General features: G+C 39.2%; 5 protein-coding genes across 8 annotated transcripts in view; 4 read left to right on the top strand and 1 right to left on the bottom strand.

Moving 5' to 3' along the window:
* Positions 1-329: 329 nt before the first annotated feature.
* Positions 330-6,201, top strand: gpr61 (G protein-coupled receptor 61). Of its 2 annotated transcripts, none has more exons than XM_079358514.1 (2): positions 330-457; positions 2,846-6,201. In XM_079358514.1, exon 2 carries the CDS (start codon positions 3,073-3,075, stop codon positions 4,489-4,491), a length of 1,419 nt encoding a protein of 472 aa, XP_079214640.1. In that variant the 5' UTR covers positions 330-457; positions 2,846-3,072; the 3' UTR covers positions 4,492-6,201. The 2 variants fall into 2 exon arrangements, with proteins under 2 accessions (XP_079214640.1, XP_079214639.1); XM_079358513.1 differs by lacking the exon at positions 330-457 and adding an exon at positions 499-774.
* Positions 6,202-8,798: 2,597 nt separating this feature from the next.
* Positions 8,799-22,166, top strand: gnai3 (guanine nucleotide binding protein (G protein), alpha inhibiting activity polypeptide 3). The gene is made up of 9 exons (XM_079359946.1): positions 8,799-9,448; positions 14,965-15,007; positions 15,482-15,623; positions 15,726-15,883; positions 18,189-18,317; positions 19,062-19,191; positions 19,659-19,812; positions 20,451-20,658; positions 21,294-22,166. Exons 1-8 carry the CDS (start codon positions 9,331-9,333, stop codon positions 20,639-20,641), a joined length of 1,065 nt encoding a protein of 354 aa, XP_079216072.1. The 5' UTR covers positions 8,799-9,330; the 3' UTR covers positions 20,642-20,658; positions 21,294-22,166.
* A 1,755-nt stretch (positions 22,167-23,921) lies between these two features.
* Positions 23,922-30,982, bottom strand: gnat2 (guanine nucleotide binding protein (G protein), alpha transducing activity polypeptide 2). The gene is made up of 9 exons (XM_079359492.1): positions 30,650-30,982; positions 27,371-27,413; positions 26,781-26,922; positions 26,478-26,635; positions 26,256-26,384; positions 26,004-26,133; positions 25,756-25,909; positions 25,277-25,488; positions 23,922-24,770 (listed from the first exon to the last, which is right to left on the bottom strand). Exons 1-8 carry the CDS (start codon positions 30,753-30,755, stop codon positions 25,298-25,300), a joined length of 1,053 nt encoding a protein of 350 aa, XP_079215618.1. The 5' UTR covers positions 30,756-30,982; the 3' UTR covers positions 23,922-24,770; positions 25,277-25,297.
* Positions 30,983-37,862: 6,880 nt separating this feature from the next.
* ampd2b (adenosine monophosphate deaminase 2b) lies at positions 37,863-59,935 on the top strand. Of its 3 annotated transcripts, XM_079358866.1 has the most exons (19): positions 37,863-38,187; positions 38,330-38,493; positions 51,365-51,489; positions 51,588-51,718; positions 51,805-51,873; positions 51,988-52,090; positions 52,274-52,463; positions 53,013-53,154; positions 53,269-53,358; positions 53,532-53,661; positions 53,774-53,968; positions 54,083-54,214; positions 54,310-54,473; positions 55,015-55,141; positions 55,229-55,392; positions 55,827-55,947; positions 56,149-56,322; positions 57,714-57,824; positions 57,933-59,935. In XM_079358866.1, the coding sequence occupies exons 2-19, from the start codon at positions 38,394-38,396 to the stop codon at positions 58,146-58,148; spliced, it is 2,484 nt and encodes an 827-aa protein (XP_079214992.1). In that variant the 5' UTR covers positions 37,863-38,187; positions 38,330-38,393; the 3' UTR covers positions 58,149-59,935. The 3 variants fall into 3 exon arrangements, with proteins under 3 accessions (XP_079214992.1, XP_079214991.1, XP_079214993.1); XM_079358865.1 differs by having other exon boundaries at positions 37,863-38,493; XM_079358867.1 differs by lacking the exons at positions 37,863-38,187; positions 38,330-38,493 and adding an exon at positions 45,848-46,116.
* Positions 59,936-60,834: 899 nt separating this feature from the next.
* The window catches only part of LOC306833748 (glutathione S-transferase Mu 3-like), a 3,196-nt gene continuing 3,082 nt past the window's right edge, over positions 60,835-60,948 (top strand). The window contains exon 1 of the mRNA XM_079359240.1: positions 60,835-60,948. This exon is cut by the window's right edge and continues 47 nt beyond it. The gene's annotated coding sequence lies outside the window, so the exon portion shown is untranslated.

Below are 60,948 nucleotides of genomic sequence, written 5' to 3'. Positions count from 1 at the left end.
TCTGTAAATCAATAATCCCACCTCGTGAAACTGCTTTTGGCGGATTTTGAGTTCAGTGGAAATCTTGGCGAGTTGAACAGGAGGAGGCAGAGAATTACAGAAATGATAATCCAGAGAATAGAATAAAGATTTTCTCTCATTGTTGTTGGCCACTTCCACACCAGTTAGAAGGACCTGGTGTGAATTTAGGTGGGATTAGTTGAAGGAGGTGAAAAGCAGAGAAGCCCAGAGTTGACCAGGCACTAAGACCCAGGGGAGAGAAATGAAGCTGGGTGCTGCCTGTGCCTGCCTGCCTGTCTGCACTTCACGGCTCTGCAGTTGCCCTGAGCGTGTGCAAGAGACAGTACATGGGTGTGTGAGGCGGAGGAGAGTGTGTACTATATGCGCATCACAGGCTGAAAGACAGGACCCCTATTCCTTTTTTTATCTGCTCCAGCTGGATCGAAGAAGGGAGGAGGTGTGTGCCTGTGGGTTTGGCTAGATGGGGGGTGGGTGGGTGGGGGGGTGGGGGGTGGGATGGGGGTGGGGTGGGGGGGGGGTGGGGGGGGGGGGGGGGGGGGAGTGTATGTCAGCTGGTTAGGTGGGAGGTGATGACGAGATGAAAGGAGGCAGGTGAGGAGATAGAGGAGCGCCCCCCCCCCCCCCCCCCCCCCCCCCCCCCCAGTGACGTGGTCTGTGTGTGTGCATGTGTGTGTGGGAGGGAGGGAGAGCGAAACAGGTCCTTCAGTAGATGGTGTACATGCAGCGGAGGAAGCAGCCCTTCTCCAGACTGAGGTATGTCCCCCTACTTATTGCCCAACACACCTGATCTGTTAGCGGAGTGTGTGTCTGGGAGAGTGTGTGGGTGTGTGTCTTTTGGGGTAAATGTGGGGACAAGAGGATGCTGAAGAGTCTATGTTTTCTTTATGAAGCATATCTCTCATTTAAATGTGGGCTTTCTTGAGGCTGCTGGGGAGGCGAATTGTTTTGTAAAGAAAGGAACAACAGGCTAGTTTTTCTCCTCACAGTAAACACAGTCATGTGCATATTATAGAGTCATATGTTTCCAGTTTACAGACCGCCGCAATCTTATATTCTAAGTTTTAGTAATAAAAAATAGTGACTTGATTAGTTTAGGTCACATGGGAAGATGAGCTGAAGTCCCAATTGTTCCCTGTAATGATTTAAATAGCTCTATTTGTGTGTGTCTTTATGCACAGGAATAGTTTGAAACAGTTTTCTTAATCACGTGTTTCCATTTGTTTTTGTTACAGAGAGTAGAACATCTTATTTTTGGCACTGCAGTTGATAAATGTTTCTTTTGCAGCAAGAATTTTTAATTTACTTGTCCTCGGAGCACCAAATTGACCACGTACCCCAGAGAGCTATAAGACAATCAATTCTGATTGGACTAAGAATCTCCAGAGGACTCCTCCATTGTTGTTGTTATATCATAGCCGAAGGGTTTTTTTTAATGTTGTTGTTTTTTTGCTGAAGGTGACTATAACCCTTTGACCTATTCAGTAAAGGCTGCTTACTCTCGCCAGTGTGTGTCAGGTGATTGTGGTGCTGCATGATGTGTGTACGTGCTCAGGAAAAGAACAGGCGCCTTGCAGGGATGAAGCCTGTCACACTTGTGAAATGGAAAACTTGCACATGCAGGTGTGCAGAATATGGAAATGTACCAAAGGTTTAGTGCTTGTTCCTCTGCTCTCGCAGTGTGTGGGGTTGTGTCCAGGTGAGGTTATGATAGTAAACATAGTGTGGGGCCTCTTGATTACTCAAGGGCTGAAGGTCCTCAGTCACTGTTAGAACCAATTTCAGATTTCAATTTACTAAAGCTTCAAAAGTTTTATTATTTCCTCTGCTATAAATTAGACAGTCAATGGAAGTTAAACTAACCGTAAAAGATTTTTCTTGAGTATTTATTATTAAAAAAAAACCCTCTGACAACATAGTTTTCACATATTATTCTAGCATCCAGTTCTCTTCCTGACTCTATATTTAATGGGACATATGGTCCACTCTGCACCCTGAGCTGCTCCCTCAGGACACTCACTGCCCTGAAAACACACATCTGAGGATGCAGATGTCGAACATCTTGGAAGTTATTACCCCGCAAACAAATGAGTGCAGAATGCACCAAGTCTGACAGCTTTACATCTTAAGCTGAAGAATCATGTGACCCAGTGTATAGGCTACATGTCAGATGATGATCACAGCAACAGAAATGGCCTGCATTTGGAAGATTCTTGTGAGCTTGCATTCAGATTCATAGTCATACATTAATGTGTGTTTATGAGTGGATAAGACTATGAATATAAGAATGAGTGTATTTCCAATAACAGTAGACTCTTGTGTTTTTTCTGGCATGCATTATCCTAAATGGTAAATAGACCACATCTGTATAGTGCTTTTTCAGTCTACTGACCACACAATGCACTTGTAACACGACATGTCATACTCACGCTTTCATGCATATTTACACACTGTCAGGCCACACTGTCACTTCATGGGGTTCAGTGGCTTGAACAGGAAAACTAAGTAGATTGCAGAAGCTGGGTATTGAACCACAAACTTTACAAGTGAGACACAACTGTCTCTAGTGAAAAGATTATCTGGTTGCTGTTTGGTGTGAAAAGTTGTCATCTTTTCAAGCAAAAAACTTACAATCTATGTATTTGTCCTAAAATACCTTGAAAGAAACACATTAGATTAGAGGTAAATCATACATGATTTACCTTTCCCCTCACCACAGCTTTCCTGTGAAATATTTAATTTAAAGTATGCAGGCAATTTGTAAAACTGGATAAAAAAAACCTTGTGCTTGCACTCTTTTTATTCTGTATTTTCTCTTCTGTTTCAGATCTTAGGTAATTTTGGAAGAGACATACGCCTTTGCAATAAATACAAAGACTTGTGTGTATAGTCCTGTTATTGTCTGCTGAGCTCCTGACTACAGTCCACCAGGCCTGTACGGCTGCCATGAAAGACACCTCCACCTAAGTTTCTAAGTGACACCCTATGACAGGGGAGGATGGGTGATGGGCCTGTGAACTTCAGCAGACTCTCTCCTCTTTTTCCCATCCTCTCATGGAGCGTCCCATCACACCGAGCCCCTCCTGTAACAGTTCTCTCCAAGGCCTCCCGACACTGTCAGAATCCCTGCTTCAGAATATCTCAAACAACACCGAGCCTTTCTCTGGCATTGGAGGGGGGGTAGACGTAAACCAGTTGTTAGCGTTGTGTGCTATGATCATTATGGACATGCTGGCAGTGGTGGGGAATTTGGCGGTGATGATCGTCATCACCAAAACACCCCAGTTAAGAAAGTTTGCCTTTGTGTTTCACCTGTGCTTGGTTGACCTGCTGGCTGCTGTGGTCCTGATGCCTTTAGGGATGCTGTCTGACTGGATTCTGGTGGACGAGGCCATGTGTCGGAGCTATCTCTTCCTGAGCGTGTGTCTCGTGAGCGCTGCCATCCTCACAATATGTGCCATCAATGTGGAGCGTTATTACTACATCATTCATCCCATGCGTCATGAAGTGAAGATGACAGTAGGGGTGGTGGTGATGGTGCTGGTGGGAATCTGGATTAAAGCTGTGGTTATGTCAGTGTTGCCCCTCTTAGGGTGGCTGCTTCAGGTGGACCAAGGCCTTGGGAATTCTTCAGTCCTCATTCAGGGTCAGAGACACTGCTCCCTACATTGGTCAGGAGGCAAAATCACCCGGCTGCTCTTCATGATCTTCTTTATGTTCATCTACTTCCTGTGCCCCATGCTGATCATTCTGGTGGTCTACTGCAACATGTTCAAGGTAGCACGGGTGGCTGGCATGCAGCATGGTCCTCTTCCTACCTGGATGGACACGTCGAGACAACGATCCGAGTCCATCAGCAGCCACTCAACTGTGGCAGCCAGCCTTGGGGGAACTGGTGCACGCAGTACTCCACAGAGGAGCTTCAGTGGAGGGAAGGCTGCGGTGGTTCTTGTGGCAGTGGGAGGCCAGTTCCTCTGCTGCTGGCTGCCATATTTCTCCTTCCATCTCTACTCTGCTGTGGTGTCTACAACTCCTGTCTCTCTGGCTCAGATGGAGGACGTAGTCACATGGATTGGCTATTTCTGCTTTACCTCCAATCCCTTCTTCTATGGCTGCCTGAACAGGCAGATACGAGAGGAGCTGGGTCGCCACCTGGCTTGCCTCTTCAAGAGGGCTGGGCCCGGCGAGGGGGAACAGCTGGCAAGTCGAGAAGCCTCCATCGAGGAGAACTTTTTGCAGTTTCTTCAGGGCACTGGACGCAATCTGGAGCCCTGCAACTCTCACAGCAGAGCCAGCCCACTGGAGCCAGAGACTGAGGGGCTTCAAGGATCAGCTGCTCAGCAGAACACCCCAGCTGACTTTAACATCCCCGGGCAGATTCTGGAGGAAACCTCAGAGTTCATACAGCGGCAACAGCTGAACAATGAGCTACATGTCTCAGAGAACTGCTGCAAAACTGCACCCGGGCTGTAGGTGCCTTTCATGTGCTGTGTCTGAACCATTAGAATTTAATAAAACACTCAGTTTTATCCACATTTCTTTACATTTGTTGAATTGATAAGTAAGTTGTTCATACTACAACAGGGCTTTAAAGCTGGAAGTATTGAGGCCTTAATGTTGCCAACAGTCACAAACAGTCATGATGCTGCAGCATTATACGTGTGAGCCATACTGTACAGTGTCACAAGTGAGTGAAAAGCATCATTAACAAATGAAAAACTTTGAAAGCCTGGAGGGAGCAAAACTGAAGAGTGACCACAGTTTTCATGGTTTCAAGAAGACTGTAAGAGCCCTGAGAAGATACTTTGAATGATGCAGAAATGTGCAGGGCAATATGTTTGTACAATATTTCCTTTAGAGAGGAATTCATTCTTTGCTAATTAAAATGTGGTTCTGCATAAGACATTAGAATATAGCTGACAGCATAAACTGATTTATGGCACATAATTTCAACAACATCAAAAATCATTCTCGGCCATATAACGTCTATAGAATCTTATTTACAATAAATTAAACGATTTTTGTCTTGACTTAAAGAAACCCTCTGAAAATGACAGTGACGTAATGCTGATTCTATTATTATTTATTATCATATACTATATATAATAATTATTCCCGCCTCTATTTAGACACCAGTTGATCTCCAACAAAGTGTTATGTTATTATTTTGCTGAAATTTTGTGCTGGAAGAAAACAAGAAGATATCCCAAAATCTTCCAATTATTTTGCCAATTTGTTCAGCAAGTGTATTTAATTTGTACATAAAACAATCTATAAAGAATTTAATACAATCATGTTGTTCTTCCCCAAGTGAAAGTGCCATATCCAAAAAGTGTCTCGAACTGAAATAGTCACTTAAAAAGGATCATTTCACAGCTGGTGCTGCTGCTGGTGTCTGTGATAAACAGGCTGACACTGTAGTGTATTTTTAACCATTTTCCAGGAATATTTTTATGGCGTTTATCTGCTCTCTGTCTTGTGATTTTCACTTCCTCACCAAAAAGACCTCACATTATTTAACTCGTGATTTCAAGAAGAAAACCCACTGGCTGCTTTAAATTCTTTGCCTATAGATGGTGTTAATGATTTCAAATCTCTAAAAAAGAGAGATTCAAATTGATTCAAACAACCAGTCCCCATCACCCCCCAGACATCTGTGCTGTTTTCAGGTAAACACAGGCACAGTGCAAATGCTCGTGTTTGTGCGACAAACAGCCAGGTTTGTTATGGCTACACAGCACACAGGTGAGGTGATGCTTACACATGGCAGGCTTTGCCTTTGGCCTCATTTAGAAACCAAAGGATGATATGAGTGATACTTTCTCTGATCTCAGGTGGATACAAGCAGGTTGCACAAGTCACACAAGCAGTGTTGACGTTCCAAAGACAATCATGAGGCACAAATCTTTTACATCACACTCTTTTTTGGGGGGTCTTTTTATATACTTCTTGCAGCCTTCATCATCCTTTGATCTGCTTCTCAACAAACTGTCGGCGTGATCACAAGTTGCTCAACACAAGGCGCTCAAGAAAGGGTCAGCATTTGCTAAGAGACATAACCGAAAAAAGGTTTCTTTGTCCTACATAAGGACAAAATGTTCTTCATTTCTTCTCAAATAGCTGGTGACTGTTTACCAGGAGGGGTCATTATGTCATTTTGTTTTTGAAAATGTTTTCTTTGTATGAAAAGTTGGTGTGAGGCCATAAATAAGTGAGAATAAAACAAAGCCATACATCTCAACGTCCTACAATCTTTACATGTATATTCACAAAATAAAATACAAAACTAATTTATTTATATATATATATACATTTATATTGATAGTTAACATAAATCTACCTTGATGAATTACAGCACCTCACAAAAAGATCTTTTGATCCTCTCCTCTTTATTGTACAATGCAGTTACACATCCAGTGATATTTCACACCGTCACGTTGACTGCACATCAATACAACATTCAAGCAGCTGGATATCTGTTACAGTTGCAGCAAACAATCAGATTCAACACTTTAGACTCTATCTTCTGCAACCATCTGTTGAAGATGAGGACGACCTGAAAATACACAAGTTCTGTTGTGAGTCTCAGATGATGTTCTAGCTTTCAGGAACAATCTTGGAGATTTTTCTTTAATCATAAATCCCTGCAATATGTTTATTTTCCACTCTTTGTTTTTTTTGCTTTGTATCTTTTTTTTGTTCCTAAGCTGGAAAAACTTTTAGGATTCCTATTTTTTGTAGTCTGTTTTCACCCCTAGCTCAGAGTCTCACTTGTACTGTTTGCCCGTCAGTTGAAATGATTAAAAACAAGAATTTACTTGAGTTTTGTGCTTGTTGATGTAGCCTATAGGTACGAAACATTTTCACATCAATAGCCACACTCATCACATGATCAATCTTGTGTGCTGTGTGTGTGTGCGCTTGTGTTTGTGTGTGGTGTCATCAAGGTGAAATGAAGCCCCAAGAAGAGGATAAAAGATGGGTCACATTTAGAGGATGTTCTTAATAAAGTTCATAAAAAAAGCATAATTAAATTTATGTGAAAAAAGGAATACAAGAATATCTAAAATACCTCATCTGAGAATTTAAGTAATGTATATTATGGATTTTAGTTAATGCTGTTATTTTTCACAGGTAATTTTGTTCTGTCATGAGCTCCCAAGGCTCATCCTTTTTTTGTTCTGATTATTCTAATGAAGCCTCTCCTGTGCTGCTCCTCCTCATGCACTGACTCATAGCTTTCATGTGCAGCGGAGGAGGGTGCCTCCCACAGTGTTCAGTTCAAATAGGCTGACCTTTGAGACAGGCGACAACACGCCCATTGAGTGTGCTCAAGGACAGATGCCAGCATCGTGTTACTCTGGGGGAGCTGCTAGGTGCACAGCCCAGACATTTAGAGGATGAGTTAGGGGTGTTTCTTATACACCAAGAGCCTGAACTGAGCTGTAATTACAAGTTGGCAGACAATAAAAAAAAATAAAAAAAACACGTGTGTCAGCAGTGAAAAGTCTCCCTCAGTGGATCAGAGAGGAAATTGCCCTCTTTGATCCACTGCTACCTCGGTAACCGGTGCTGATGACGGAGCGGAGGGCTGAGGCAGGAGGAACAGGATCGAGGTTACTGGAGCTGAAAGAGAGTAAAATTACTGTTGCACATACAGTACAGATTTACAATACTTTTTAATCAATGTTTTATTTATTTCAATCTATCAGAAGACAAGTCACTGTTTGCTATGTTAGTGTTTTGAAGCTTTCCACAGGTTAAAATCACATTTTATTTGCAAATCTACATCTCTCTCTTCTACTTAATTAAGGATATGTTGATACAAATTCAGGTAGTAAAGAGTAAATTGGGGGATTGTGAATTTACCCTTTTTTTTGTCTGTCAACCTATTTGTAATAAAATGAAGAAGGGTTTGATAAAGATATTGGGTTCTAAAGGTCAGAGGTAAATCCAAAGGTCTCTTTGTCTACAAATGTGATGCATCATCCACCACAAAGCTGTATCAGGTAAAGAACTGTAACCTGAGAGCACACTTGTTGAAGACATGTAGGTTACGTCATGATGAAAAATGCTGTAAAACAACAACAACAACATTAATAACAACAACCACCACAACAACAACAACATTTACAACATAGTGGCTCAATATATATTCGCGGCTAATAGGCTACACTTATTTAAACACCAGTGACTTTCAAACTAGTTCAAAGTCTACTGATATGTGTAATGGAAAATCGGCTGTACCACGAACTCCAGTGGGGGGGGTTTTCTGACCACAAAGTTCAAATTATGTTTTTAAATAAGTTTAATAACTTTGCAAACGGTTCAGATAGGATACTTGAAGTTTGCCAGCCTTTAGGTTGTAAGCCCATTCCTTACTCGACCAGGAACAATTAAGGTTAAACTTAATTTAACAGAAGTAACTAGACTTTTGTCTGCTCTCTGTCCTCATATAGCAGACAGGTCGACCAAATCAACACCTTTGTAAGTCATCGGTAGGCCTGCTGGGGGCGCTCTAACACCATACAAACCTTCTGCTTCAGGCTGCTTAGGACTGACCGCACAGTTGCTTACGCTACTCCTAAATGAAAGAAAACGTGCACAGGAAGTTATAGTTTCCCTTTAAAGCAACACAATTATTATGAGCTTAGCGAGGGATCTGCCCGTTTTTAAGTAAAATGATGCTCCAAAACCACAGAGCCCAGGTAACACATTCGCCTATCTGTTGGTTTAGATACAACTACATTACCCGTCATCCCTCTGAGATGAATCATTTCTCTTTTCTTGGTTTGCATCTGGTTCCGCTGGAGCTGGAGAGAGCTAGAGTACTCATGAGCCCGTCTTACAACGAAATGTTTTTTGTTTTTTTTTAATTTGTGGAAATTCATTTCTTTCCTCTGAAACGCTGGATAAGTTAACATCAAGCAGCCTATTTGTGTATTTTCTTTTTTCATGTTTTACTGCGAGGTCTGAAGTTCTGATAACTTGGATGAAATAGTACTGAAACGTGTCCTCGCGTACTTTTTTGGCAGTTTTTTTTTCTTTTAAAATTCCTCACCAAGACGAAAAGAAAAAGTGAGAAGAGTGAGTGGACCGGAGCTGTGGAAGCTCAGCATCAGACTGTGCATATTTGGACAGAAGAGCCTCCCGTGCCAACGCCTTTCCCTCTGTCATCTTCTCCTTCTCGGCTGGGAAAGTTCAGCTCACATCGCCCTAAGGGCAATTTGACGGGGGTTTTTTTTTCTGCGACTCATGAGCTGCTGAACCTCCTGTCGTACGGTATAGAAGTAGCCTCGTTGGATTGTGAAAATGGGCTGCACGATCAGCGCAGAGGACAAGGCTGCGGTGGAGAGGAGTAAAATGATTGATAAAAACCTGCGAGAGGACAGAGAGAAATCCTCCAGAGAAGTCAAACTCCTACTGCTCGGTAGGTTACAGTGGGCTCTTTTTTTATGGAACTGGTGCTCCACTCTTCTACTTTTTAATTCATTGAATTAACTCGTAAGTCTTTGGGTGGCCGACTTTTACATTTTGACTTTTTGTATCCGGCTTCACTCTTCCTCCTCCTCCCGTTGTTTTAAAACAGCTGTGGCTCATCATGTCTGCACTGACAGATCTCATAGAATTTTACCAGATGTTGCAGAGGGCTAAAAGTCCTCTGGCTCCTCCTGTCATGAGAGGTAAATGTTGACACTAGTCACAAAGCAAACTAAATCCTGTTGGTCTGTTTTACCTCATTGATTACATTCAGAACTTTACATCTGCAGAAATGTTGACCAGGTCAAAGTGTTCAGTGTCAGACTCAGCCATGTTTAGAGCTGAACTCTAGAAAGGCAATACATGCTTGGATCTGTGTCGGGACTAGTTTGTACAAATATTGATTGTTGTGCCATTTCTGTGGCCTAATTATTTCACAGCATTTTTGTTTCAAAGATTCATTTCTGAAGCGAGTGTGTTCCAGAAGGACCTCCAAGCATTACTGTATAATATGTATAGCCTATGATGACTATCAGCCATATGCAAATCAGAAGAAGAAAAAAATAGAATGTTAAACATTTCTTAGACCAACATTTCAAAACTCAGACATGCAGCTTAAAACAGAGGGAGCCATCAATGACTGATGGTTGCTTCTAGGTTTAGTGTCATGACCACATTAGGGACTCTATTGACCACTGGATGTACAGTATTGTAACTGCATTGCCTGCTGGTCTGTATAACTTGCACACTTTGTGGTCCTGCCACTGTGGATGTGGGTGCACAGGCGTGTCAAGGGGATTAAATGCCCTCAGTCCAGTCCAGCAGCACATTTTATGCTCAATGTCCCCTTGCAAGAACTTCTCTCTGCAAAAGTCCCATGCTAGTTTTAAAAAGTAGTTTTACTCCATATCCAAATTTTCCAAATTATTATTGGGGTTTTTTTCAACTAGTGGATTCCACATTTGTTTCTTATGTATTTAGATTAAGCTGTGTTCACATTGAATCCCTTATCAGATTGATTGTGACTGAGGCACTAATGGTGGTTGTGATTGTGTCTCCTCTTTTTTGAATGACTGGAATGGAGTATAGATTATTTCAACTAACAAATGTAAATGTTAAGTTCTGCCACTAGATCAAGTCTCTTCAGAGAAGCTGTTGATGGTATGATTCTGTTTTACTTTTATTGCCATCACAACACTTACAGGATCCTAACACCTGCAACAGAACATTATATCCTGTTCTTTTCCTTCTTTGTTTTTTTTGCTGCTACTTCGCTCTAATTATCCACATCTACTCAACAATACACAACCACCACACAACAGCATTACATTCATCTACTGTGGATTTCACAAACGATAAACATTTATAGGCTAAGAGCATAAACTACACAATACATAACCACTATATAGTACTGTATCAAGTTCCTCCACAATGGCATACACCTTACAGTGTGAATCCATTAAAAAGCTGTAAGCTATAATAAAACAGCTATATCACAACATCAGATCATATCTTCAAAGCAACACACCAACAATACCATGATACACAAATGAATTCATTCATGTGTTGATGTGTGATGAGTATGTGATTGAATTGATTTTAGCCATGATTTCCTCATCTAAGGATGATTTCCTCTTAGATTTAAGCTCAGCCACAGCTCTCTCTGATTTTACTTAGTATGGAGTTTCAAAAATATGTCGCTCTTTGTAATTCTGATTTGCTGGGTCGAACACTGCTCAGCAAGGATGGTATCGAGGATTTGTGGTGGAACCATCATAAAAAAAAAAAATCTTTGTAAAACTAAAAATCTACTTCTTAATATCATCATACCAGGGAGTGCAGTATTTTCATGCCCGTTGATGATGAAGATAGGCAGGATTTTTATTCTTTGTAGAATATTGGATATGATCATTTCATATGATACTAAAAGGCAGGGTTGGTGATTTTGGAAAACTATGATTTTGAACATAGCATTCTCTCAGTACTGTGTCTACTCCCACCCCTTCCCCTCTGTGCTCCCTAATAAGCCACGCCCCTCACTTACATGCACAAGCATTGTGTAGAAACTATGTTGTCTCATTCAGCGGCAAGTATACACTAATCATAATTACTTCAAACATTTTTTTTTTTTAAAAGAACATGAGCCTTTTACCACTCACAACGGACAACGACAAAGTTACATTATAAAGTTGTAGGCTCATGTTCGAAAGGAGTAGAGAACATGCAGGGAGAACTGATACCTCAAAGCATTGGTGGAAGTTTTTACATACTAACAACGTTGAAGATGATGCATGTTCTTTGTTCCCTTTTCAGAGCACATACATTATTAATTCCTGTCCTGTACTCTCAGTGAAGGCAGTGTTTTTAAAGACTGGTACCCCTTTTTGTTTGCTGTGTTTTTGGCAAGATTGTAGATTTACCATCTAAATGATTAGTGACAATTTACTTCATAAAAGAGAATTTGTTTGGTGGTGAAATATTTCAATGTAGGTAAAAATGTTATTGTATGTGAAACGTTCTGGAAAAAAGAGTGGGGAGGGAGAGATTTTTTCCAGGCAGTGCCCTCCTCTGTACTGGAATGAAGAGTTATAGAGGAAAAACAAAAGAAAATCCAGCCGCTGTTTTACCACAAAACTGGAGCGCCAACACACCCTTCCAATGAAAATGTTCTCCTGATAAACCTCAAATAGCGATTCATAAAAAAATCTACATTTGAGATTCATGTTTAATGAGGCTTAGCTTGGAGTTCAGACTACTGCATGTCTTTGTGAACGTCTGTGTGAAGTTGGTTTGAGAGCTGGCTGAGAGCCACATTTGACAATCAGCCAAAAAGTACCATGAATGAGATACTTAGTGACTGACAGAACTGAGGAAATGGAACAACACAATTTGTTCTTTCCTGCATGTCTGGTGAGCTGGCGTAAATCACTTTTACTAATGACAGCTTAACAAAAGGTTTCATGGATTTAACTCATGTTAGCTTCTGAGCATACAACTCCACTGCAAGTCTTCTTGACAAATTCAGTTACAAAAAAATCCATACCATACCAACCGTCTGACAGTGAGAATCTCTTAAAAATCAGAGTTTCGCATATTTTAAATTCCAATGCCTGGCTGAATACATCTTCATCCTGTGGTTAAATTACTCTGGTAATATTAAGCTAAAGGAGGCTCTACTGCAAGTATAAACTCAACCCATATTCTTTTTTAAAACATATCTTCTCCATTGCTTAGTTAGACTTCAAACGTTTCAAGTTTGCACATGTTTAAATGCCTCTTCAATTAAAGTGCAGCTATGAAAGTATTTCTCATTCTAGACCGGTGAAGCACCAACTTGTCCTTGCACAAATCTGGTTTTAAATCATCGAATTTATTTAAGAGTTAGTTGTAGCTGACATGACGTCAATATTGTTGAGTAGACAGCTATTTGAAAACCTTTAGAGTCAGGCATTGTTGACATCCCCATTGGATATTTGGAGCCATAAGTGAACATATGAAACTGAGAAGAAAAAAAAAGCGTTATTCGAAAATGATCTTCCCAAGTTGTAAAATGCTCAAATAAAACCTTTGGAACATCTCACAGTTAATCCCATTTAGGTTGCTACTTCAAGGTGCAAATCGAATGTTACACTTCACCTCTAATCTTTATGTAACTTAGAGACGAAGTGTTCCCCACCCTCGACTTTTCAGAGGTAGTAAGAGATGCGTAATAGAGATGAGGCAGGATCAATAGAGCAATCGGGGAACTCTGCCATGCAAACAGGAAACTGTTTTTCAACCAGATCCAGAAACATCAATGCTTTATGAATGCACCATTGATGCTGAACCATAAAAACTGTTTTTGAAGCAATATATGATGCTATGCCCCCCCCCCCCCCCCCATACACACACACACACACACACACACACACACACATACAAACACACACCCTCTTGTCCCTGTGTTTAGTGAAGAAGATAGGCCTACATGGAAAATCATGTATTTTAATAGTAGGGTTGGGAATCTGTGGGCTTCTCAAGGTTTCGATTCTTTGGTCCGTCATTTCATTCAGAATCAATTTTCTGTTGAAAATGATTTGGATTTGGATTCATTGATCCATGAATTCAAAGTGTATTTATGAATGGGTACATACTTCAGGATCTATTCAAGTCGTCTGTGAGACTGGCTGAATTTGTTGTTGCTCTATTTGGCCTTCTATTGAGTTAAAGAGCGAAAAAGTGTATATATGAAATAAATGCTTTGAGTCTGTTTTTAATCTAAGAAGAGAAGAATCTCGATGGTTACATAAATTGATATGTTGTCCCATCTCTACACTGGTGTTACTGTTATGCTGTTTGTTCCAAGTCCCTGCATCAGACAGAAAGAGTAACAGTCATCGGTTTGAGCTGTCCTTCTGGAAAAAGGTTCTGCTTTTGTGTTGTGGAGAGGCATCTTTCACAATCTTGATATTTCATGACTCAACAGATTAGTAAAACAGGCTGATAAATTGCTACATCTACAAAGTACTATTTGGAATTTTACGGCACCAAAGGATCACACTTCTTTTCCTGTCAGAATAGTACGACATCCTAAAAAAAGTCATAATGATCAATTTAGAGCGATAGGGGACACAGTTCAAAATGAAGAAAGAGTGGTTTAAAAATGGAAGAGCAGAAACGGGCTGTCGTGTCATGTACAGCAAGTTTTGGATAGAGACAAATTTTTAGTTTATTGTGGGGCTTAAGGTCACTGCAAGACTCATTTAATCATCTGTCGGGGGGGGGGGGGGGGGGGGGGGGGGTTATGGCCCTTCTGCTTTCTGACGTTCACAGCAGCATGATATCTGGGATTGTCTCGAGTGGAAAAACACTGGCTCAGCCAGAAGCGTGACAACTGTTTCCTGTTTGGCTAATCGTTGTAGAAATACAGTGGAGGTTCCTCATGTATAATCTTTTCGTTCTCAGCATTATTACAGCAGCCTTTATTCTATTAAAGTATTTGATATAAGTTGTACCATCATTTGTCACAGATTGTTGAAGTCCCTCGTTCCATAGATAAGGAACCCAGCTCATAACACGTCTTTCTCCCTAAATCCTTGGTGCTTCTGCACCTCTGTGGTTTACTGTACGTATTTTAGGGTAAGCAGATTGTATCTGACGCCTTCTGATAACACTTGTGTCCGTTTCTTTCAAAGGCCAATGAAAAACGTCTTATTTAGATGAGGAAGATTTGATCTACTCATACCAACACATTATGCACATGCCGTGACGACTCAAAGTCCCATATAAAGGTTTCCTGTCGAACTTCGTGGGAGAAACGTTATATGATGCATGACGGGACCAATTTCAGCTCAGTCTTTATGAGCTGCTGTAGATGCTGTAGATCTTTCCCCCATGTGAGAGGACTCTAACATTTGGTGTCAGAGTTTGTCTTTTTCAGCTTTTGACATTTCTCTTATGGCAGCCTAAATACTCTGTGTTTTTCAGGTGCTGGGGAATCTGGGAAAAGCACGATAGTAAAGCAGATGAAGTAAGTCACAGCTGAGACTGCACATGACATTGTATCCTACTGTTACTTTCCCTAAAAGGCTTTGCCGCTATTTTTGTAATTTGTTGACAAAAGACAGTCGCTCATCTTCCCTCCCACCCTCTTTCAGCTGCAGCCTTGTTGTCAGAGGTTAATGGTGTGCGGAAAGCTGTTAATGCAAACAGGGTTCATCACTCATTGGAAGTAAAGTAAAAGCCTCATTTCAGTGGGCTCAGGCAGAGGAGGAAGCACCATTTTGCACATTATGTCAAACAAAAGGGGCCAGTGGTAGCCTGGCAGGACCTGAATAGATTCCCCCAGTTCCCACATTAGGCATGCTGCATGCTCACTGAAGCTCAAATTGCAGCACTAATGACAGTGTTGCATGAAATTATTCTTAAAACTGTAATTTGTCCCACATTTGTACACTCATTGTTAACTCTGTTAATCAGTTGGTTTTTTTTGCTTCTGTATCAGAATTATACATGAAGATGGCTACTCCGAAGAAGAGTGCAAGCAGTACAAAATGGTCGTGTACAGCAACACCATCCAGTCCATCATGGCCATCATCAGGGCCATGGGACGCTTACAGATAGATTTTGGAGATGCTGCACGGGCGGTAAATAAACCCTTTAGAGCATCATCCTTGATAATATTATGAATCCACTCATAAACAAGTTTGACAGCAAATGACAGAAAAATGTTATCTTTTTTTTGACAGGATGACGCCCGCCAACTGTTTGCGTTGGCAAGCTCGGCGGAGGAAGGTGTGATGTCGCCAGAGCTGACCAGTGTGATTCAAAGGCTGTGGAAAGATGTCGGGGTTCAGGAGTGCTTTGATCGATCAAGAGAGTATCAACTCAACGACTCTGCTGCATAGTAAGGACTCACTTCTCTCGACGTAGATCACTGAACACTGTAATAAATTGAGTCATTATGCAGATGGCTGCAGTCTAAACGATTTAGCTAAAACTAAATCTGCAAAGAGGATCGCTTCACAAGTAATTAAATCTCGTTTTCACCCTTTATTAATTTGTTATTCTGAAAAAGGAGTGATAATAATCAGTTGCAAGATCATTTATTTTAAGAAGTGATATTATTGATCAGTTTAAGGGAAAACGGTGTTTAGGCATTTTTTGATTGGCTGTTACAGCATAGTGAATACTCTCACTCTTCACACACAGAGAATGAAATCATCAAACTTGTTGTAAATACAGCTGTAAGATAAGCCTTTATACAGATGACTGCAGTCTTTATCTCAACAATTTATGTAATTCAAACCTGCAAGCTATTAATGCTGTTTTACACACTGTATTAAATTATCCATAAAGAGCAATGTTTTTGGTAATACTCGTTGTATTAACAATTTCTGTGTATTCTTTCTGTGGAAAAGTGACTGCTGTGATGATTTAGAGGGATTTTTTGGAATTGCGTCAGCTGTTTTCAAGATCCTACTTTTGAATTGGATGATGGCATTTCTTGTAATCCTGTTTCCTTATTACAAGAAGTGGTTCAATGTTGACTAAGATGTTCTCTTCTTCTTGTGTGTAACATTATTGCTGGAACAAAGAGAGAGACGAGATGTGACTTGTTCTTTACAGTCTTGTGTCAGCTTGTTGTACAGATTGATCACATTCCTGAAAAAGGAGAAACATGACAGAGAAACTGACAACTGGAAAGTATCCATGTTAACTTAGTTATCACTTGACCCGACAAAATGTGTATTAAAGCATTGGATACAACTATCAACATGCCAAACAAATAGCTTCAGCTATATATAGCCCAGTGTTAATAACGAGTCGAGGCTTTCTGTTTGTGCACAGTTTCTACAACACTCCACTTGATAGATAGTAGCTCAGTGTGAAGGACACGTATTTTGTTTTGAAAACAACTGAGCCGTCCTAACTCTCAGTGCACTTTGTCTACACTATGAGACCAGAGGAACCAGTGGAGTCTGTTTTTACTCAACCCACAAGGACCCAGTGTTTATATCCCACCAAAATACGAGCCCATATTTAGCATGATTCTGTGGAGTTATGTCTGCCATTGGGCAAGGCCTCCACATTACCAGACATAAATGTATTTATGTATGTATGTATGTATGTATGTATGTATGTATGTATGTGTGTGTGTGTGTGTGTGTGTGTGCGCGTGCACACACACACACACACACACACACACACACACACACACACACACACACACACATACACACACACACACACACACACACACACACACACACACAGAAAGCCCTCGAATACCCTTTATTTTATTAAGAAAAACAGACACTTATGTTAGCAGGTTTTTACCATAGACACATAGGCCTGTTTCCAGGCAATGGTAATAAAATAAGGGATTCATGCCGTCCTACTCTTTTGGTACCCTTCTGTTGGGCCAAGGGTACCGATCCGACTCCAAAGGGGGTTTACTGACTCCCTGTTTTTTTTGTTTTTTTTGTTTAACTTAATGAATGCTGGCTACACTGTGTTGTGCTGCTATGATGCCACACTATTACTTAGCTGTCATGGCTATCTTCATCTGGATTACACACAGCTTACTTAATGAGGGTATGATTGGTTGTGAAAAAGCAAGCAAGTTCAGGGTTTACTGTACACAACTGCACAAACTGTACTGAACCAAACCGGACTGCTTGGTGGAAACAGGGCTATACTATGAGATCCTGCTACAGTAAATTTTTAGAGGTTATCTCCATGTTAGACCAATAAAGGATTTTATTTTAGATTGTTGTTATTATCGTCATATGAGGGACAAATCTATGGATTAATTTGTTAGTAGTAGTAGTAAATATATTTTTCATATATGACCATGCAAAAATACTCAGAGGCTTGTTTATTTTTTTCTCAAAAAAAAATCTGACAAATTAGTTAAATGTGGATCAACCCTGATGTGGACCATGGTCTTGTTAGCAGTGATACTCACACAGTGCTGCACACAGTGCTGAGAGTATTGTAGAAGTCAGAGCAGACTACTACCACATAAATTACTCACAGAATTGTTTTCTGTATCTTTATTTAGAGAACAAAGTTAACATAGCTTTAGATATAAGAAAACATGTAGCAGTCTGATGTATCTCTGAAAGGCCTATGTCAGCCTGATATATTATGCTGAACAATATGTTGATCGATCACAACTTTATTAAGGCATGATTTCTGTCTCTCAGCTACCTGAATGATTTAGAGAGGATCTGTGAGCCGAACTACGTCCCGACTCAGCAGGATGTGCTTCGTACCCGAGTTAAGACAACTGGCATTGTGGAGACTCACTTCACCTTCAAAGATCTGTACTTCAAGTAAGTTTTCACATTAACTGATCTATTCATGTACAGTCATGGCAACGTAATAAATAGTTATTAGTTATTATAGTAATTTAGAGATGATAACCCTTTAAGCAGGACATTATAAATATATAATATAACAACTCTATGTTTGTTACTCTACAGGTTTTTGTTGATTTTGGGCGCATCTGTCGTATCGTCACAATATTTCTTCATTGAGTTGAATATTTTTCTGTTATTTTTTTGGCTCATGCACCAATTTTTTTATGTTGAATATTTTGTTTGGAGCTCTGTTAAATGCTTACACAGCTTTCATAACTCACATATGTCGTCTGCTGGAATTGAGCCTGATTTGACGCAACGCTGTTGCAGCAAATGTACATTTACATCATTGTATCTAGGTCTAACACTTGGAATTTTTCTAAAACTAAGCCGTGATAAACTGTTAGCCCTGTGTTTGTAACACCCCAGAAATTGTTTAGCATCTTTACGCGTGTAATCACTGAGATGAAATTAAAAGGGATTCTGTCATTTCAGTTCTGTGTCAGTTTAAAGTAAAATTTAGATTCAGATTGACTCTGATCGCCTCAGCTGGAAGCAGAAATATCATAAACAAGCTTGTGTTTAGACTCATTCATACTTTGTAATTCAGTGGAATTCCTCCTCATAATTAATTAAACTAAAAAGACAATACAATTGTTTACATTCAACTCTACATTGACTTGTACCATCCCTGTGTCTCTGATTGTGTTTCTGCAGGATGTTTGATGTCGGGGGTCAACGCTCTGAGAGGAAGAAGTGGATCCATTGTTTTGAGGGAGTCACAAGTATCATTTTCTGTGTGGCGCTCAGTGACTACGACCTCGTCTTGGCTGAGGATGAGGAGATGGTAAATGATGAAACACCGTTATTAAATACCATCCCTGAATCTTAACTGGAAATTGATACTACATTTCACGTTTTGAAAACTGCCTTTTTCAAAGCACACGTTTGACTCTCTCTGAATATGAAAACAGCAGGTGTTACTAATAAGATTAAGGATGGCTTCAGTTCAAGTGTTCCAGTGAGACATGACACTGAGCCAGCTTTTATTTTGTGGCTTTTAAGTGCTGGCAAAGACACATCAGAACCTCTTTCATTTCGATTCAAACACTATGAGCCCTGTAAATTGTGTTTAATCAATCCATAATATTTGCACTGTGTATAATGCATGGTAATCCCTTTAGTTAAAACACTGTAAATTAATGTGACATCACAATTTGGATTACCATCCTCTGTTGTCCTGCAGCGACATGTCAAAATGTGATCTAAGGAAATAAGTAACATTGTGTAAGGTCACATCTGCTCCTTCCTCAGAACCGGATGCATGAGAGCATGAAGCTTTTCGACTCCATCTGCAACAATAAGTGGTTCACGCTCACCTCCATCATCCTCTTCCTCAACAAGAAGGACTTGTTTGAAGAGAAGATCAGCAGGAGTCCGCTCACTATATGTTACCCTGAATACTCCGGTGAGACAATCTCTGGATTAGTCATGGGTCACTTTTATTGAAGTTTGTCCGCTTGTGTGTAGTCACTCCCTCAAGTGTGTTGAAAATATGAAATAGTAGGAAGTCATCTATCTCTTTTGTTTGAGCATTGAATTCCTGCTTGGCTTTAGCTGATGTACATTTAATACGTTCCTTTAAATTCAGCCAAACATTTAGATTTTACAGTAGCTTTGAATAATTCACTGTTTGACTTTTTTTTCTTAATTGTATCAGCTAAGGTCGGTCGAATGTCCATGACATATTTTGAGCCAAATATTTATAGATCTTCTACACAACAGATCGAGCCACAGCCATTTCAGAGGTCTTTATAGTGAACATAACTACATACATTTGTGTTTAAAACATTTTACTCACAATGTTTTACTTTTGCTGCAAAATATAATCTGAAAGCATCATGTAAAAACCTGTGTTACAAAAATTATTCTAAGAAATTAACGTCTAAAGTTTTTCAAAGATAACAGAGAGGTGTGTTGATAACATCTAAATCTGGTTACAAAGAAAGGGCAATTGTTTTTAACTTCATAATTTGTTAACATTAGATAGTTTAACTGACATTATGAAAATTAAAATGTGTTATTTTGTATTTCGACCTGTTTAAGGCGGACAATCGTACGAAGAGGCTGCAGCGCATATCCAGTGCAAGTTTGAGGACTTAAATAAACGAAAAGACACGAAGGAGATCTACACCCACTTCACTTGTGCCACTGACACCAAGAATGTGCAGTTTGTGTTCGATGCTGTCACCGACGTCATCATCAAGATCAACCTGAGGGAGATCGGGCTCTTCTAAGGCTTAATGCCCTACAGGTCTGTATCCTGATTTTCACCTGTACTACAGTTTGTGTAGAATCATTGAGATACTGAATGTGGCATCATGGTGTCATTGTCAAGCCCCAAAGGCTTGCTCATGAGTTTGCTCATGTAAAGGGATTGTTGGGCTTTATAGCTATTGGAGGGAAAGTTTTTGTGACAGGAGCGAAAAGCATAGCTTGTGAACACAGCGAGAGATTCACATACACACAGTGCTAATCCGCCTTGCTAGCTCTATCGTTACACGAGGCCGCTGTCTTCCGCCTCTGTTAATTCCTCTGATGGTGGAATAACTTCCCCAAAACCATTTCACCTCTGTGCATTTTACATTGTATTTAACTGAACAAGGATGTAATATGATATCCTGCCTTGAAGTGGCAGTGTGTAAGAGCCAACTTGTTAACAGTGTGCTACCATCCAGGCTTACCACTCCAACTGTTTCCATTTAACTATGTAACATTCACTTAAGAAAGATGGAGATACTGTATGTTAGCTTTATGTACTAGTTGTTTTTTGCGGAATTTATGAATAAAATTAAAAGAACATATTAATGGGCATTATTTTTACAGTGCTTGAAAGTTTGATTTAAATATTTACTGTAAGCATTGTAGTTATTTTTCTTTCCTTTTCAGGTATTTGGAGGAAAATCAGGACTTCTGGGCTGGTTTGTTGTGTCTGCCGAAGGCAAAATGTAAAGTAAGTCTAACAAAGGACTGAGCTGGTGGCCGTGCTGAATGCTGGACCTTTTACCATAATTTGGGGTCTTGATACTATGATCACTATTGTCTTATTAGATTTATGACACAGAAAAAAAATTGAGCAAGTGAGATAAGTGAGAGAGGCCTGTGAAATGATCATTATGAGTCATGTGGAGTCCTGTCATATTGAAGACCTGAGCATCAGTCAGCTGCTGGCAGGTAACGGCCCTCTGAAGTCTGGGACACATTTATAGTTTGTCTATTGTGTGGATTAGGGCCAAAAGAGCGTTTGTGTCAAGCTCATGGCATGGTTTGACAAATCATATGTAAATTCAGTTTTCCTTTTTTTGTGTTGCATCCTCTCTTAGTTTAGTTTTTATCACATTGCCTTAAACATTGCAAGTGAAACATTTGATTATAAGTTACATTCATATAGTATTTCTACTTAATAATGTTTCAGTGCTATAACTTATGTATGCAGAAACTTTAGTGTGAGCAGTTTTGATGTAAATAACATGATCTTTTGGGTTTGGTATTAGCTAAAGTCAAGCAAAATCATTAGCAGCATTGTTATTTAACCCTGTACTAGTTCAATGTTGACTCTCTTTTATACATGAGACACATCACTGCAAATCAGCTTGTAGAGGTAAATATGTGTGTGTGGGGGAGGGGGGGGGTTTCATGTCTGAAAATGCAAATATTATTCACTCAGTCAACATAAAGAAAGTTAGTTTTTTGTTCAAAGTATAAGGGTATTGCTGTAGATATCAATAAAGATTTATAAATAAATTCAACCAAAAAAGAGAATACATTTGATATGTTTGTGTTGCCACTGCATAACACTGAGGGAATCTGTTGTGTACTTTTTTCAGTAAAGTTCTGCGCAAAATAATCCTGCTAGAAAACTTTAATAGTAAAAAGTGAAAACACTGGCACATCGGCAAATAATGGGTCCTGCACAGATGTCCATCGCCAATCTCTTGTGTCACGTCAATTTAAAGCACACAAGCTAGTATGACAGATAGCTGGATTAGAGACGAGAGCAGAAGAAACCACCTGTTGGATATACTGGTGAAAGAAAATGTAGGCAGTGTGGGACCCGTTACACTGTCTCTGAGAAAGATCAGTGACATGCAGTCTGTAGGACGTGTTTGAGTCTCAATCTCAAGAGGAGAAACTACGTACAACAGTTGATGATAGCAATGATGAATGAATAGCATTTCAAAAAACAGGCCCAAAGAATAACAGAAGTTATGAAACAAACATTAGAATTGGCAATCGACTAAATTGTTTTTTTAAACTAAATTTTGGCCAGTGTCAAATCAGATGTCATCCACCAAATATTTATTTAGGAGTCTGACCTAAATTATGCAACTGAGGAGGTCACGCAAATTGGAAACAGTATGTTTGGACTTGTGTGAGCCACATTTGATTCACCTGCCGCACACAACAGTTATCAGCAGGGTGTGTTCAGAGGAGTGGTATGACCATCCTTGAAATCTTATTGGTCAACCGAGGCGCCACTCCAAATTCAAAAATTAATAATTGGCTTTTTGACAAATCAAAGGCGGGACTTAGATGTATTCATGTACAGTCATCTAATTATTCTAAATGCTTTCAACAGGCTGGTGGTGGGTTGTTTTTTTTACTCTGTGTATAATCATTGTTTTGTTAGTACTTTAAGTTGTAATTACATTTTATGGTTTTGCAATAAAAAAGTTAGACAGTTACTTTAAACTGTGACTTTGCACAAACTTGTTTTTGAGGACATTAGGGGAGATAGAATGTAATGTACTTACATGGGATCTAAGGAAATAAGTAACATTGTGTAAGGTCACATCTGCTCCTTACAATGTTCTTTTTAATGTAAAAAAAAAAAAGATTTTTTTTTTTACATTAAGAAAAATATCAACAGTTCTCTTAACTTGTTGGGAGTCATTTCTAGCTGGAAAGTCTCAGTGGTTTATGATCTTGGTTGATGAGTGACGCTGCATCTTTTTACGTAAAATCTTGACAGACAGATGGATGTATTAATGAACCACACTGGGAACAGGCTTGACGTGACAAAGCTGGAATCCACCATGATGACATGTGTAGCACAGATCTTCACCTCTTTATTCTCAAGCTTGATTACAGTGCAAAGTGCCCCAACTAGGAACAAACAATTTTACTAATGTGGGAGACAATGGATCTGCACTGCTGACTAAAATCTGGCGATCTGGTTCCTCTTGTCAACGCCTTACACTCTCTCAGTGATGTCCTTGCTGGCTGTCAAATCTCATGAAATTATCCCTGCTCAATCTTACAGTAAATCTTGTCTCACAGATTATCTCTCTAATTTGTTTTACCCCTGTCAGTCGAGTTTATTGTTAATGAACTTCCATACGTTGCAGTTTCTCTTCTGACTAGAAAGAGGAACTTGCATAACGACATCATTGTTCCCGTTGGATGACAGCCTGAGACTGTCCTTCAGTGTTGGCAGCCATGTTTCTCTAATTGGATATACATTATTCAGTGATTGACAGATTCATTCTGCAGCGAAAAAAGATACAGAGACAAAAGTGAAGTTAATGCATTTTTATTTCATGCCTCTACATTTCATAAGAAAGGACAAGGTCGGTAGATTTTCATTCCCTTTTCATTATAAAGCTTCATCCCTCTAGTTATACCCTCTCTCTCGTTTATTTCCGTACAGATTTATCTTTCAAAATAAATTGAATTATCTACTCTTATGTACAAAGTTTCTCTATCATGTTTGACCTTCTGAAATATATTCATCACATTAAAATGTTTAGTGACTTGAATAAGTTACAACTATTTAGATTAGATACATTTACAATTTGGTTTGTCATCTGGATATACTGCAAGCACTGGGAATATCTGCGATATTTGCTCAGCAACTTTTTACAGCTTAAATATCAAGACCACAGGGACTACTGTACTCAAAAACAAAAACAAGGTTGCAATGTTGCTATTCAAAATATCTTTTTTTCCCCAGGAATTATGGTTTTATTTAATTTACAAAGCTTGGTTTTAATGTTAATAGTAATTACTTACGACACAGCAGTCAAACAGAAGCAATGAGAATTGCTTGATCAACTATATCATCTTCAAACCTTCAAACCAGCAGACAATCTTGTACTTTAGAAAAACTGAAGAATCTTGTAGATGTGAGCTGAACATCCACAACAACAGCAGCATGGTGGCTTTAGAGTTGTTTGAACCCAGCAGGGCGTGCGCTGTGTTGCAGGGATCTACTGTTGGAGATGGTGGTGTGCTAGGAGCAGTCTGGGACCGGGACTTGGCATGGATGCGATGGCATAAGCACAACGAACTGAGGATGCTCTGAGCTCTATCAGTACTCTCTCAGTTAATGCCAATATGTGAGGGGTTAAGGTAGGAAAGGAAGTTCTGTAAAATCAAGAAAAGTGAGAAAAAAACATCAGTCTGATGCCACATCATATTCCTTTTATAGAATTTTAAAGGGGAACATTTCATTAAAATGAGGAGAAATTAAACTAAATGGTGTACTTCTGCCGCTTTGATAAAAGAAAAGATTCCAAATCGTATATATTATAAATACCGTAACAGTATACAATTTGGTAAAGGGGGGGTGCAAAAAAATCTGTTTCAAATGTGTTTTCATCCTCTTAAATCCTTTTTCTACTGCTTTATAAGGGAACATTTAGTTAAGTTCCAAAGATATTCAAGATGTTTATAACTGAATAGTGTACAGTAATTGTGTGTTGCTTATTATCTTCCTGATCCCACATAGTCCCAGAGGGACAAAGCTTTGTGTGGTTTGAGTTTGTGTGAGCTCATGTTTTGGATAGAAGTTGTTGGCTGCCTCATCTGGACCCTGTTACTCTGCATCAACATAGTCTCAGGGAGTTCTGCGTCATGTGGTCACCACGAACCTCTTTTCACTCTGGAGCTGCTTAGAAAAGACCGCAATCTTTAAGGTTTTCTTTGATGATGATGTCTGTCACAGCGTTGAACACAATCTCGACGTTCTTTGTGTCTGTGGCACAGGTCAGGTGAGAGTAGATTTCTTTCACACCCTTTTTCATGTTCAGCTCCAAAAACTGCGACTTGATGTAGTTGCTGGCATCGTCGTACGTGTTGGGGCCTAAAAGGGAGTTAGAGGTGAGAAGAACGGAGCTGATTTATGTGATTTAAGTTTTGTGTTAAAATCAAAAAAGCCCTGTTACATCATTCCCATTTCTTGTGTATCATGATCAGTTAACTTGAACTCAAGCGACCTTTTATTACATAATTGTAGTATCACCAAGGCTTCCACTATTTGCAGTTTTGATATCACAGACTTTTCCAGATTGGTATTAATTTTACTACAAACATACTGCAGTCATTTGATATTTTTATCATTTGATTTTACCGTCATAGTCTGGGAAGCAGATACTCAAGTGGACTTTCTTGATCTTCTCCTCAAACAGATCCTTTTTGTTGAGGAAAAGCACGATTGAGGTCAGTGCAAAGAATCTGTGGTTGCAGATACTGTTGAATAGATGGAGGGACTCGTGCATGCGGTTCTGAAACGGTCCAAGAGAAGAACAGGTGTGAGCGACTGGTGGATATGGGTGTTTCCTGGCGCTTTTCAGATCAACTGGTGAAGTCTTCACTCACCACTTCGTCATCCTCTACCAGCACCATGTCGTATGCGCTGAGAGCTCCGCAGAAGATGATGCAGGTCACACCCTCGAAACAATGGATCCACTTCTTTCTCTCTGACCTCTGGCCACCCACGTCAAACATCCTGATGATCAAACACAGAAGAAACCAACAACAAGAAAGTGAGCCTCGCCCGTATAACACAGCTCTGTAAGGACTGCCTGCTGGTGTTAGACTTTAGTTCTTTAGTTCACTATTGTGACCTACCTGAAGTGCAACTCCTTGCAGGAGAACTGTTCTTCAATGATACCAGTTGTTTTGACTCGAGATCGCAGCACATCCTGCTCGGTGGGGAGGTAATCAGGATTGCCGATTCTGTCCATTTCATTGAGGTAGCTGAAACAGAACAGCAAACGTGGAGGAATCAGAACAGTATTACACACTAAGATAGATTATATGTGGTCCTAGTGCATCAGTCCTAGGACTCACTAGCCAGCAGAGTCGTTGAGTTGGTACTCAGCAGCTCTGTCGAAGCCGGCCTGCACACCACTGTCTTTCCACAGCTTCTTGATGACATCAGCCAGCTCAGTGGGCATTGTGCCTTCTTCAATGGAGTCTGACAAGTTCTGCAGCTTCTGTGCATCCTCCTGTGGTTTCATGGAAACAGAATAAACGTCCATCAGCGTCATTGTAGTGCTTGGAGCATTTATAGTGTATGATTTTTTCTGTCCCCTCAAGTACTCAACAAGCTTATTGTGTCGGGTGAAAAATATTTGTAGTGTTATATGACACCTGTGCTGAGGGAGATCCAAAATCAATGCCCAGCATCTCCATGCCTCTGATGATGGCCAGAGCAGACTGCAGGATATTGCCATAGATGATAGCTCTAAACTCCAGTTGTTCCTCTTTTGTGTAACCACCTTGATGGAGAATCCTATAATAGGAAAGGAATGATTCAGGGAACAAATGAGTCAAACTATTTCACTCTTATGGTTATGATGGGTCTGTTGATTTAATCAAAATAGAATAGTATTTCTAGGATTTTGCAACTACTTGCTTATTTCCAGTTTCAATAAGTGAAAATATTCCTAAAATGTATAAGCAACCTTTACTTGTTTAAACTAGTGGTCACAGCACTCTCGTTGGGTGTGTTTCTGAACTTGCTCAGCTCTCATTGCCAGACTAACAGCATAAAACAAGTGCTGACGAATCAAAGTAAAGAGGATGTTTGCCCTGTTGACCTTTTGTAACAGGCTTCAGTGTAAGTGCAATAGACAGAGCTCTGGCATGCAAACAAACTCTGAACTGCACTGGGATTATGTGCAACTATCACAGTGTGGATGACACAGAAGACTAAGGTTAAAATTTATATGAATACTTACTTCATTTGTTTTACAATGGTGCTTTTCCCTGATTCACCAGCACCTAGAAGAGAAGAAAAATAATTACCCACAAAACCTGAATGGCTTTTTATGCTGGACTAAACACTGTTGAGCAAGAACATTTTAAGCCTTGCACAGATCATTGATTCATTTAATTTGAATATAAAATAAACCTTTTAGATGGACTTTTTGCAGGTTGTCATCACATGGGAACAAATCTCAATAGCACATGGATTGTAAAATGAACTTGTGCAACCTGGTAAAACACTAACAGTACAGTTTGAAAAAATCCATTACAAATACTTTCAATTAAAGTTATTATTTAATTTATGTATATGCAGAGTATTTGCAGTTATTAGTATGTTTTCAGTCTTCTTCCTGGCCAAACAAAAAAGCATCAAATATGCAAAGTAAATAAATCTGATATTGCAACGTAGTATACACCGAAAGCACAGAATGCAGGCACAGAAACACATAATAAAAAATAGTCCAAAATTACTAAAAGATAATGTTGACAGTGGTAGTGGAGAGGACACATTTCCATCTGTGCATTTTAGTTATTTTCTCTTTGAAGTCATTTGATTTTTTCGTTTGATTTGTCTGAAGTGTTCTGGCTTTTATATGAGGGGCCTTTTCATGCTTTAATAGAGAACCCTTAATGTGCTCACATAAAAACACTTAAAAGCAACAGAAAAACACATATCGTTGCTTTCTTTTACCCTGCTAATTTGCACTGTTGCCTATTTGATCTCCCATTAGTAACTCATGTAGGACCATTAACACGTGTTTTGCACATTGAGCACTTCCATGCTCGAATGTAAAGCGCTAAACTCAATTGTTTTGGCAGCCATACCTTTAGCAAAAATAGTTGACTTTCATTTTAAAGGAACAGCTTTTCATACAATGTACTGACATATACTATCCATACTGTGCATGATTGTAAAACCTGTAATTGTTGAGACTGCATCAGCTGGCTAAAGAAAAGCTTGCAAGCATGTCAGACTCTCCCGAGCACTGTAAGCTATAGCCCAAGTTAGAAAGCATTAATCATCACAGAGGGACCAAGCTGGTCATCCTGTGCTCACTGGAGCCACATTAAGCTTGTTGCAGACTTACTGCTGAGCATTTAAAGACATTATGAGGCGTCCTCAAGCCCTGCAGGCAGAAACCACTGAATTTCCTCTGCTAGCAGTGATTAAGCAAGTCAATAACACATCTGTTTTGTTAATTGGTGATGTGGTGGCAAAGGTGGCAATGTGGCAGTATTGAGGTGTTAAAAAGAAGAATGCACTTCTGCTTTAGGACTACGGTTCAGCTGTAACCGTGCTTATAGGCTTTACATGGAAAACTAGGCTTCAAAGGAGAGCTCTAAATTCATGTTTATAGACAAGATAACAGAGTAACATGTAATAACTGATGACCCAGAACTTACTGGAAGTGTTGTGACTTTGTCTGGAGATAGAGAATTGAACTAATATGCAACTAATGATGCAAACATATTCAAACATTATTTTCATTTTTGAACAACCTCAGTAATTGTACTTGGGGTATCAGGGTGTGTATTTTTCTTGTTTTTATGAGCCAGTTGCACAAATTTTATACAGATTTAACCAGGCCATACTTGAGTTATATAATTTTTGGAGTTTCCTAAAACCACTTTATGTTTGTTTCTATGGTGTCTTCCTGATATAACTGTTTGTGAGGTTGCTTAGAAACAGTTCAGCTCTAAACACTTTTAGCTCAAATGAAATCTGGAGGGTTCAGAGCTTCATGCGGCTCTGTCACATTTGTACAATGTCCATCTCAGACCACAAGATGGCACTGTTGTTTTCTTTACTGTTTAAGTTCTTGCAAAGAAAAGAATCTAATGGAATACTGGTGTTTTAGACCCTTTAGAAGATTTAACAGCAGTTAGAGTTGCTAAAGTAGACAGATTACGATTTTATCGTATAGGGTAAGTAACACAAATATATTAAAGATATGAAGGTATGTTTTCCAACAATAACAAGGGGAACAACGGACGCTCCCATGTATGGCCATTCTCGCCCTACTGATTTTATACATTCTTATAATGATTCAAAGCTTCCTTTTTTAACATTTCACCTTAGATTTATTCATTATATCACTGCTATCTTGACCTCTGTGAATGGTGCTGTTAAAACAGTAGTTGTAATAAAACACTTTCTTCACTTTATCAGGGGGTTGAGGGATCAACAAAGTCCTCACCAAGTGGATCTGCACTAAACCAGTTAGCTAATCGGATTGACGTATCACTGTTGGGCTGTGATTCATTTAGACCAAAGGCTACGTATATTTTAAGCACCAACGTCCTTCCGCTAAAATTGAAAAGTCACTCCTAATTTGTCAGACACAGCCATGAAAATGGGAATACATTTTCCCATCAGGTTTTAACATGTCATGCAGTTTTCAAATGTTGGATAGAATAAGTTCCTAATGTTTCATTGAAAGAGATCAACATTGGTTAAACGTTCGAAGATATTTCCTTGAACATGTCATGGTATGGTAAACAAAACTTTGTTCAGATTTCAAGTATTTTTGCTAGTGATGATATGCATCAGAACACAACATCAAACACTTCACGATATCTTTTTATACATTTCAAATATTGTTAAACATTATTCAGTATTCTATAGGTTAAAACCTTTTTTTGAAGTCAATGTAAACTCTTCTTCCATCTTTTAGTTTCAAGTCAGATGCCCAGCCTGCAGACTTATCTCTCTCATCTCCTTCTGCTGCTCTTACCTTGCCCACTCTAATTCCCTCTCTGTTGTGCAAAAGCTTTAACAGGTCTCTCGTCGTTCTAATAAACTAATGCAGGCTTTTCTCTGGGAAAAAAAATTAGCTGCACAGCCTGTAAATCCTCTGGTCTGGTGTCTTACATCTCACCCTGCAGGCAACAGGTGTATCGGAGCAATATCAGATGGCACATATCCAAAATAGAGGCAATATGTACTGTGCAAAACGTCATCATGATTTTAACTTTGACAGTTATCGATTAAAAGTTAAGCTTTTCTTACTTTTTCTTTTAACCAGTTGTTTTTTGGGGTATCAGTGAATGTTTACTGTTGGCAGACAACCAGACTTCTATTCTTCTCTGCAGACCTGAACCTCCACAGAAGGTTCTGTTCAAACGGACATTACATTTAAATTTACATTTTTAAAGCCTTTCTGTAGTTCAACCTGTCAATGACAGCACTCTGCGATTTAAGACAAAAAAGGAAAACTTTTTGCAACAAGACAATTCATGTGCCAACTTACCAAGCAGTAATAGTTTGACTGTTTTAGAGTCCTTATCAGCATCTTCTTGGAGTTGTTTTTCCAACTCCTTGGACTTTTTGTCCTCGGCGCTTGCTCCCGCACCCATGCTTTCTTCCTCCGCAAACTCAAGATCCTCAAGGATGGAAATTTTGACGGTTCTCTGTGAGAAGCTGCAGAGAACTGGGTGCAACACTAATCGTGCTGAAAGGCGATTTCCTAGCGGAAGGGGATTGAGAGGGAGGTGCTTGAGCTTTGCTGGCTTGGTTGGCCTCTTTTCGATTAGATGATCAGAGTGGACTCTCTCAAGGATCAAATCAATTCAGCAGCTCTGGTCAGTAGTGATCCACTCTTTAATGCCCTCTGTTTAAATCCCTGACTTAGGAGGTGCCTCTTCCTGATTGGCCAGTCAATCCAATTAGCCTAATAAGGGCAATAGTGAATGATGTACAGTACAGTAAAGGAGAAAATAAACACACTCACATACTTTAGTTAGGCGAGAGTCATTGATATCATCAAGGGGAATTAACTCTTGTTATTTGTCCACATAGAAACAAAACCTTTCAAGTGTGGCCTATGAAGTTTGTTTATATGTAATTATAACAGGGGGAAACAGAACACTAGCTCATCTCCAGCTATAGAATATACTAACCTTTTTTAACATTCATTTATCTGACAATGTTCTCCATTTGAATAAAAGTGCTTCGTAGTGAGATAGCAGACGTTGCTTTTTCATTCCAAATACTGTTGGACTCTTGACTTCAGTGTCAGTCACATGGACAGAGCTGGGGGAGGCATTAAGTTCTCATAAACTTCTTATAGCTAAGACGGTTAAATCCCAGGTGGTGTGGTGCCTGCTAAATAAAGTAACTGTCACTGCACTGTGCTGTTTGGTGGCTTCTCAGTGATAATATGACCTACATGTTTTTCTTTGGTTACTTTGTATACAGCGGTGTGAGAAGGGGATTCCAAAATATGATTATTATTTTTTTAAAGTGCTTTTTTCCAGCAGTATAGAGGCAGCCGGGTGTTATGACCGTATGCATTTTGTTACATCGATGGAGCAGCTGATCTGTGTACAGGTCAGCTTGCAGGGTTGAAGGGTGAAGGTCAGTGGGCCTGTCTTGCTTGGTTCCCGCCCTTGCGTGTTGGAGGAATTACGTATACTGAGATACTGTATCTGATGTTACTTATTCAGTCAGGAGAGTTCCTCTGTTTAATTTAGTGCACAGAGTGAGTGTCTTTGGTTTACTTTTGTGTCCCAAAAAAGGATCAAGTCGGATTTGGAAAGTCTACATTTGGACTCTGTGTTGTCAAACAGTAGTTAAAACTCACTTTTACTTTCCATGAGATAATAATTACTTTTAACTTTTCATTTAAGATGTAAAATAAAAGCAGTCGTTGTTTTGGTAACAGAAAGTATAAACATAATTCATTACCTCTGAATGTATTGTTTAACCAATGATTCATGTTTATTCTGGATAGTTGCACTGATATGTTGGACACATGAAATGTGTAAAATACTACCTATACTTCAAATGTTTTTTTATTGAACTTGCTTAAATGGCTGTCTATCTTCTTCAGAGTTTCACTTAACAATATTTGGTTATTAAATCTATGACTGATGTGCTGACACTGGTATAAGAGCCTTTTGAAAGTCTGAGGATAAATCTACAGTTTTTTTTTCCTCATGTGTTTACATTTCTATAACACTGTACTGTTATACTGAACCCAAAGAGAACCCAAAAGTTCACAGCCCTCAATCAGGTGGATTGTTCAATGTAAACGGTAAAATGAAGATGATGAGGCTTCAGTACCAAAGTACTTGATTTTCATTTTACATGTAATTTATGTGTTTATTCAGAACCATCTCAGCTGTAGTTTAAAGTTCAAAAGAAGAGTCCTCCTTAAGTTAAGACTTGATGATTAAAGTTTTTACACTGAGTTTACTCATTTGAATTCTTCTAGCAGGACATCTCTCGTGTTGTGTATTGTAGCTACATAAATGGTAAGTCATTGATTTATAGATTTCAAACCAGACTCTTCGAAATAATTAAAACATGTCGATATACATTAAACATATATGTTTCATTGTTGATATATAATATATAGACATGAGAACAGCTTCCACAGATTGTCTCACTTTATGCTGACAACATAAAACAATACAGTGTGCAGGAGCCTACTCTTTATCTTTAAGTCTCGCACGACGCACAACCAACATTGATTATTGTTAGTCTGTAATGTTTCATCATGAAATATGAATAAATGGAGATATCTTCAGACCTACACGAGCAGCAGTGATTGTTGTTGGTTTCCTTTTTGATCGAGCAGCAGTGATTGTTGTTGGTTTCCTTTTTGATCTGCTCAAAGTAACCTGGTTCATTAAAATCAAGTATTAGGGAATCAAGTCTACTGTAAATAAGACTGCTCATTTTTACTTTATGAAATTTTGTAAACTTTGCTTTAATGTCCTCATAGATGTTTCCAACTTTCTCTAAAGGTTTGTTGTGAAAGGAGCAGGTTTAACAGAGCTCAGTCTGTCCTTCAGCCAGACGGTCCGAACACAGTTTACTGACGTCAGGGTCAGTTAAGTCAAATAAGCTCAGCAGGCAGCTAAAGGATTGACAGACAGAGACCTATGAAGAAGAAAAGGTATGACGTGGATAAAGGTGAAATGGAAAATGATATCAAGAAATTTCAAAGTGGCCGCAAATCTTTCAAACCCCTCTATATGAAACGTTGGTTCTCTTGTTTAAAATATGGTCTAAGTAGGTAAGTAAGTTTAAATCCTCAAATCCGTCACTAAACTATCTGTTGCTAAATCTACCCCTACGACATCTTTAGCTTGTTAAGGATATACACATTGTATCTAAAATGAAGGCATCAAAAAAAGCACTTTCCCTTTCCTACAGGCTCACATCGTGTCAGAGTTTAGCTCTGGCTTTTACGGAGCATTACACTCACGTCACTCTGCCTAAGCATGTAGTGCTAATTTCACAGGGCAGGGTCCTTGAGGCCTAAATCCCTGAACGCTTCCAAGGAGGCTAATCATGGTAGCACATCTAGTGAAGGCAGCCAATCCCATTAGGGCGTTTGATGGCGTAGCCATGCTTTGTGCTCAGTCCCTGCCTCCCTGATCTGTTGACAAGATTACCCACAGAGCCTTAGATCAACCCAAGAGGCAGGGGCTTAACATGTCGTCTTTTTCGGGGCGGTGGGTGCAATTATGAAGAGTGGGGAATCTGAATATGTAAGACTAGCAATTTACTACTATACAATATAGTGCAAAAATGAACGCACAAAGATGCAGATTGCCTTTGTATGTTATTTCAAGTAAGTGAATCTGGAGAATCAGTCAAATATGCCATAGTAACACAAACACATTTATCCTAGTGAGCCACTCCTCATTCATTAATCTTAAAATACAACATAACAGCAACAAAAACACAAGAACAGGGTTATTCTCCTGCTGTAATTGCTCTACAGTCATGTTGCACTTTGATGAACCAACACATAAACAATGGAAGTAGGCCGACATATAAACAGAAAGATAATCAAGGATCTCTGTTAAATCCACAGTTTTCCTCTAGAAGCCTTGTTGAAACCCAAACTGTATCCTTATATATACCTAATAATACCTACATCAAGGACAAAGTGCAGTGGTTATTGTGCCTTTTTCATTGCTGGACCAAAACTATGGAACTCTTTACCTCCAACCTATTGATGTTTTCAAAACCTGCCTCATATAATACTTATACTCAATTGCCTTTAACTTTTAATAACGGGTCAAGCAAACAAAATCCACTGCTTTGTTTTATGTTTTAATCTGTCCTCTTTAGCACTTTGGATCAACTGTGTTGTGTGTAAATGCCAAATAAATAAAGTTCAGTTGAGTTGAGAGTTACATAAAGGCAATGTGTGTTTGATGAATAAATCCTCTTTACTTTCCTGAGTGTTTTGTGTGCCGATGTTACTCTCTAAATCCTCTGCAGGCTCCATTACAGGAGGTCCCCACACACTGATGAGCTCAGGTGGTTTAGTCTACAAGCTTTTCTGCAAGTCTGCGAAATAAAACGTGAACTCCCACTCATTGAGGGAATCTAGGTAAAGCCTTTCAAAAATATTTACACACAGGGTGTAATTCTTACCTAAAATGCCTTGCAACTTTAATTGTTGGAGTTTGAAAGATTGAATCATTACAATTAATTTACGTAGAGCAGTTTGAAGCATGTCTGTTTTCCACACTGTAAAATCTTATCACTTTAAAGTGACCCCAACTGTATCCAATGTAAAATAATGAAGAAAAGCAAGACAGAGATATCATGTGGATAATTAGTGATAAGTCTAGGGCATTGCTTGCCTGTCACCAAATAACAGCTGGGTGGGCTTCAGCCCCAAGACCCTGATTGATATGGGCAGTATAGTATAGATGATTGATGGATGGAAGACAGATACACCTATTTACAACAATCAAAAACATTGAAGTCACAAACATTTCATGAACAAAAACAGAAAAAAAAGTTAGAAGCTTCTTTATTTCCATTGCATTTTAGAATTGTGCACTTTTTATTTTTTGTAGTTTTATTTGTGTGATATTTGTCATGATTTCTGTGTAAAAGAAATCTGCATTTAAAATCAAAAAACAGAAAAATGTGCCGTTTTATGATAACTAATATCAGAAGGAATAATTGACCAAACTGCATGTTAAAAACAGAGTTATGATGGCTCCAGTTTTAAGACCCAGTCTCATATAGTGGAGCTAACTTTCTATCCTCTTTCAGTTCTTATCCGTGTTTACATGTTCCTCCCACAAGAACATGTCTCGCTCAGAGGTTTGTTTGTGTTCATTGACAGCCCAGATACACCTACAGAATGCAGGATGCATTCTTACTTTATGCATTCTGGGTTATGCAGCTCTGCTTTTAAAAAAATCTATCAATTCAAATTCTGTCCGTCTTTAGTTGTAAATGGCTGTACATGTATGAATGCGTCATTGCCATAGGATGATGCAGTGTGTCCAAGGTCAGCATTTTCCTGCAGAGGGATTAACCACAGACAGATTAACTTCGGAGGAAACAAGTGAAAAGAAGTCAGGCTGCATACAAGTGGACTTAAGGTGATTTTATTAATGGACACAGTACATCAGACTCTTAATTCCCATTCATCTGCTCACTCCCTTATTGCTGTGTAATATAGAACCAATGTGACTATCATAAACTAAAAGTATTTCTCCCTCACATCCATCTCCATCTGCACTGAAAATGTCCTCATAAGAGACTGGATCATATCCCATTTCAAATCACAAGTTCTCTTGTAGATTTTCCTGCAAAACGTTCTAATCCCAGGATTCATGGAAACCATTTAATTCAGACTTGATCACTCATACTTTTTTAACTTCTTTTTTTTCTAATCTTGTCAATGTTTTTCCCACTGATGTGAAGGTTTCACACAGCCTTGGTATTTGTTACTCTGAGAGAATTAAATGTGATTCAAAAGGCTTAGTTTGTGAAACATAAATCACCTATATCTCTGTTGTAGGATGTCTCCCTATCTTTGAGTTAGGATGGTGTTATATTTTATTTATCGGGTTTGTGTCGAGAGGCTCAGCAGGCATTGATGTGAGGGGTCCTTTAAGAAAACGTGTCAGGCACTTGTACAAACTCCTTCACAGCAATGATGACAACAACAAAACAGCACCATGAACAACATGTAAAGAGTCTTTATCCTGGTGTTCATAGATTCCTCTTTTTTCCAGGAAAGCTTTAAGTTCTCCAAAAGACAATCGCTCAAAGAAAAAAAATGTATACCCCCATAGGGCTATGCTGGGAAAGACACCCACATTTCTTTAAAGACCTGATTTTCATTCATAAAATAAATTAGCTAATTGGACACATTTTTTTCTAAGATCTTGGATAAAATGCTGCTTGGAGATGTGTCTTGAATGATCTCAAACAGGGGGATAAAGAGAGGGTTTCTTTAAAAAGTTGTAAGCCATGGCATGTTCAGAACAAGGAGGGAAAATCCCAATCAACAGGGAGCAGTTAATAATTGTTTAAATGTCTCGACCAACCGTCTGAAACATTGCTTTTAAAAACCATTGAGGGCAAAAGGCAAGTTGGATGGTTATAAAGTGCAACATTCTGGGCTGCCAGGGAGATTTTGCTGAAGTCGTCTAATTTTGAGGGAGGGTAGAAGTCTAAAGGCCCCCTAAATTCAGTGTGAATGTTGAGGAAAGTTTTTGTTTTACATGGTTGTGAAAATCAATCAATCAATTCATCAATCAATCAACCTTTATTTGTATGATGCCAATTTATAACAAATGCCATTTTGAGACACTTCTCAAAAAGAGCAGGTCTATAGAATCATATAATCTAATAGCAGCCAACATTAATCCACCATGAGCACAGCACTACAGTAAGCAATATTTATCAAAGTAACAGTGACAGGAGAAACTGCTTTAAACAGGCAGAAACCTTGAACAGAACCAGATCTTGTGTTGAACAGCCATCTGCTACATGTTGATTCAGACTTAGAAAGTGGAGTGCAGAAAGAAGACAAACACAGCAACAACCGTGAATGAATTATATCATAGGCACAATGTCATTAACAACGGTAAAATTATTAACAAAGGTTTTTAGCAAATATAAATTCACTCTAAAGGAACATCTTTCCTTGTGCAAAATTGACAATAGGTGTTGAGCATTACATAGTTACCTGTTTGTAAAATCAGTTAAATTTTGGCATTGTAAATATATCCTTACTGACACTGTTCTAAGTGATGGGGATGTGACTGTGAGGTGTAAAGAGTGCAATAAAACCACTAGAGGGTGTCAGCTCCTCAGTCAACATATCACTGCTGCACTGGTTCTTATTTGATGCCAATCATCTTCTCCTTCGCTGCATTTGTCTTTCCTACACAGAGATTTTTCAACTCAGCAAAAAATAAATAAATAAAATATCCAGATTACATGGCGGGTGTGCTCTGTTTCTATCGCCCCTCTTTGCTCACCAAATTTAACTTTCACATTTAAATATTTTCAGTAGGCCTATAGCCAATAAATAGCCTAAACAATGAAACTAAGATGTGAACAATTGTTTGATTATTTTTCAACCTGAAGAATTGATTCGTCTGTCATTTCGGCTTTGTGATCTGATGCTTCTTTGATAACAGTGACATTGTTAAATTCAGATTTCTGACAGGTATCATTTCTATACTGGTCCCCGTCGGTGTGACGATATTTATTTTTACACAACTTCTCTCCCGGTCGGAGATGTGTGGTTGTCTTGGTAACAACAGAACTGCGAACTGTACAACGTTTGCGTGTTTGTGTGTATGCGTCGCTGGGGGTACGCAGGGGGTAGAGGGGGTGGAGGTTTCCATCACTCCCCCCACCCCCTCTCAGAGCCCCAGCTGCCTTCACCAGCACTGCAGCTCATATACAGAGATTCTTCCGGAGGTGGGCGTGACCTGTTTCACTGCAGAGGGATGCTCCGCTGACCCACGCCGGACCAACCAGCGTGGAAATCCCTGCATACAGGCACGTAGCAGTAGCACATATTCACAAACGTGCTCTGACTGCTATCAAGCACCCTCAAGCTCCCAGCATCTGTGCTACATCTCTGCTTTCCTTCCTCGTCTCATCCTCCTCCTCGAGCTCTCTCCTTCTCCATCCTCCGCAGCTCTGACTCATTCAGCGACTATTATTTCCAAACCGGAGCAAGCTACTCCAAACAATCCGGGATAATGTCCTCCAATCTGCCCCCCGGGACCGCAGCTGGGGCCAAAAGCAAAACCCTGTCCCCCTTCAGAAAGCGAGGCAGCCTTCAGTACACAGCCAGCACAGGTGAGACATCTCGGTGTGTGTGTTTTGATCTGCAGCAAAAAGGGGACACTTGACTTAGAGCTCCAGGTCATTTGGATGTTTTTGTATTTCGAGTTATGATTATTTTACCAGATTTTTCTAAAAAGGAAAAACGTTGGATTACTTGACCATCCTGCTTGTTTGGGGAGATGCAAACCTGTTGATTAGAGAGGATGCACAGGATTTTCGCTACCCTTTAGACTAATAAAATCATGTCAGTGTGCTGGCTCTTATATCTTTTCCTTTCATCCCTTATTATCAGGCTTATTTTTAGTTGACACAACATCACCACAAATATTCCCTGGAAATCCAAATGTTTGCATCTCTGTGCTTTTGGAGAAAACATTTCAGAAGTTTTTGACCCTTTGGCTTGTGTCACACTGTCAAAAAAGTTGCACAAAGTGAAATAATGCAATGTGAATCTAAAAGTATGGCTTTACTTATTTCTATTCTGACACATGTCCCTTGAGAACAACTATTTGTTTGTTGTTTGCTGTGGGGGTTTTTTTTTATTGAGGCTGATGGTACTCTTTAGTCTGTAGTGAATATGTAGGTTGGTACCTCTCAACATGATCCCAGCTGAATGACAGGATTAGCCTTGACTATGATGTATGCACAAACTGATCAGCCTTTATTCGAACTACAAAGAGTGAGCCTGAATGGCCAACGGAGTATACCAGCCATTTAAAATCCCCTCCCCCTGTCCGTTCAGGTGAACCTTAACAGTTTTTCTCTTAAATATTCAACATGTTAAACATGTTTTAGTTTGTAGAGATAAAATGCAACCCTATGCAGCAGATTTTCACCATCTTTATGTCATCAGTTAGGGAAAAAGTTATGCTGAAGTGGTGAGAAGTGTTCTGTCTTTTCCCCTGGCAAAGCATGAATTAAATATTATGTCCTTGGTTCATGCAAGAAAAAACAAGATGATTGTGAATATAATATAATACAAAATTTATTTGGATTTAAATGTCATGATTTTTCTGCTTTGTAGTTTTTCTAAAAAGGATAATCGTGTAATAAAGAAAACATTCGTTGTCTTAAATATCTACTGTATCTTTAAAAGCCTTGCACACCCAGGTCATGTTGCCACTGGGGACCAAACATACTGTGACCATCCAGTGACTGTCACAGATTCAGATGAACCCGTACAACAAGTGATTCAGCAGCCCTCCCCTACAATCAGGATGTTCCCTGTGATTGCCCTCATTTACAGCTTGTATAGCTGCAAATGATGGTATGTTTTGGACGTAGGCCAGAGGAAAGGCAGACTCTGCACAGCCTCTGCTCTAACATTCACATTTCATGCTGTTAAAGCATCCAAGGGAAGCAACTGAGCAGGCAAAGATGAAGCATAGGTGACTCATCATCTTTTGTCTTTTGTTTTTAAAGGGCACTAAACTATCTTTGGACTGATCGTACAGTACAGTTGATGCAAACAACAACAAATGATGCTGAAACAGCTGCAGACACATAATTATTGGAAGGAGAAGATCAGGGGGTTGATTCAATGATTGGTGATGTCATTGTGACGATGCTTTTCTGGAATCTAATGAAGCCACCATAAATTAATTGTCTGACATTTAGATTTCACTTGTCTGCCTAATTATCCGTATTGACACTTATCATGCTGGAGAATACAGAATAGAATTAGTTATTTCTTTATTAGATGCTTTAATAAAAAGGAAACCTAATCTTTGGGTCAATCTACTGATCTTTCTGCAGACCCATTAGAACGGCAGAGTGGAATACAGTAGATACAGAGTGATCAGCTCTAAATGAGTTTGAGCCACTCTTAGATTAGCCTTCTATTTAGGTTCTAAACCTCCTTACACACTATACACTTTCCCACGTCTATCGCATGTGCATTTACAGCGTGAAGAGCTGAGGCAAAGCATTGTCCAGATTTAGCACATTATTGCAGGGTTTGTAGAGGGAACTCAGCAGTGCATGAATCACGTCTTTGGCTGTGAAAAAGGTAGTTTGAGACGAGAGCACTACCCACTCACCATTTAGCCTAATCCGTGCCTCATGCTGTTCTGCTCTTACAGAACAATAGAAGTCAGAGTGAATGAGAAGGACTTTATGTATCAGCTGATATTTGCGCTGATAAAAGCTTTGAACAATAAGTGACACAAAACAACTATTTAGCAACAATCCTTAGAAAATATAATGATAATTATTAAATGCATTTTACCTCCTTTTAAGTACTTTACTGACATACAAAACAGAGGTAATCACATGTTTTAAAACATATTCATCAAGTGAGACTGGATATGAGGTAGACTCATAACCAAGGGAGCTGTGATGGAATGTTTACATCTTTGACGTAAAGCTCCTGGCTGTGAGGACTTTTTCTGTGGACAAAGTGTCTCATCTGATCTCTTTGCCAATGTTGTCCTACCTACATGTGTAGGTAGTGTTTTTCAGCAGAAAAATCTCCTGCTTTCTTTTAATAGTCAAACGTATCACTTACTGTAAATGTCTGTAGAGCAAAATGTATGAAAAGTCTGATTATGCAATGACCTGTAAATCTCCTCATCTGATGGCTGACTAAATAGAAATAATCAACTATGTATCTGATAGTCTGGTTTGCTTTTGTAGGTCATGAAGTGTCATTAGGTTCCTTTTGGTCCTCGATGTAGACGACTTGCAGCTGGACACACAGAACTCTAAACGCTACATCTGCTATTATTAGTCTTATGTCAATTATCATTTATTGTAATTGTTATTATGAATCTTACAGCTGCTCAACTAACTTCAGTCCTCCCCAATTCATTGTATAGTCAATTCAGTCTACTTTATTTATGTAGCACATTTAAAACACCCCAAACCTGCAAACAATAACACATCATGCACCACGAAATAATGATTACAATAGTAAAATGTGTGGGGATAAATACACAATTATGTAGCAGTAGATAAAAAATAGGAATAAATTCTTATCCTATCATTGAAAGGAAGGTCAAAGAGAAGAGAGGGGTCCTTGAAGGGGATTTATAACATCTAAGATTGGGGCAGATCCGATTTAATAATCTGTTCCACAATTTCAGGACAGCTACTGCAAAGACTTGAGATCCCCTGGTTATAAACCTATTTTTTTTGGTTACTGGTTCAAATCCCCATTGGACAGGAGTTTGCATGTTCTCCCTGTGCATGTATGGGTTCTCTCTGGGTACTCCGACTTCCTCTCACAGTTCAAAGACACGCTGGTTAGGTCAATTGGTGACTCTAAATTGCCCGTAGGTGTGAACGTGAATGTGACTGGTTGTCTGTCTCTGTATGTTGGACCTGCGCACGGTCCAGGGTGTAACCCCAATGAGCCCCCCCCCACAACCCCAAACGGGAAACCCTGGTAAAGAAAATGGATGGATTCTTAACAGAAGGGTGGATATTAGATATATGCTGCCCCTGGTGGCTTATAACCAGGGAATGTCAAGTCTTTGCAGTATTTTGTCCTGAAATTGTGGAACAGATTACTACATTAAATGTGATCTGCCCCAATCTTAGATGTTTAAAATCTCCTGACTGTGTTCAGTAAAGAAGACAGGATGAGGTCCAAAACGGAACCTTGAGGGACACCAATCTATCCTTTCTGTCAAGTAAGACTGTAACAACCTGCATTCAGCACCTTTTATTCCCACACAATGTGCCAAGTGGGACAGGAGGTACATTTGATATACATTGTTGATGGCAGATGTAAGATTTTTGAGAGATTTTAATCTGCAGTTAGATTTTGATCATTAAAAGTCATAAACGTAACAGAGAAACAGAGCAGTTTTAATGCTATGATAAGATTTAAACGCAGTCCGAAACTTTTCATGTATGTTATTGAAAATTAAAAGTGTTTGCAGCTGTGTGAGAACGACTTTTCTCAAGGACTTTAGACAAGAAAGGCATTTTTAAAATAGGTCTGAAGTAAGAATGAACTGACGGATGGATCTTTTTTTTATCAAAGTCTGTACTACAACATTTTTAAAGACACACATCTGAAGTTCCAAGTTCAGGAGGACAAATCTACACTAGTTCATTTGGCTCACAACTTACACAAGTTAACTTGGATGTGACTTCTGGTCCTCATACTAATAAACTTAAAAACATATTTTTTAATTTCTTACACAGACTAAATAAATATACAAAAAAATGCAAAACTACTAGAAAAAAAAGTATGTTAGATTTGTATTAGTGTGTTGTAAAATATGATTGTTGATGCAAATTAATATTTTAGCAGGATTATGATGTTACAGTACCAAAGCTGTATCCATCATATCCATGTTTGAAAGTGATTATATTTGTGTTTTAAAACTGTAATCTAAAGGTAAATATGTCTATTAGGAGAGTAGAAATACCCTCGCTACAGCGTTCATTTTCATCTCTGCATGAAAGAAATGAAAGAACCAAAGAACATGAAAAAACTAAACATTACTCCAATCAAACAGCTATCATAAAAGGGAATTACAGTTGGCTGATAATTGACCTTTGAAAGCATTGTCCTTTGCTCACACCTTGAGCATGCCTCTGTTGGTGGTGTCACACCTTGTCATCACTGCATGCTTAACACATGTCACAGTCAGTGTGTTTTTACATCAGAGAGCCCTTTCAATTGTTATTAATGATTGACCAAATCCTGGTAGTACCACCCCAGCAAACCTTCAGATAACCTGCAGCCTGCGTCTGTTTCTACGTTATTAACTAACTGTTCTTCTGTTACTCATACTGTATTGACTAACAGCTGGCCTTGCAGAGGTCTTTTGGACTTGAACCCTATGGGTGGGACCCCCTCTCTGTTGTAATGTCGTTCATACTTTATGGTCTGGTGATGAACTATAGATATACCTGATACTGAACTGTGTTTGCAACACATCGACCTGTGGAGAGCCAGAGTCTTGTTTGAAAGGTACAGTATAGTGCATGCTGCTGGAGACATGATTTTAGATATGTCATGAAGCTGAAATACTTCTCGTTTTCATTTGGTTCTCTTACAAAATGAGTTAAGTGCTGCCCTAAAAGACTTTTGGAGTTAGTTGTACTTAGATACAATTTACAGTCATTCTGAGCAACATTTCAAAAATGATTCTTGTTCTTTTACTTACTTTACCTCCTTTATTTTACAGCTACTTTACAGTTTCAAACCTCTTTTAGAATCAATGTTATCAGTGAATTTATTGATCAGTCAATGATCACAAAACTAAACCTTATGTAATTGATAAGCACAATAGTTCATTCATTGTCAAACAAAATAAAAAGGATATTTTGGTTCAAGCTTTTTTAATGCAAGGTTTATCCTCCTCTCTGTCAGATCTTTTTGTTTGTTTGTTTTACACAATAGACAATCAACCTTTACAATTATTGTACAATGTAATGATATTGGTACATTTGTTTTCATGTCATCATCATGCTATGAAATATGAGAAAAGGATCCTTTCAGATAATAAGTTATTTATTTAATGTACCTGAAACGTGGATTTATGTGCTTAATATTTTGTTTTTCCAGCATAATATTTGTAAATCAAGGCTTTTATCGTCTATTTTTCACTTTTAATATATATATTTTTTTATCAAACTAAAGTAAAATATATAACTGTGTTGGTTTAGTTCTTTCTAAGAATAAGTATTGGGTAAATGCTTTACTATCGTGGCTCTCTGAATTAATGGCTCATGTGGGTGGATTTTTGTGTAATGTAACATTTGACCATTAGAGGGAACCTTTTGAATAAATGCTACTCACCAGGTCTATGAACAGCAATCATGTTTGCTGTGCTCCCCTACTTGGGGCCACAACAATTTGATTTTCCCTCTTGATAGCAATTCTGGCTTTGAGTGGCCTGAAAAAAAGTCTAGACACAATAATTTAACCTTTGGAGGCTGATTGTTGTCTGATTGCATCAACATTTTGGCCCCAAGGTTTTTCTGTCCAGTTTATCAGCAGTGCTTCTCCGACTGGATCGTTCTGGCTGAAAAGCAGCACTGCCCTGGAACAGAAATAGGAGGTTTGTGTGTTTTGTTTGTTGAGGTTTGAATTTAGAACTCAATGTATTTAAATTATTCTTCCATTTAGTTGCGTAGACTTTCAAAAATACCTGTTGCATATGGATGCTTGGTTTCCAAAAATGTTATAATAATCAATCACAGCACAAGGCCGGTAATGTGCTTTATTTTGTCTTTTACCGTGAACAGATCCCATGAGAAAAAAAACAACATCTTGGTCATCTTTGTAGTTAAATTCTATTCAGTACTTATGAAACCCATTGTTGAAAAATAACACATTTAAGTCATATCAAATAACCATACTATGTCAGTGCATGACTTTATGTCCTTATATTTTTTATATAAGTTTTAACACAAATTAAATCACAACACATGTAGAAATAGGCAATAGTACAGTAATACAATGTTAAGTGCTACATCTGAAATATTTGTCAATGTATAATGTAAAAGTAAAATATGTGCTTTTCAAGCACAAATAAGTTGCAGCAGGTGGCTGCTCAAGGTTAGTTTTGTTCAGCTAGAGGTTTTTACCTGTTAAAGGCAACTTTACCTCACCACTGTTACTTTGCTAAGTGTTGATCTGTGCTGTGCTCATAGTGGATTAATGGGTCTTTGTAAATATTAAAACTAAGGGAATGGTCTAGACCTGCTCTTTTTGTAAAGGGTCTTGAGAGAGTTTGTTATGAGTTGGCACTTAACAAATAAAAATAATGAGGATGATGATGATAAAGATTTCTTCAGCCTTGAGTTTCAAGTTACAGTAATACAACTTATTGACAGTGTTGAGCAAACGAAGATAAGAGATGTTGCATAAACACTATAAAAACCCTCTTGTGGTTGCAAATTCCTCAAATTACTAAATCTTGCCTCAAAGTAGATTTAGTTAACAAAGGTTGAAATACTCTCCAAGAAACTAAATAAGCCAAGTGGCTTTGGTGTTAACCAGTGTAAATTTACATTCAGTGCAAAAGTACAAGAAAGATAAGTCTACATACTGCAGACTATGTCAAGGATTTCACAATCGTGTATCATTCTTTGGCATGAAATTGCACCAACTTGCTAAATGATTTTTTTTTTTGAATTCAGAATTTTTAGCACACACACAGTGCTGTGTTTACAGCCTGGGAAAGCATGCTCAAAAAGCTGCATTCTTAACAGGGCTAATGTGCTGGCCCTTTAATTTAGTTCATGTGAGAAAAGATGGAAGCAAGCATTCATTATTAGACAGTCAGACTGCCGCTATTCAGCCTGCGAAAAAACCCAGCTCACTCTACACAGCTGAGACAGCACTGTTTTATTCTCACGCATACAAACAGATGACACAAACATCCCAAACACATGGTGTACTCAACAAAACATAGCACAAAGGATTAAGTACAGGAGAGGGGGTGCTTTTAGAGAAACTCACTGGAAGAGAACACGCATCAGTTGGTGATGTACATCATCTCCCCCCTGCCTCCTCTCCCTCCTGTGGTACATCCCAGATAGATGTCAGAGGCATTTAAATGAGGATCAGCTCCAGAGGCAGAGTGCAGCGACAGCTGGCCTGAAGAGAGCAGAGGGGGTCACACACTGGGATGTGAGGGGGAGTTCATGGATCTGCTGGACCAGCTCTTTGTATGTATGACAGGGACAGATTATGGGAATAGAGAAGATAACTGTTTCAGTGTGTGAGTGTGTTTATGTCTGCATGGTCATGTGTTTTTGTTATTTTTGTCATAAGACTGTGAGTGTTTGAAGTGTTTTTTCTTGTCTCTTTCCATCCCTCTCGTCTCTCATGGTAAACCTGTCTTGAAAGGACAGTAGATGCCATCCTGGGCTGTTTATTGTTGGGCATGCTCCACCTCCCTCCCAGGATAGCCTCTCTTGCTGTCTCTTTCACTCATCCTGTCTCTCTCTCTTCTTTTGGCCCTGTTAGCTGCTGGTTATCGCGGGCTTTGAGTAAACAGGTATGCTCCACTACCCCCATCCTCTGCAAAAGCACAAATAACGCTCTCCTCCTCTCCCCCAATCCTCCCCCCTGATTTGTCCTCTCCCTCTTTCACCCTCACTGCCACTCTCCTCTGCCTGTCTCTTGACGGCTTTGTGCAATAGCCCTGAGCAGTTCTGTCTTGAGTGCAGAGGAGAATGTGTGCTGCTGATTGATTGTCCCACAAACTAGCTTTCTTGTGTGTTTTGGAAACGGTGTAAAGATGCAACTGTGCACAAAGAAGCAGAGCAGATCGATAAATTGTGGTGACATCAGCTGCAGCTGTGGAATCAGATGAAAGGGTTGTTTACCAGGATTGTGGGAATCTTTACTTTACATTTCCAGCATTTCTTTTCTTAATGGTTCAAGTGAGAAATCAGACAGCTGCAACAGAACACATACAGATTTCTACATGAATACTTAAATGAGCCTGCAGACATGCAGTTGATGCAGCTGCACAGATTAAAACAGCTCTGGTGTTATAAAGCATTTGACTGTGTATCAGATGTTTGGTGCAAAGTCATCATCCCCACCCAAGACTTGTGATGTGATAGTGAGCAGCCAGTTCGTTTGTTGTGTGTTGCTTGTCTTGTGTTAAACTAACAAAGTTTTCACAATAGTCTTTCATGTAATGTATTGAACACAGAGGAATTTCCCATTATAACTTAAGGGGTGTATCAGTTTTTTGGGCTTGCAATTTTGAAAACCACAACTAATCTTAGGGAAGACTTGTTTTTTGTCTGCATGATTTAACTTTCACTGTGAGTCAGTGGCATTCCCTGTGGGCTCCATATCAAATCTGCATGGTCAATAGAAGCAGGTAGACAGTCGCTGATGATGCATGGCTGGTTTGATGGTAGAACAACTGAGGAGAGAAGGGGATACAAAGAAAGATGTCTGTTTATAATTGAGTTTAATCAGACTGAATTATGTTTATGCTAATATTGGAAAAATCAGACTGGGATTCTTTGCTGTCTCTGAAAAGCTACAAATAAGATAGGAAGGGGAAAAAAACTGTACTGTAAATTAAAGTGAGGTTGGACATTTTTTGTGAAGAAGCATGATTTTGAAAGTAGCATTCCCTCCCTGCTCTGTCTTCACCCACTCCCTCTCCTCTTTGCTCTCTCAAAAGTTGTGACGCTCACGTTCATGCACTTGGTCCAGAAGCAGATTTCAGCTCATGCTCTGAGTTGGGGCTCATGCACCCATAGGTGGAGAATGAGCGGGGAGACAGGGAGATATGATCAGTTCATAAAACTTGTACCGAGTGTAGAAGTTGGTCAACGTTTTTACAAGTTCACAACTGCTACAGATGACAGATTTTCATTTTTTCTTTTTCAGAGCACATGAATTGCTAATTATTCATCTGTTAGGACCTAAAGACAATTTCAACCCAAATCTTAAAACGTGTATTGAAGAAAATTACCAACCCTGCCTTTAAGTTTCACAGCATGTTATTTGACCTCTGAACTCTTGCTCCCCTCTGGCTGTATGCTTCTGATGAATTTTTTCATTCGATTTTAATTCAGAGGACCCCTTTCTTTTTTGTAGTTTGAGTAGGACCGAAGTTATGTTCTGTTTTGCTGCTGAAATATTCATGCAGTGGAAGTCCTTTGGTTAGCTGATACTACTGACCTTGTTCTGAGGCGTGTCTATAATTGAATTTGTTATTGTTAGACACTTTGTCATTTATGGACACTCATTCTGCTCTTCTGCTGCAACTATTAAATCAATAAGAGCTTAAGCCAACTAGGTTATGTTTAAGTGAAACATGGTCCACTTTATTTTCTGAGTTGTTTGTTCGCCAACAGTGTGGGGATGTGTTGTTGCGTAACCATACAGTAGATGCATCTGATCCAAATATAGCAGCCATTAGGGGATTAGCTCTGGGCCCAACAGGCTTGGCTAGACTTGGCTTTACTGCAGCCCAACGTGGATGTCTTTGCCGCTGGAACCCTCCTGCCCTCCACACAAGTGTCCGCTGATATCACTGTAAAATGATAAGCCTTGAACCGACAGCAGGGATAACATCTTTGCCAGCCGTTACTTTGCACAGACATGTTCCTTTCTATAAGCAACTATTAACTTGGTGGCAGACTGGAGGATAGTTTATGTCACATATGTGTTGGCCTGATAATCCAAGTATTTTAAGGGTATAAATTAGTGTATTTAGACGTGATTTACGAACCATATTTATAAGGGTTCTCAAGTATGTATGCAGAAGACACAATAGTTCTTTCTGGATTTACATTTTTTGTCCAAGTTGCAAATAATGCTTTAAAAAAAAAAGTGTACTGATGATTTTTTTGTGGGAATATGGAAAATGATTTTCTGTCAATCAACTAAACAGTTGATTGTGTCAGAACTAAATTTGACTGATCTGACTGATTGAAGCCAACATCTCTTACTAATTTCCTCATCCAAAGTTGCTTAAACTCAGCCAATTGCTGATGCATATTGAGAAAAGTTCCTTTTTTTTCCTTTCTTTTTTTGAAACATTTTTGAGCTTTTTGTGCCTTTACTGTAGAGACAGGACAGTGAATAGAGTCGGAAAGCAGGAAGAGAAAGATTGGGAAAAGTGCTAAAGGCAGGATTCTAACCAGGGCAGCCGGCTTCAAGGACTACGAGATCTGTACATGGGGTGCACAAACTAATCACTATGCCACTGGCCCACCTAGAAATACATATTTATTACTTTCAGAAGTACAAACCACATTCACTAAAGAATACATCAAGTTTGTAAATGTAAAACCGTAAATTCCGTACTATTGAGCGCACCTGGATATAAGCCGCACCGGCTAAAAATAAGTAAATAAATGTATTTGTACATATATAAGCCGCACTTGATTATAAGCCGCAGGTGTCCACGCTATAACAAGAGCTATTTACACAGACGTAGGCTACCGGTAACATCCGCAAATACTGTAGCGTCCGTACGGACGTTAAAGGACGACGAGAGCGTTCAAATAATAACTTTTAATAACCCGATCACTGTCGGCCGTGACCACGCCGTTTACAGCAGAGAGCAACACAACTTGCCGTAACAATCCAACTCTCTCCCCCAGCGTTCTCTCATACAGCCACTCAACACGTTCTCGCTGGTGCATTCACTGAGTCTCCACATAATCGGAATTATGAACACATTATCAACTACTGACTTTACAACATGAACCGTTACAATACGAAGCCTAGCCGACGGTGTCTGTAACACGGCTGATGAAAAAGATGACCGTAATACATTTCACAAGAAAAAGTCCATCCATTCACTGCCTCAGAATGACTTCATTGCTCACTTCCTCAGTCTCTGTTGTCGCTGTCAGTGTCATCTTAACGTGCAGCAGCTCTGTTAGCTTCTTTGACAGCCAGGTCGATCGCCTTTAACTTGAAAGCTGCATCATATGTATTTCTCCGTGTGTTTTCCATCATGAGGGTGCGTGCATGAAGCGCAAAATGACTGATATTAAGATCCAACGTGACGAAGTCAAATGTTTTTGCGGCAGAAGCTCATTGTCCCCCATAAAAAATCCATGCATTAGCCGCACCGGAGTAGAAGCCGCAGTGCTCGAAGTGTGAGAAAAAAGTAGCGGCTTATAGTCCGGAATTTACGGTAGTTACTTACGCACAATACGTTGCTTTAGGCTAACATTATCCATTTTACTTGATTGGTTTAAATGACATCTTCCTAATGACTTTATCCTTGTATATAATATTATTTCATCATGGTCTTGACTACTCTGACTTTAAAAGGTCAAACTCACACCTCAGTATCGGTGTTCGCTCAGGTGATTCTGCCTGAGATACATGCACTGCACTGAGTATATTGTGACTTCCTTGTGGTTTAGACAGACTTCAGTGTGTTGTGTGGGAAGTGTTGACGGGACAGTGTTAAAGAGAAGGTGATAAACACGTGGTCACACTATCACCGCTTCTCTCTTTATAGCTATTAATTTTTGCCGTAACACAAAGCTTTTCATACGTTTAATGAAGCTTTTTGACGAGTCCTTACCAGCCCAGTTGATTGGCCTGTCTCTACTCCATTACTGACAGTACTACACAGAGTACACTGACTACATGTATCAAACTGAGTGCCCTCTTAAACTCACTGTGTGTATGGTCTATAAATACTGACAGACAACAGACTCACTGACACTCTTGCGTTCACAGGATGAAACATTCAGGAGAATGATGAATATTTCAGTAGCAGGTGCATAGTTTCAAGGGGGAAGATTTATGTCATTGCATGTAGGCAGCTAAATTTACACCCCTAGAGGACACAGGAGTCTGCCTCCTGTTTTCTGTCTCTCACCTCATTGTTGAAATACTTCTCTCCAAGCATCCTCTTACTTAGCCAACACTGTTTTTTCCATTGACCATTCCCCTTCATTTTTCTTTTTTTCTTTTCCAAGACAACTGGGTTTGTATATAAAACTTGAGTGTGGCGATGGCAACAATGGAGGGTATTAGCCGGTGTGTGTGCTGATGGGCTCCCCACCTGAATGCACCATTGTGTCTGGGGGCACAAACAGCTGCTGAGTTCAGACCCACTGGTAGAGGAACAACAAGCTTCTGCAGACTGTTGTGGTTACTGTGAATTTATCATGTGCTGAAGGAATGAAGAATTGTAAAGACAGAGTACTCGTACATTCACAATTCATTTTTTAATGTTTAGCCCACTTTCTCCATGCTGGGTAAAATAAGAAGACATTTGCTGTTTTAATCAAGGTTGATTAACTCATTGACAGCAGCTGCTGCCAGCTAAACAAATGTATCCTCTTCTAGAAATGAAATTACTTGTGTCATGCACCAAGGCATTGATGTTCCATCCTTTATGAAAACAAGGTCTTGTAAGGTTTCCTCGATTTTAATATGTGTGTCTCTCACCTTTTTTATCTGTAGTTGATCTCCGTGGTGCACGCCACCTTCTCACTTCTCAGCATTCCTTGCCTGGTATCCCTGTGGCCTTGAAACAATCCATTGATTTGCGTACATCCATGGACGGGAAGTACAAGGAGATTGCTGAGGTAATAACTAAGCTTCTGATTTAGGAATTGCTTTAAACGTGCTTGCAGCTAGATGTTTGACTTTCATCATGTCCTGAACTGTTCTTGTGTCTGTGAAGGAGCTGTTCTCCCGCACGCTGGCGGAGAGTGAAATGCGAAGTGCTCCCTATGAATTTCCAGAGGACAGCCCCATTGAACAGCTGGAGGAGAGACGCCACCGTCTCGAGCGACAGATCAGCCAGGATGTCAAGTAAGTGTTGTTACACAAAAACAGCTTTGTCTGTTATAGAATTAATGGTGTTGATCCATAAGTGAGCTCAGTCTCTCTGCACTCAGGTTTGAACCCGACATCCTCCTCCGAGCCAAACAGGAGTTCATGAAGACTGACAGTGCTACAGACCTGGAGTGAGTGCCCCCCTCCCCCCCCCCCCCCCCAGCAGTGAACCTAAAACGTTTAAAATGTTTAATCTACCAGGATAGAAAATATATGAGGGCCTTTGTCTGTTGATTCATCATTAGATACATGAAGGAGCAGAGCCAAGCTTCTGACCTGCTAGAGAGAGAGATGGTTACAGAGAAAGAGTATCAGCGTGTTACAATCTCTGGAGAGGAAAAATGTGGGGTAAGGCTTCAGTCACAGCTGAAATGACGGGAGAAGAAGGAAAGGAAGAAGAATACTCAAAAAAGTAGATGTGATTGGCACACTATTACATTTGTTATGTTTCTCACTATTGAATAACACACTCTCGCCTTTGTGTCTTTGCCTCTCTCTCCTTTTGTTTGATTCTATTGTTCCTTTATCCAGGTTCCCTTCACGGATCTGTTGGACGCAGCTAAATGTGTGGTGAAGGCTCTGTTCATCAGACAGAAGTATATGGGGCTGTCACTGCAGAGTTTCTACAGGACCACTGCTCGTTACCTGCAGGAGCTGAGTGAGAGGCCTCTGGACCTAGAGATATTTGAAGAGGAGATCCCAGAGACCACAGCCACAGCAGGTGTTTACACGTTTACATCTGCACCACCACAGTAATACCCCTTAGCCACTGCTAGCCTGAAAGTTGTTTTGTCTGTTTTTGTTTTTCAAAAAAATAATTTGCATCATTAAATCATGAATCAATTAATTTGTGTTTTTTTTTGTAGTATAACCTGCAAGTAACCTGTAATAATAACCTGTAAAGCATAAATAACTGACCTTAATAGAATAGTTTCAAAGAAAAACAAATTATTGGGGAAGACAGATAAAAAGAGGTGAAAAATAGAAGTGTCCACTCTACTTACAGTAGATGACATGAGAAATATGACATATAAGAGATACAATATAATAAGCCAAAAACATAAAGTGGTATATTGTTGTTAATATGGTATTGGAGTGTCATGTGTGTTGCCCTCTCATTAAGACATAATGGTGCTCATTCACAGATTTCACAGTCCATCTGTCACACACCCCTGAACCTGCTGTCACAACACGCAGTTTATTTGAATCGCATGCACGCTACCACCTCGTTCAAAGCCATGACACAATGCGACTCTCTGTCTCCTCTCAGATACCACAGTGCACCCACCTGTTTCTGAAAGGCACCCATATGAGAACCAGGACCCTGCCAGCATGCCCCCTGACATGGGTTATGGTTTCAAGATGGTGGATGGTGTCATGCATGTATACACGGAGAGAAACGTTATGGAAAAGTGAGACGTTAGTTATGAATCACTACATGCATGCATACAAGCTTGTACATTTTTGGACTCACACATTTTTGTTTTAGCAAGAGTTGTCAGCTTACGTTTTGGTTTTGCTAACAGGAGCACAGAGCTGGAGCTTCCTTATCCAGACCTGCAGGAGTACATTGCTGATATGAACGTCATGATGGCCCTCATTATCAACGGACCAGTGTATGTTTTTCTTATTTTTATACATTATAGTATTGATATGTGTTTTCAGTGAGATTTTAAATTATTAAGATGTATCAATAGGTGTACCTTGAGCCTTTTTCTATCTATGGGATGGATAAGATAGATAAAGTAGAAAATTAAGCATTGATTGTTTTTCTTTCCTGTTGCCACAGAAAGTCATTCTGCTATCGACGTCTGCAGTACCTGAGCTCTAAGTTCCAGATGCACGTCCTGCTGAATGAGATGAAAGAGCTGGCAGCACAAAAGAAAGTCCCACATCGAGACTTTTACAATATTCGTAAGGTGAACATGAGAGCTGTTTCTACTGAGCCCAACTTTAAGTGTTTTTTCTAATCCAGAGCCACTTTCTAAAGTATGTTAAGCTTCTTATCTTTTTAAATGACATCTTTTACAGGTAGACACACATATTCATGCCTCTTCCTGTATGAACCAAAAGCACTTGCTACGTTTTATAAAGAGGGCCATGAAGAAGTATCCCAAGGAGATTGTTCATGTGGAGAACGGCAAGGGTCAGACGCTCATGGAGGTGTTTGAGAGCATGAACCTGACGGCCTTTGACCTGAGCGTGGACACACTGGACATGCACGCGGTTAGTAACATACACAGCTGAGTTCATGATGATAACTTTCTTTTCAAGTTATTAAACCTGACTTGATCATTAATGAGACATTGTTGGAATCTATGTTGTTTTTTTCTTGCACAGGACCGCAACACATTTCATCGCTTTGACAAGTTCAATGCCAAATACAATCCCATTGGAGAGTCCATCCTGAGAGAGATCTTCATTAAAACAGACAACTACATTGAGGGGAAATACTTTGGTCACATTATTAAGGTACTCACTCACACATTAAACACTGATGTTGGCATAAACGCCTGTAGAATGACTGTCTACGCCGCCTGCTAACTCTCAGTGTTACTGCTTTTCAGGAGGTTATGGCTGACCTGGAGGAGAGTAAGTACCAGAATGTGGAGCTCAGATTGTCCATCTACGGCCGCTCCAGAGACGAGTGGGACAAACTGGCAAAGTGGGCCGTCAAACATCGCGTCTACTCCAAAAATGTGCGCTGGCTGGTGCAAGTGCCTCGACTATTGTGAGTAAACCCGTTGACAGGAAATATTAAACTATTCAACTATTCTGCATGTTAAGCAATACACATCTGTAACAGACTTGACTGGTAATAAAAGGGTATACATAATGAATGGTATAAGCATAATACATGATAAGAAAGGTGTATTCATTATAGCAATCCAAATTATATTATTTTATCACCGGACCACCATTATAAATTCTTTATAATATCTGAAGAAAAATGTTTTTACATGTAAAACAACAACAATGCAATGAATGTATTGGCAGTGCCAACAATTTCAATAATAGACAGATCATTGTAATATTTACAACTATAATGACTAAAAACTTCAATGGCATGTGAGGATTTACAGTTGTCATGATATGATCAGAATGCATACAGATAGAGAGAGAAAGGAGCTCAGTCTGCATGTTGTGACATATAATCTTTTCGACAAAAGCGTAACTACTTAGGGGCAAGTTTAATGTCTGAGCCGGCCCTAACAAGAAGCTTTATTTGAGCAATAAAAAGGTCAAATTAAAGTGTGTTTTTCTTGTTAAAGTGACGTCTACCACACAAAGAAACAGTTGTCCAACTTTCAAGAGATGTTGGAGAATATCTTCATGCCTCTGTTTGAGGTTACAGTAGACCCTGGCAGCCACCCAGAGCTGCACCTCTTCCTACAGCACGTACGAAGACTTTACAATGGACTCATAATTTCAATGTTAGCCATTCTTCAGAGAGTTTCATAGATCTCTTGTTGTTCCCTCACACAGGTGTTGGGCTTCGACAGTGTTGACGATGAGTCTAAACCGGAACAACTCATCTTCAATCTGGATAGTCCACTGCCAGTCAACTGGACAGAGGAAGAGAACCCGCCCTACTCATACTACCTCTATTATATGTATGCAAACATGACCGTGCTAAATCACCTGCGCAGGTATGTCACTACACCTCAGTCTCACTGCTTCTGTAATTGCCAACAGCCCCTGATGATGTGTTTAAGGTGTTTACAGTAAATACAGTTAACAGTTACTTTTGGAGCAATCACTACAAGGTGGTAGTTCGACAAAATGCATGGCCATTATTCATGGGTTCAGATCCAGTCTGTAACTCCTTCACCACGTCATTCTTCACAATTTCTGACTCTATTCACTGTCCTATGTCTAAATACTGCATATACAGTATACATAGACTTTTTTTGCATATATACTATATGATAAGCTTTTTAAGTGCAATGGGAAACAGAAATACATCCCGCTCTTATTAAGTCAACTAATGAAATGCTGAACTCCCTTTAATCAGTTGATCCCCCTCCCAATCTGCAAAAAAAGGAAACAAATAAGTCCCTTTCTCCTCTCTGTTTTGTCCCAGGCAGCGGGGGTTTCACACGCTTGTCCTGCGTCCTCACTGTGGGGAGGCGGGGCCGATCCATCACCTGGTGTCCGGTTTCATGCTATCAGAGAACATCTCTCATGGGCTGCTGCTCAGAAAGGTGCAACCTCAATATCCTGAGGATAGGATTCATGTCTCACAGAAAGTAGAGTTCATCAGTAAAAGAGCTCATGAGGAAATTGATTTAATAAAAAATGAATAGGCCCAGTCCTAGGCTCATTTATATCAACTACCTTCATACTAATACTTTAATATAGTCTGTTTATTACATCTCACAACATGATGCATTGTGTCCCTGCAGGCTCCTGTGCTGCAGTACTTGTATTACCTGGCACAGATTGGTATCGCCATGTCTCCTCTGAGCAATAACAGCCTGTTCCTCAGCTACCATCGTAACCCTCTGCCAGAGTACCTGTCCAGAGGCCTCATGGTGTCTCTGTCCACAGACGACCCTCTGCAGTTTCACTTCACAAAGGTCAGTGGGTATGGTCGCTCAAACACATTTAGAAAAAACAAAAAAGATAGATTGGAAATATTAAAAAGGGTTTACGTTTTTATTATTAATGGTTTATATTGTCTTAATTGTTCAAATTAGGCACACTCAAGCCAACACATATAAATGCATAAGTGTTGTGTAATTCAAGTCAGCGTTGTCTCACACTGAGAAAGGTGCCTTAATTTGATGACTCCTCCTGCAGACCTGCCTTCAATAAAGCGTTAATCAGAAACACTTTGCAACATTTTTTCCCCAATGTCTATTGGGGGGAAAAAAACTCAGATCCTCAGAAACTCTAAGCTAATTTTAAAGTATCACTCTTACATTTAAAAGAAGATACTAATTACATGGTGGATCATTGTAAATATGTGTTATCTAAATTTGCCAATTAAAAAGTAACCAAGGTGATCATTTAAAACAAATGAATTGAGGACATGAATTTGTTCTTCTTATATGTAGAAAACGAAAAACAAAAATGGGACTACTGAAATAAAGTACGAGTACCTCACGTGTCTCTGCACATGCTGTTACCACAATTACCTACAGGTGATGCCAAAATGAACCAATTGAATCAAACAAAGTTGATTGTTATTTTTTTATCACACCTTTATTTAACCAGGAAGAGAAACTCATTGAGATTAAAAATCTCTTTTTCAAGAGTGTCCTGGACAATGAATTGAGTCAATTCATTGCCTGCAGTTTACCTCCCTAATGCTGTTTATTCTGTTTATTATGCTTTTATTTATTGTCAAGCACTACTCCACGTTATTCTGTCTGATATCAGTTCTCATATCTTATCATAGCACAACGGTTACTTTATTCTATCAGTATTCATCTTTTTTATATAGCGCTAGTATACATTTAGTCTTGTTCTATTATGTGCCATGCACCACTGTCATGTCTTATTTACTGCACTATAGTTCTGTTTACATCTCGTTACTACTGCATTTAATCTTTAGTCTGATTGCCGTCCACTTATAACTTCTTTTGTATTTTAACTTTGGACTTATTCTTTTGTTGACACTTTGGTTATAGCTGCACTGTTGTTCATTTACTACTCTGTGTGCCTTTGAATTGCTCCCCGGGGACAAATAAAGTTTTTGGAATTGAATTGAACAACAAGTGTTGTCAGATGTACAGTATATGCAGCAGCCTACTTGTTGGTATATGTCCAGTTATCAGAAGAAAAGAAATACTAACTACATACCTTTAAAAACATTTTGAACTGTAATTCCTTTTAGATTTATACATTTCTGTTAACTTGCTTTAGGGAATCTGTTTCCAACTAGTTTTCGTGAGAACTAAATGGGACATTATACAAAAGAAACTGTCTAGTAAGCAGTGTTTTGTTGTGCTATTTCTTTATGTAGGAACCGCTGATGGAGGAGTACAGTATTGCTACTCAGGTGTGGAAGCTGAGCTCCTGCGACATGTGTGAGCTGGCCAGAAACAGTGTGCTGATGAGTGGGTTCTCTCATAAGGTATTAAACATATCTTTGGAAACATATTGTTCCATATTACTGCCTGGCTGCCTATTGTTTTGCAGACTGTTGAAGTGTTTTACTCTAACCCCGCCTCCTTTGGATCAGGTTAAAAGCTCATGGCTCGGCCCAAATTACATCGCAGAGGGGCAGGAGAGTAACGACATTAGACGCACAAACGTTCCTGACATCCGTGTGGCTTACCGATACGAGACCATGTGTGAGGAGTTAAATCTAATCACACAAGCTATCCGCACAGATGAGCTGGAGACCATCGAGGAGGAGGGAAGTCTGTGTATGGGAGCTGTGCAGGGAGAGAAATGAACACGCAATGACACTCTACATTCCCTGTCTGCTTATGGGGACTTTGTACAGATTTGCATATCAACAGATCACACATTCAAGGAGATTATAAATTGTTACAAGTCAATTATGAGAGTAATTATCAGAGAGGACCTTCAATCTGTGTACCCAGTGTGTTGACTTCTTCTAGTTTCTCTGAATCATTCTGTTTAATTTGTTATGGTGATTTCCTCATGTATTTTTATCTATTTATTTTAAATTATTCAATTTTTCACAGTGCTCATCTACATTTTGTCAGGGTTTCTGTCTTAAGTGTTTATATACTGACCTCTGAACAATATAGACATTCCAGTTACTAAACTTTGATGAAACGGAATCACTAGAACCATAACAGAGCGCTTTAAAGTAAGAAAAATGATCTGGAGCCAATTCCAAAACAAAGACTTTAAAATTAAAGAGTTGATACAGATACTACAGTTATTTTCTCGAACTGTTTTCTCAAGTATATTAAGAGTCCTAGTTCAAAATGTTCTCATGTCAACCAAAATAGGAATAAATTAAGTTTAGAAAAGGGGCTTTCAGGCATCATTTAGGAATTCAAAACAGTATATTTTATGAGTTCATCGTAGTCATAAACACAAATTTGAGTCAGTATTTTAATTTTCGTGTAGAAATAAATAATGGTTTTCAGGAACTGATAGCTCCAGTGTTTCTCTGGTTCAAATATGAATAAACTGTAGATGTATATAAATCTACCACAGACTCATAGGCTACACTTCACACAACTGTTCATAGAGATTAGTTTATTTTTATATTTCAGAGTCTATTACGATTAACATTCTGTTTGCCTCCTTGTAATGCCTTTTTTGCAACTTTTTGATTGGAGAGCAAAAAAGGTTTCCAAGATACCAATTCCTTCTCAATTTAATTTAAAGTGGTTCATACTTAACCCTGCATTATAATATTGGAACCTGAAAAAATAATATCTTAAATAATACAACAACTTTTCACACACGTTCCTACTTTATAGTTATGACTCGCAAGTGTGAGAAAAACAAATAAGCTCACTGGAAATAAAACTTGTCATTCTCTGAAATCCTGGCTACCGCCTGACTTCTCGGTTATAAAGTTTTACAGTAGAAATCTGTTTAGTAATTACTGCAAAACATAAAGATTATTAAAGGTGAAATTGGTCAGTTTCTTCATTATCTTTTTGCCTGTGTCAATTACATCCCATGTAAGTATACATGGGACAATACCTCATGCTTTACCATGAGCAACTGCAACTTCCTCTAGCAACTGTTAATGATACTTACATCAACATGTCTCCCAAAACTGTTCTGTGTCATATTTTTGCTGTTTTTACAGCCTTTTGCATGAAGGCACATATTTGTCTCTGTGGTGCAGTAAAGCTACGCAGATGTAGCATCTCATTATAGTATATCTTATTTTGTGGTATTGTTTATATTGACAGTCTGACGTGTTACTCTGATCTGATCCTCTGTGTCTGGACGTTTAAACCAAAAAACCTTTACAAATCATAGTTCAGTGAATCATGCATGATGTGTTCTTCGGTTTCCAACTATTGCACAAGTTCAACAAGTGCCAAATTCATGAATAAACTATTTTTAGAGAATACAGTCAACTTCTCCTGTCACACCCTTCTGTCTGGATCCTGATGTTATCTGTTGGGCTGTTTATTGCTCAAAAGCATGGCATGTCGCTCTCAGAGAATTATGTGTGCTGTTTGTGAAATATTATTTTATTATATTTGTGTCAAAGAAAAAATAAAACGTGTTTACATTGAGGTTCTTTACTTGCTGCACTTTGGTACATGCAGGGATAAAATGCATTCTCTTTGAAACTGAAAACTGCAAGATAGGTGTTTTTTTTTTTGTTTTTTTTTAAGAAAAACATTACTAAAGAAGTCATTACAGTGAAATGTGAGTCAAAGTGAGCCAGAAGAACAATGCAAAATTCTGAAAAACTACTAAATGTAATCTCTAAAATAAAAATCAAAGAACTGAGGTCATAAAAGTTTAATTTCATTACTAGTGCAGTCTCTGATCTGGTTGTGCTAAGACATTTTGCCTGGATTTGATTCAGTACTGTTGATGAGTCAATTCATAACCAAAACAAAAGTCATTGTAATCCACAGTAGATACTGAAATTCATTATTTGGTGTCAAACAAGACAAACGCAAGGTCCACCAGATCCCCTTTGTCACAATTAATAACCACTTACAAATATCTTTGAGCAACTGATAAGGTGATGTGATATATAAAGAAGCTCAAAAACTGCTCTTCCTCGAGTTTAGTGCACATTAATTTACTTTTCCCAAGGTCAAACGGGAAAAATTGCATAGGCTCAAACCTGCATTGTTGTGTTGCTGTTGACACACCTTAAAGTGAAGCTTTCACACAGTAATCTCTGCACTGCAGGCATTCTTGCAGTCATATATGATGAAGTGTAGGCTGCTTCCATTGTTGTCTCTGTTGTACAAGACTGTCTCGACTTGCAGCCTTAAGGCCTCATCAATTTTCTATTCATACCAGACTTATATTGAAGGAAAGATGACAGAATGAAACGGTCTGACTGTCGGATACAGGTGCAATAGATACATGGACTCACGTTGAGCGTTTGTCTTTGTTCAAACATTTTTACAGTCTATGGTTCAAACCGTTGAAACAGAGTAACCATGTGACGGGCGGCCAGGTTCACCCCGCCCACTTCTCCGTGTGAAAGAAGGCAGCAGTTCTTTCTTTCTCTCCCTCTGCCAGCTGCTAAAACTGTTCGGCATCAACCCCGTGAAGTGTAGAAA

This window comes from Symphodus melops (assembly GCF_947650265.1).
Source record: "Symphodus melops genome assembly, chromosome: 13".
NCBI lineage: Eukaryota > Metazoa > Chordata > Actinopteri > Labriformes > Labridae > Symphodus > Symphodus melops.
Note: the sequence above shows the minus strand (reverse complement) of the source record. Positions and strands in the feature narration are given on the sequence as shown.

Bases quoted from the DNA above. Each gene is read 5' to 3' on its own strand.
- ampd2b (XM_079358866.1), top strand. From the start codon at position 38,394: ATGTCCTCCAATCTGCCCCCCGGGACCGCAGCTGGGGCCAAAAGCAAA. The intron at 52,091-52,273 runs GTAAGGCTTCAG...TCCTTTATCCAG, and splicing joins CTGGAGAGGAAAAATGTGGG to GTTCCCTTCACGGATCTGTT. The intron at 53,662-53,773 runs GTGAACATGAGA...CATCTTTTACAG, and splicing joins ACTTTTACAATATTCGTAAG to GTAGACACACATATTCATGC.
- gnat2 (XM_079359492.1), bottom strand. From the start codon at position 30,755: ATGGGTGCGGGAGCAAGCGCCGAGGACAAAAAGTCCAAGGAGTTGGAA. The intron at 27,414-30,649 runs GTAAGTTGGCAC...CTTCTCTTCTAG, and splicing joins AGTCAAACTATTACTGCTTG to GTGCTGGTGAATCAGGGAAA. The intron at 26,923-27,370 runs GTAAGTATTCAT...TTCCTATTATAG, and splicing joins ACCATTGTAAAACAAATGAA to GATTCTCCATCAAGGTGGTT.
- gnai3 (XM_079359946.1), top strand. From the start codon at position 9,331: ATGGGCTGCACGATCAGCGCAGAGGACAAGGCTGCGGTGGAGAGGAGT. The intron at 9,449-14,964 runs GTAGGTTACAGT...TGTGTTTTTCAG, and splicing joins AGTCAAACTCCTACTGCTCG to GTGCTGGGGAATCTGGGAAA. The intron at 15,008-15,481 runs GTAAGTCACAGC...CTTCTGTATCAG, and splicing joins ACGATAGTAAAGCAGATGAA to AATTATACATGAAGATGGCT.
- gpr61 (XM_079358514.1), top strand. From the start codon at position 3,073: ATGGAGCGTCCCATCACACCGAGCCCCTCCTGTAACAGTTCTCTCCAA.